The sequence below is a fragment of the Lemur catta genome, chromosome 5 (assembly GCF_020740605.2).
Source record: "Lemur catta isolate mLemCat1 chromosome 5, mLemCat1.pri, whole genome shotgun sequence".
Lineage (NCBI taxonomy): Eukaryota > Metazoa > Chordata > Mammalia > Primates > Lemuridae > Lemur > Lemur catta.
In genome coordinates this window covers 98,510,436-98,582,524 of record NC_059132.1, presented here as the reverse complement: position 1 = coordinate 98,582,524, position 72,089 = coordinate 98,510,436, and the positions used below count along the sequence as shown (strand labels likewise).

Genomic DNA, 72,089 nt, shown 5'->3' with positions numbered 1-72,089 from the left:
ACAACTCATCTCAGGCATTCCCTTATAGCAGCGCAAAATGGACTAATGCACATGTGAAAGATTGTTGGATGTTGCAAAAATTCAACTAAGCAATGACAATCTAAAGACAATCAAATAGTGGTACTGCAAAACTTCCAAAGTATCAGGACTTTATGTATTTAAGAAAATGATTTTGAGAACTGAATAAACCAAATGGAAACAAACAAGCAATAGTGAAAATGAACAATATCAAGATACGGTGATTTGGATAGATCAAGACTAATGATAAAGCCATAGCTCCACAGATCAAGACAAGAGAAAGGAAACACAAATTATCAATATCAGAAATGAGGGAGGAGTTATCTATCCCTGCACTAGCTCACAAACATTAAAACAATAATATGAGAATATAATTGTGGAAAGAAGGAAAGAAGGAAGGAAGGAGGGAGGGCAGGGGGGAAGAAAGGAGGGAAGGAAGGAAGGAAAGAAGAAAGGAGGGAAGGAAGGAACCACATGATATGGAAGGCAGGAAGGAAAGACATAAAAATCAGAAAGAAGTAAACTGTCTCTATTAGTGGATGACATGATGTTTACATAGAAAATACACAAAACAACTAATAAATATAATAAGTGAATTGAGCATAGTCCCAGGTTATAAGTTTTAAAAAGTCAATTGTACTTTTATGCAAAGCAGCAAATGATTGGAAAATAAAAATTTTAAAAAATCGTTCACAGAGCACCAAAACCCATAAAATTCTTAGAACTAATTTCAACAAAAGGAGGCGATTAAAGGATGTCTAAATAAACTGAGAGATGTAAAAAGTTCATGAATTGCTAGACACACTATTAAGATGTTCATTCTCCCTAAATTAATTATAGGTTTAATGCAATCCCAAATATAACCCTAGCAGATTTTTTTTTTTAGAAATTCACAAGCTGATTTTAAAATTTACATTTAATGCAAATGAGCAAAAACAACAATGGGAAACACAAAGTCACAGGACTCACACTGTATGATCCCAAAACTTGTTATAGAACTACTGCCACCAACTCAGTGTGGTACTTGCCTGCAATCAACAAATGGAACAGAAAAACTGGACTCCAGTCATCTGATGTTCCACAAAGATAATTGGGAAATGGAAAATTTTTTCCACACATGTTGCTAAAATAGCTAACTATCCATATAGAAAAATAAGATTAAATCTTAACCTCTAATTCATATAATGCACAAAAAATAGCTTGGAATAGTTCATTAACATAAATAAATGTGGAAACTAAAACCATAAAGCCTTTAGAAGGGAAAATAGAAATAAATCTTTGTGCCTGTGTTAAAGGTTTCTTGTGTTACAGAAAGAAATAACTACAAAAATCGATAGATAAGAGTCCATTGAAATTAACTATTCCTTCTCTTTAAAAATCTCCATTATAAAAATGAATGGACAAGAAGTTAACTGGGGTGAAATAGTCACAAAACAATCTCTAACGAAGAGCTGGAATCCAAGATTTAAAAAGAACTCCTTAACTAATAATAAAAGGGCAACCAAACTCATACAAAAGATCTTAGCCGTCATTTCAAAGAAAGATTGTAAATGACCAATATCTACTTGAAATCATACTCAGTATCACCTGTCTTCAGGGAAACATGAATTAAAACCACAAGATATAGAAGAAACAGGAAAAACTGATAACATCGGCAAAGATGTAGAGCAACTGGATCTCTCATATATTGGTGGTGGAAGTGGAAAATGGTAGAACTACTTTGCAAAAAAAGTTTTATTATACAACTAAAGTTATACTGCTCCCCAAAACCCTACAATTCCAATGCTAGATATTTCTCTAAGAGGAATAAAAACATGTCTATAAATATCTATATAAGAATATTTATAATTGCCAAATGTTTAATAGGTGCTCCATGGAAAATATCATTATCTTATTAAACCGATACCTATAATTTTTTGATGAGCAGAATAACATAAAAATATTTATATCTTGACTAAATTGTATTTTTTGTATTTTAATGGATAATAAACCACAAGAAACTAAACTTAAAATATGAAATTTTAGTAATATATGTTATTTTTTATTTGTTTATATAAAAGAATTATGTAGGTCATTTCCTTTTACTTTTTCCTTGATTTTGCCAAAACTCCAAGTAGAGAATATTACCAGTTACAAAAAAAATAAATCACATATTATGTTAGAACCTAAAGTTATTTTAAGAAGCATTTAACCCAGCCTCCTCAGTTTACAAAAAAAGAAAAATGATATTCAAAAAAGCTCAATGGCTTATTACACCATCATGGAAAAAAAGAAACAGAACACAGCATAAAACAAGACATAAGAATCTATATTACTTTTTAAATTGAGCCTATTTTATTTCTTTCTATAGGACAGAACGGCAGTCCTATGCATACTAAATTTTATTTTTCATTGTATGTCTGTTCTTATAGAAAGCCAATTGGCATTCTTCAATGTGTATTAAAGAAGGCAAGGTGTATAATATGGTGATAAAACTGTAGCACTGAATTGACTGCCTATCATACAACTTGCTATTTAAAATTCTTCTAGTCTTCCTTATGTTTCTATTGAAAGTAAAATAAGTTATTAGCAGTTCTCAGTTTCTAGTTTCTATTAATTAAATTAGATGACCTCTCATACTATCAGGATTGGAAAATCTATTGGTGCATACAAAGCAGAGATCTGGTATAGCGAACATTGATTTTTTTTTTTTTTTGGAGCATGTATATTGATTATCACATCCGATTGGATCTAGCCCTCTTTGACCATGTGGTGCTTTGTTGCAAACTGTCTGATGCATGGTGCCAGCCACTAAGAGCCACTGCTGTCAAAGGGCAGTTTGATTTGTGCTGTGATACTAACAAGCAATAAATTCAAAAGGCTGAAGTGCAGCCACTGACTGGAAAGGACTGAAATAGATAAGTCATGTCTATTCACAAACATTCTCTCTGTGTCCTTCTGAATACAGATAAAATAATTGGACTGTCATTCCATATCTTGAGTATTTAAAAATCAGCAACAAGATGTCAACATGGTTTTTAATGTAGTGGCCAGATGAATATCTGAAGCACAAGTCTGCGGATTTCTTCATTCATAAATATCCTAGAAATATATTTCTCTATGTCAGGCTGTTAAAAAGAACACAAGGAATTTGCCACCTGTCTCAGCACAGGAAAGTTCTCCATTTCCTGTCCAGTTACTCATCTTAGATGTGCACATCCTCCTAGCCTAGAAAACAACCACCTACTCACTCCAACCCCAATGCTCCCTTCAGGGATCGAGCAGATTCACATGAATTTTTCACTGTCTAATAAGGTTTTTCAAGTTCACACATTACTTTGTGGAATTTTCTTCACAGATAAATTGTTATATGTTCATTATATAAATTTTACGAGAAAAAGACGTAGGTCAAATGACTACACTTCTAATTGCAGGATCTTAGACGTCAGTTAAGTCTGTCTTATATCAACATGGGAAGGGAAAAGAGGAAACAGGACTTCTTCAAACATCCAGTTTGTACAACTTGTGAACCCAGCAACTCTGTTGTCAAGTAATAGATTTAGTTCATTGGAAGAAAAATAAAATATTGCTTCAAATAATATGAGAACATTTCTTGCAAATATTTAGATAACAAAATTAAGATAGTTTGCATATTTTATGATTTCTCTTGATAGTGGATAATTGATAGCTATCAAAGGTTTCCCCCACTTTGGGGAAATTACATCAATTTAAATAATCTTTTATGTAATTTTAAAAATATACATGGAGATCTGAATAGCATAAGATTTTTTGTGTTAATATATGTCTTTCAACTGGTTATGTTGTACTCTCTCCTGGTGTCTTATTAAGTCAGTAACATCTTCTAATTCTCCAAATTCTGAAAAGTGTTATAGAGAATAGAAAGAGAGGGATTTTTAGGAATTTTATAATTGTTTTGGGAAATTACGTTTAAATACATGAATCACCTTAAGAAAGTGTTGAGATGTTGTAACGTTATACACTGAACTATATGCCAAAAAGATTGAGATAAAGGGACAAATGAATTGTGAGAAGCTCTCACCGTGAAAGCAGTAAGAGGTAGTCTTATTAAGACATAAAGAAAGAAGAAAGGGCAAATCTTTAGCAGCGGAAAAAAAGAATGGGAAAACAAAGAAAAAAGATGAGCATGACAGGAAAGAGAAAGTACTCCAGGCTAGATACATACAAAGGATAAAGGTATTTCAGTGAGCTGCAAAAGTGGAATGAGAACACCAAGAACTTGGCACGCCAGGCCAGAGATTTTTGAATTTGATCTGACAGAGAACTGTAGGTCTCAGCACCTAGAAGGGACAAGATGAGGCATCCCTTGGCCAGGCATTGGGTGGCCCAATTCAGACATGGGACTGACCCTGAGTGGGGCAAGACTGATGATTGCTGAACTGCCTAGGAAAAATGGATAAAATGATACCTAACATACCTAACACAGCACTGGGATATTAAAATGAGATGATGATGTTTATTTGCACACCTGATTTGGGCTGTCATTAGTTTCTATTTATCTTTAGTGACCTCTTTGGCCAATCCCATGCTTTATGAGCAAAGTGGTAAGAATATAAATTGTCACTTGGGCTCATCACAGCTTATGAACACATCAGTGGACACAGTGAACTGTTTTCCCAGACATCTCACAATAAAAACTAAACTGCCCCAACTTTTTTTAAGGACATACTAGAGAAGGTCATGTAACAACCTGCCAGCTCAGTGCTTGGGAAAAGTATCGAGTGAAATTTTTTGTGAAGATAGAATGTCTATTGCAGGTTTCAATATCATGATGGTGGGATAAGTTCTAAATTATGGATGATGATTCATAACCCCACAGGGCCATTTGTCAATTTTCTGGCTGGCTCTGGACTCTGATGGTCAATATGGTCATGCTAATTTAGTCTCTAAAAATATTCCACTGTTTTAGTTGTTAACGTTTTCCATTTTAGCGGTTGTTTTTTGTTCCCTTTAATTTAATTCAATTTTTGTATATGTAAAATATTTTCATGATTCCAAGGTCAAACTATTGTTTAAAAATACACTCATAAAACTCTTGCTTGTACTCCAGAATCATCTACCCAGTTCCCACCCATCATTTTCATTAGCTTTTTTTTTTTTTTTTTTGAGACAGAGTCTCACTCTGTTGCCCTGGCTAGAGTGCCATGGCGTCAGCCCAGTTCACAGCAACCTCAAACTCCTGGCCTCAAGTGATCCTCCTGCCTCAGCCTCTCGAGTAGCTGGGACTACAGGCTTGCTCCACCATGCCCGGCTAATTTTTTCCATATATGTTTAGTTGTCCAGCTAATTTCTTTCTATTTTTGTAGTAGAGACCAGGGTCTCGCTCTTGCTCAGGCTGGTGTTGAACTCCTGAGCTCAAACGATCCTCCCGCCTCGGCTTCCCAGAGTGCTAGGATTACAGGCGTGAGCCACTGCGCCTGGCCCACCTCTTAGTTTTTGACAAACAGATATATTTGGATGTATTCTTATTTCTCCTTTTTTTTTTTTTACACAATATATATAATATCCCACAGCCCCTGCTTTGATCACTTACAAGTATATCTTGGCAATTTTTTATTCTGTGTGTGTGTGTCTGTGTGTTTATAGGTGATAATATTCCACTTGGGATGTGTCCTAGGTTGATGGACATTATTTCCCAATCTTTTGTTTTTACACTAATGGCACACTGAAGACACTTACGTACTTCTCCCCTATTTGTGAAGCTGAATCTTCTAGTTATATGTATAGAATGGGCAGTGCTGAGGCAAGGATTACATGGAGTAACAAGTTCCTTACATATTCCCAAGGCATCGGTCCCCTCCACAGTGGTTTTATCAATTTGCTTCCCCACCAACAAAACAGCAGAACAACTGGGAATCTGAATCTAGCCTAAACAGTATATTTTTGAAGTTTTCTATTTTTGCCAATCTGACATGTAAGAAAAAATACTCAGTTCTAAAAGTTTTCTAACAATAGCAAGCTAGTAAGCATCACAAAAGAAATAATAACCTTTTCTCAATTGTATAGTTTTGGAAATGTTCTATTATTTAGAAATAGCTCTTGAGTGTCCTCAGTTTGCAGAACATTTTGAAAATACCAACAGCAGGCATTACAGCGTTGGTTCATTTGAGAAAGAACAGAGAAAGAGCTGAATCTTTGTATTCTCCAAAGAGAAAATTTATAAAGCAAACCTTATATGTCACTTCAGTGGAACCGAAGAACACTGTCATTTCAACTCTAAAACTGCACATAATATGGTTGAGTATGCTGCATAATAGTCACATTGTTCCAACTTATATGTATAAATACTTCTCTCACTTTTATAAAAAAAAGATTTTAAAATTCTGTTTTAAATTAATTGTCAATCTCCTAAGATTTGACATTGAGTATACCATCCATTGTAATTAACCAAGAGGTAAAAAAATAATGATTCTTTTTCTTTTCATGGAACAATAGAATTTCATCTAGATTTTCTGATTAATTTGGTATTTTACTTTGCCATTACAATTCAATTTATGTAGCTGTTCTGTTCATTCCTTGAAGGCATTTTTATCATCCATGAAAATCTGAAATAAAAAGGAATAATATTTCAATATTCATTTTCCCCCACAGGGATCCTTGTGCTACTCCACTGAAAATAACTATTTAGAGCTGGAAGTTTCAATGTTTTTAATTTCCAGAAAGCAAATTTCTACTTTTTCATATCACTATGTTTTATTGCTCACAAAATAAATGAAAATAAATTCAAATTACTTATTATTATCACTAATATTGATAATCCAACAACAAAATAAAGGAAGTTAACAATCTCTTTTTGTTATATTATGTCATGCTGGAAAATAAGTTATTATTAATATTATTCTTTTGAATAAAGGACCATTATGTGCTAGGTCATATTTAAAGCAACAGTATTTGGCTGTCCAATTATTGTGTTTCTTAGTTATGCAGTTTCATTCTCACTATTTTTATATTTTTTCTAAATATAGCATCATGTTTATCATTGACTTTTTAACATGGAGAAAACATACGAATAGTAATAAATGCTTCATACATAAAAGTAGTAACTGCATTTATTTGCCATACATCCTTTTAAATGTATAAATTTGGTATGTCCCAGAGATTCTTTAGCTCATAGATAAACCCAACAGATTTAGATTACAATTTAACTAAATTTTAGTGTTTTTGTCTAGAAGCAAAATATATCATCAGAAAAAATGTTTTGAAGTAGGCACGTGGTGCTTGATCCGTGAATTGTTTGTAACAGGTAAAAATTAGGGGAGGAAAGCTGTGTGGGTAAAGCAAAAATGTTATTTCCAAAGATTGTATGTATAAATGTGCATTTTCCAAAGATCTAGAGTGGATCCTGATGAAATAGATGCCCAGGGTGAGCCGTCACAGTCCATGTTCTTTTCTAGATCTCAACCTCCACTGGGTGTCCTTGTGGGGCACTTAGCCCAGCTCTCAGCACACGTGGAACCTGAACCTGAAGCTCCTTCATCCTCCTGCTGCCATTCACAAACTATGTGGGCAACTACCTACCTTGCCGGGTGCCCGAGCTTCAGTCTAGAGCCTATGTTTTAATATATTTCCTTAAGCCTCATTCATGCTCTCATGATTCCCACCACAGGGCTAGAAATAAACACTCTTTCCAAATACAGACCCCAAAATTGTCCTCCATCCCCTTTTCAAGTTCCTTCACACCCTAATTTTACCTTATCTTTAGGCTCTGGTCCCTGTCACTCACCTTCTGTCACATAATTCTGGAGACACAACAGACAACTTGGAATACGGCAGGCGCTTTTTTGCCTCCTTGCTTTGATCTTAAGTTTTGGCTTAATCCCCACCCCCACCCCCACCCCACCTCTTTCCCTCTCTATTGCCTCTAGCCATGGCCGTGCCATTAGTCCCAGCAATAGAACTAGTGACTAGTAATTATGAGCATAGCATCCCTTCTGTACCTAGAGTCCATCACCTAGAATCCTTTATTACAAGGATTTGTTCTGTAAAATTTGGATTCAGTGAAAAGGCCACACTCAAGATTCCAGAAAGCCACAAGTGGCCCGTAAGCGGCAGGTTCCCCACCCGTGAACTTTAGGAAGAAGCTGTGCCTGCTCCACACACTGTCACCTTCCCTTCGGTGGATGCAGAGGTTGAGGAGTCCCTAGAACACAGCAAAGCTACAGGACGGAATGAATCCAGGCTCCAGGACCTGGTAGAATATGCCAGACTGCATAACGAAGGAAACCAAGAATGACGCAAGAAAACAGTATATCAGTTCTATGCCAACGTGGAGAGTGGGCAGCTGCATCAAAAATGCCCTTCTTTTCCCAAACTTGACAATTCTGATAAGGCTCTTCAACACTCAATGGTCATCCCAAGGAAGAAAATGGAATTGATTATATTTATGCCAATTGTTTGAGATTAAATCTTTAGCCAACATAATGGAATAGCAGCCCATATTATAAATCAAATTCAGTTATAGAAAAACAAAGCTGCATTTTTTCAACACCTCAGTTTGTGGGTTGTGAAATGTGTAACAACTGCAACTATTTGCATCACACAGACAGACATAACTCATCCTGAATCTTGCCAGAACACCGGTGCCCTTTCCCTACCTGACTCTGAAGAATGTGGTGAGATTCAAGGGTTGGAAGGAAATCAGTGAAGGGGTAAGAATTAGAAACGGGAGGAGGGTCTGGAATTTCAAAACATTTATTCAGCAATCAAGAATGTTGACATTTTGATGGTTTGGAATCTGAACATAAAATTTTCAAAAATGTCAAAAAGACCAACTCCAAATCCTCTCTCATATCTTAAACTATACTTTTCCAGGGCATTCTGGACAGAAGTTCACATGCTCCAGCCCAATCCTTGGGCTTTAAGAATAGCTCAACCACCCACTTGTGTACATGGCAAATGTACCCTAAGTTATAACCACCGTTCATAAACAATATCTTTAACAAGAAGAGGCAAAAATATTTTATAGAAAGAAAATCAGCAAAAATCAGATATCAACATCTTTGTTTAAATCCTAATTCTCTCTCTCAACCAGGTAAAAGCTTCATGAGGTAATCATTCCATCACCAGTGCACCGCGATGAAAGGCAGAGCTCATGGCACATGCCGGATAAAAGTTAGCTGTTTTCTTATTTTGATTAAGTATCATTTCTTTATTACTAATGCATTGGGTAAGTTATATAATCTGTCTGAATCTTCATTTCCTCAAAAATGTGGATACTTGTCCTATGTTAAAATGGTATAGTGCTGAATAAATGAGATAACATATATGTTGGCCCTTTAGAAATTAAAAATTACGTAATACAAATGAAATACAACCATCATCTTTATCATGTCATAATTACATTATAATCTCAATTGATCAAAAAACAAACTTTCTCATTAAACATAAAGTTCTTGATAAGGAAAACCAATTTCAAAACAATGGATTTTAGCACAGAATTAATATATATTATATATGTGAATTAATATTAAAAAATTATAAAGCAGACAAATGACTTGTAATGTTCAGGTGACCACTATTTGAAAACATCAAAGATGAGCCCAACTTCTTATTCTGAATATGTCTTTTTAAATTCTTTTTTTTACAATGTTCAATCAGATTTGTACAAACTTTGCCAAGTCTGAAATATTTAAATATTTATATCATTTACATTTTCAGTTCAGTGGTTAAAAAAAATCACTATTTGCTTCTGCCATTAAGGTGGTGTTTCAACATATTGTAAATTAAACAGGTGCCTATTTACAATGCAGCCAGTTTCATCATTCCTGCATTAATTATATTCATTTGCTTTGTTTCTCACATTTGGGATTATGGTAAGTCTTCAAGTCATAGAAATTAAAATTTTATAAACATAGAAATTAAATAAACACATTCAAAAGCACCCATTTTTTATTATTTGCAGTTTATCTGTGTAATTTACATGTGCATACACATAAAAGTATTAATGGAAATATTTGATCTACAATAATGCATTTTGTGTTTCTTTGACTTGACTACATTATCATATAGCATAAGCTTATTACTATTGGAGTTAAGTTGTATTTATCTCAATAATAGTAGCATGACTTTTATTAGAGATTACTTGTACAATTCGAGAAGAGTCACCTTTTACATTTGTAATCGTTTGTGCAGTTGCTTAAGGTAATGAGTTTTATTTCTGAAACTCGTAACCTCCTAGACACAATGCACACTCCTTTATCTTTAGAAGAAAAGAGAACAATGAGAATTCATCTTTGAAAGCAGGACTTTGCCCAGCATCTTCCTTGCCCAGTGTCTGCTACTGTTTCAGCTGACAATTTAGAAGTCACTTCTATGTTACCATCTCTTGGTGCTGGATCTGTCACAATATCTCAAATGATTTCACATTTAGGCCAGAATGAAGCATGGGGTGTTTGAAACCTAGCAACCATTTTCTTCCGGAAGTAATAGAACTGCTGTTGGTACAAATGATGGTCTGATACTACATATTATTTTGTGGAAAGAGGCCAGATCCTAAACGGTAATGCTTGCTTGTAATAGCTTTTTGGACAGACTATGATTTCTCCTGCCTAAAGAGAACTAGAAAAAGACAAATTACAAGCTAAATGACAGGCTTGCAAAGAATTACAGATAACTCTCAATTATCCATGCCATGTCATACTCATTGCCAGACGTAGGGTAAGACCCTAAACCAGCTGGACATCTGAGCTCTAGCTGGTGCAGTCTCTGTGCGGGCAGCTGTGCACTGTCCCCGTGGCCAGGGCATCCACGACCTTGGCTATTCATACAATGCAAAGAGAAGTGCCAGAGAGGAAGTTTGGGTTGGCCTTATTTCATCCCTGTGTAAAAACAGCCTCTCCATTATCAGTCAGCCAGAGATGATCTGGGCTTGGTTTTATTTATTTATTCCAAAAATATCAATTGAGTAGCTACTATGTGCTGGGCTGTGCTCTAGGTATTGCAACCGCAGCAGTTTTTCAAAAAGATGAAAATTACTGTTCACCATGGAGCTTGCATTCTAGATTCCTTCATTAAAAGAGCTAGCAGGCTTTTCTACACTTACTACCTCACTCCCCAGCCCAGGCTCTTCCTAAACACCCAATATTTGCTTCTGTGACTTCTCCAAAGCTAAAAATGTCATCATAAAACAAGTTCTTAAAGTATAGAAGACCATGTATGTGGGCCTTCAAAAAGCGGTCCCAGATTTTCCTCTGCTTTTTGAAAAGAACAATGGTTTGCTGGTGGGGAACCAATGTGCCACTGTTTTCCTGTATTAACCCATGTCCGAGGCATGGATCAAATTCACTCTGCCCATCTGGAGGGCTAAAAAATATTCAAAAGCTCCTCCTTTGAAGATAAGGAGCAAAAAGGGAAGCCTAGGCCATTTGGGATGTCTCTCTACTGCCGAGAGAGCAGTAGACATTTTGACCAATCAGCAGAGAAAACGGCTTAGACAGGCAACAGAGCGGGGTGAGCCCTCACGCCAGAAGCACCAAAGCATGGCCCTGCTGGACACACGTCAACTTTTATTTCACCTTTTCGAATATGGATTAACGATAGCAAGGTAGTTGGGGAAAATGATTAGCTATATCCTGGCCTTTTAGAAAATGACTCTACTAAAGTCATCCTCACCATCTGGCTTTTGCCTAGGGGAAAGTATGCACTTTCCCGTGTGGAAGTAGAGTGCATTTTCATTCTGCAACTTGTGCTTTCTTATACATACGAGGTGAAGGTAAGGCTCTGGAATGTTTTCTCCATCCTAAGCCTACTCTATGCAACCACTAGCTGAACCTAGCTTTTCTGTTAAAAAAAATTTATATATATTATATATATTATATATATAAAGGTTTTCTTCAATGCTTGATTTATTTTTATCATAAAAACTGAATTGTGAGCCATGTATATCTAAATACTTAAGGGGCAGAGAGCCTTTTAATTGAACTCAGATTATATTTTGGGGTCAGTATTCATAAGGGATCTTTGAACTAACCTGATCTATGATCCCAGTGGTCACACGGTAGGCTGAATTTTCACCTTGACGAACAGGGCAAAGTCACCTCCTCCATGCCTGGCAAGCTGTTGGCATGTGAAGGAGTGGCAGTGAGACTGTAAAGAATGATGTTTCTTCAAATACTCTGAGGATGGGTGTCATAGAGTTGCTGTGATGGAAAGAACAGACATAGAGTTAATTTTTTAAAAATGATAGAGCAGTCATACAGAGCATTATATGATTGTATTAAAAAATTAAAATTTCTTCATGAAATAAGCAGCATGAGAATATTCCAGTTATTCTAGAATATGTTAATGTCTAACACAACCTCAACTGATGCACAAAGCCTTTAAAAATAGAATTATTCATAGAATAATTAAGGAGAACTATTTGAACTGATTAGGCTCTTTTATCTTGACTCATTGTTGAGAACAGATTCTCTGCTGTTAGGGAGCTATTGGGAGAATCACCTTGGAGTCCCCCTGGAGCTCCTAAATGAAACCACACAATAGCTGAGTCCAATACACCTTCCCGGAGCTCACTACTTACATTCCTGACACATCTGCAGGAAAAAACTCAAGTACAGGCATACTTCTTTTTCTTGTGCCTCACTTTATTGCACTTTGCAGATATTGCATTTTTAACACATTGAAAGTGTGTGGCAACCCTGCGTCCAGCAAGTCTATTGGCACCATTTTTCCAACAGCACATGCTCACTTTGTGTCTCTATGTCATATTTTGGTAATTCCTGCAATATTTCAAACTTTTTCATTATTATATCTGTTATAGCGGTCAGTGATCAGTGATCTTTGATCACTTATATGAGTGATCTATTGCAATTGTTTTGGAGCACCACAATCCACACTCATACAAGACAACAAGCTTAACTGACAAATGTGTATGTGTTCTGATGGATCCACCAACTGGCCATTCCCCCTTCTCTCTCACACTCTTTGAGTCTCCCTATTCTCTGAAGTGCAACAGTATTTAAATTAGGCCAGTTAATAATCCACAAAGTCCTCTTAAGCATTCACATGAAAGGAAGAGTTGTATATCTCCCCCTTTAAATCAAAAGCTAGACAAGCTTAAGCTCAGTGAGGAAGGCGTGCTGAAAGCTGAGACAGGCCAAAAGCCAGGCTTCTTGCACCAAACAGTTAGCCAAGTTGTGAATGCAAAGAAAAACTTCTGGAAGGAAATAAAAAGGGATACCCCAATAAACACACTGATGATATGAGAGTGAACCACCTTATTGTTGATATGGGGAAAGTCTGGATAAGAGATCAAACCAGCCACAACATGCCCTTAAGGCAAAACCCAATCCAGAGCAAGGCCCTAACTCTCTCTAATTCTATGGAGGCTGGGAGAGGTGAGGAAACTGCAGAAGGCAAGTTTGAGGATAAAAGAGCTTGATTCATGAGATTTAAGGAAAGAAACTGTCTCCGTATCATAAAAGTGCAAGGTGAAGCACCATGTGCTGATGTAGACATTGCAGCAAATTATCCAGATCTAGCTAAGATAATTGATGAGTGTGGCTACACTGAACAACAGATTTTTCTATGTAGATAAAACAACCTTCTGTTGGAAAAAACATGCCACCTAGAACTTTTATGGATGCAGAGAAGCCAATGCCTGGCTTCAAAGTTTCAAAGGACAGACTGACTTTCATGTTAGGGGTTAATGCAGCTGGTGGCTTTAAATTGAAGCCAGTGCTCATTCATCTTTTTGAAAATCCTAGGGCCCTTAATAATTATGCTAAATCTACTCTGCCTGTGCTGTATAAGTGGAACAACAAAGCCTGGATAACAGCACATCTGTTTACAGCATGGTTTACCATGGTTTACTGAATATTTTAAGCCCACTATTGCGACCTATTACTCAGAAAAAAGAAAAGATTCCTTTCAAATATTACTGCTCATTGATATGTGCATTGAGATGTACAAGGAGATTAATGCTGTTTTCATTCCTGTTATCAAAACATCCATTCTGCAGCTCATGGATCAAGGAATAGTTCAACTTTCAAGTCTTATTATTTATAAAATACATTTTATAAGTCTAAAGCTACCATAGATACTGATCTCTCTGATGGATCTGGATAAAGTAAACTGAAAGCCTTCTAGAGAGGATTCACCATTCTAGATACCATTGAGAATATTTGTGATTCATGGGAACAGGTCAAAATATCAGCATTACCAGGAGTTTGGAAGAAGTTGATTACAATCTTCACAATAGTTTTGAGGGTTCAAGACTTCAGCGGAGGAGGTAACTGTAGACGTGGTTGAAGCAGCAAGAGAATTAGAATTAAAAGTGGATCCTGCGGTTGTGGCTGAATTGCGGCAATCTCATGATAAAACTTGAATGGATGAGGAGTTACTTCTTATGGATGAACAAATAAAGTTTCTTGAGATGGAATCTACTTCTAGTGAAGAGGTTGTGAACATTGTTGAAATGACAACAAAAGATTTAGAATATTCCATAAACTTAGTTCACAAAGCAGCACCAGGGTTTGAGAATATTGACTCCAATTTTGGAAGAAGTTCTGTGCGTAAAGTGCTATCAAACAGCATTGCAATGCTACAGAAAAAATTTTTCAAGAAAGGAATAGTGTATTGATGTGACAAACTTCATTGTTGTCTTATTTTAAGAAATTGCCACAGCCACCCCATCCTTCAGCAGCCACCACCCTGATCACCCGGCACCATCAACAACGAGGAAGACCCTCCACCAGCAAAAACATTATGACTCTTCTGACTCTCTGAGGGCTCAGATTATCACTAACAATTTTTAGCAATAGTATTTTTAATTAAGGTAAGTATATTGTTTTATTAGAAGTAATGCTATTTTATACTCAATAGACTACAGTATGGTGTAAACATAACTTTTATATGCACTGGGAAACCAAAAACTTGTGTGAGTTGCTTTATTGCGATTATGCACCTTTTTGTGGTCTGGAACCAAGCCCACAGTGACTCTGAGATATGCGTTTGGTTTTTAAAACAAAAATGTAACTTAAAAATTAAAAATTACAATGGGTTTTCACAAATTCATATATATATATATATATATATATATATATGCCTACTATTATAGCGTCATAAATAGTACTTTCACTGCCTAACACTCCTCTCTGCTCTGCCTGTCCATCTCTCCCTCCCCCTAGATCTGTGGCAGTCACTAATCTTTTCATTATTTCTATTGTTTTGAGTTTTCCGGAATGTCCTATAAATAAAATCAAACAGTCTGGAGTCTTCCCAGATTGGCTTCTTTCACATAGCTATATGCATTTATGTTTCCTCCATGTCTTTTCATGGCATAATTGATAATCTCTTATTGAGTGTGAATAATCCTCCATTGTCATCTTTTATAAAAAGCCCATCGAATGTACAACACCAAGCATAATCCCTAATGTCGACTACGAACTTCAAGTGATAATTATGTGTCAACGTGGGTTCTCTGCAACAAATGTACTCCTGTGACGCAGGACGTTGATGGTGGGGGAGGGTGTGTGGGGGGAAAGGGGTATGTGGGGACTGTCTATACTTTCTGCTCAATTTAGCAATGAACTTAAACTACCATAGAAAATAAAGTTTATTAATTAAAACCAAAACAATTACTTTAAAAAATTAAAAAATTAAAATGTGTTGTGTAGTTTCCAAATCATAAGACAAAAAAGACACAAAAATATAAACAATAAAACAAAATATAGAAAATAAAAATATGAATGAAATAAATGGTAGAAGGCATCAGACAGAAAAGTGGACCCAAACATATTAATTTGTATTAATTATTAATTATATTAATTTATGTTAATTTATATTAGTTTAATACATTAATTTTGACTAAATGGCATTAAGTGAGGTTTGAAGGATTTACCCATCACATTCTGGTTGAGAAGACTTAATATTACCTCCTTAATTAGCTGAAAATCAGTTTAAAATATGCTTAAATATAAATAAAAATTCCAAGGAGAATGTTTTGGAATTTTAAAAAGTGATTCTAAATTCATCTGATGAGCAAACACATAATGAGAACCAATATTACAAAATAAAACTGTAAGATATTTGAAATCATTATGACTTAGAAATTATACGAATTTGAAATGGCACAAAAATAAAAACATAAAGAAAATAGGAAGCACAGAGATTTAGTGTAATTTACTATAATAATAGGATGAAATTTTTTATCTACAAAAGAAGAACAAATGTTCCACTCATGGTATTAAAATATTGGTTAATGATTTAATAATGTAAAATGATAGAGTTGGAACATGATCTCACAGCTTATAAAGAAGTTAATTCCAGTATTAAATATAAAAAAAATTAAACAAAAGAGGAAAATTAAATGTGTGTGTGTGTGTGTTTTGATCTTGGAAGAGAATGTCCTTTAAAATCATAATTTCAAAGAGAAATCATATAAAAAGGGGTGATAAACTATACTATATAAAATGTGAAATTCTTACACATTACAACACCATCTAAAAAGCAAAAGACAAACAACTAGGGAAAATTTTACAATTATATTACACAAAGATGAAAATCCAGGATCCTTATCTCTCATCACTCACAAAAATTAATTCAAGATGAACAGAAGACATAAATGTAAGGGCATGAAACCATAAGCATTCTAGAAGAAAATGTTGGAAAAACTCTTCTAGATATTGGCTTAGGCAAAGAATTTATGAAGAAGACCTCAATGGCAATCTCAGCAACAACTAAAATAAATACACGGGACTTGATTAAATTAAAAAGCTCTGCACAGCTAAGGAAATAATCAACAGAGCAAAGAGACAACTTACAAAATGGGAGAAAATATTTGCAAGCTATACATCCAATAAAGGGCTAATAACCAGAATCTACAAAGAACTCAAGCAAATCAGCAAGAAAAAGATCAAACAACTCCATTAAAAAGAGGGCAAAAACATGAACAGAAGCTTTTCAAAAGAAGATAGATAAATGGCCAATACACATATGAAAACATGCTCAACATCACTAATCATCAGAGAAATGCAAATTAAAACTACAATGAAATATCATCTTACCCCAGTTAGAATGGCTTTAATTAAAAAATCCAAAAACAATAGATGCTGGCATGGATGCACAGAGAAAGGAATGCTTATACGCTGTTGGTAGGACTGCAAATTAGTACAACCTCTATGGAAAACAGTATGGAGATTATTCAAATAACTAAAAGTTGACCTACCATTTGATCCAGCAATCCCACTACTAGATATTTACCCAAAGGAAAAGAAGTCATTTTATCCAAAAAAGACATCTCCACTCAAATGTTTATTGCAGCACAATTCACAATTGTAAAGATGTGGAATCAACTCAAGTGCCCATCAATTCATGAGTGGATTAACAAAATGTGGTATATGTATGCTATGGAGTACTACCAAGCCATGAAGAAGGATGATGTGAGGTCTTTTTGCGACAATTTGGATGGAACTGGAGGTCATTATCCTAAATGAAGTATCTAAAGAATGGGAAAACAAACACCACATATACTCGCTATTAAGTTGGAGCAAACCGATGAGCACACAATGTGCACAGAGCAAAGAAAAACTCAGTGGAAATCAAGTAGAGCAGAGTGGAGAAACGAGGAACAAGTGAAAACCTACCTAACGGGTACAATAAATACTGTCTGGGTGATGGGAATGTTTATAACCTTGACTCAAGCATAACAAAAACGATCCATGTAACCAAAAACATTTGTACCCTCATAATATTTTGAAATAATAAAAAAAACCACAAGTTCACAAGTAGCACTATAAAAATCAAAACTCAATTATATTAAGCCATATAAATTTTTTATTGTTTTAAAAAACTGAGTCTCATTTTACTAGAAAGCGTTCACTAGAGTAAACTAATAAGATTCTTAATGAGGTCAAAAAGACTTGTTGGGAAAACTTCTCCTTCATGAAACTGCACTTAAGAAAACTTCATTTCCATTGTGAGGTATTTCTTTAAGATTTTTTGGACTGTTTTTTATTATGTAGATTTTAAAGGGAACTTTGAGTTTTCATCTATTATTTTTTTAAGATGCTGAAGGGAGTTTTAATCCACTCTTCAACAGACATTTATACACTTCTGATTAGGAAATATAAATCAAATACTTTATACTGGCAAGATTTCTCTTCTGAAACACATCTATTGTCATTATTAATAATGATTGAATACTTTTACTCCATAAAAATCTATATTATTTTCTTTGTAAAGGATAGAAATGTAATTCTCACTATAAGGAGAGATAAAAGTAATCCTTTCAACATACAGATGTCTGAATGATTTACCAAAGCACTCAGATTTTAAATTGCATTTATAAAATGTTATTTATATTTCTATACAGATTCATGTGAAGAGTATACAATTTAAATCATTATAAATCTTGTGCTTTTAATGAGTTGTGATAGTCATTAATTTTTTATCACACCTCCCCAAAGGTGGACTAATGACTGTTGTGATGTTTTCAGCTAGAAGTGTAAAAAGTATTTCCCAGTTTTGATGACTTTGAAACATAACTCTTGGGGTATAATATCTGTGTGAAAAGCATGAAATGGATAGTCTGTCCGACAGTATGCATTTTTCCTGTAATGAAAATTTCCTCTACACTAAAATCCATCTTCTACTACCTGATGGGCACATAAAAGTCAAGCTTTCTAACGTTGTTAGCTGTTATTTATGTTGAGCTTGTGCCACTAGTATCACAGGAAGTGGGCAGGAGGCCGCAAAGTACACATATGTACACACACACACAAACAAAACGCATACTTTCATGTTTACATAAGAGCCTAAGAGGTGGGTAAATATATTAGGCTTCTCTAGAACAATGACTTTTATGGAGTCTATTGGAAAGTATGACTGTAGCTTGAGTGAGATGCCTGTAAAAGATCCAGCTTGGCCGCTATTTATCCAATTTTGAAAATACAGACAGAGGGCTCATAAGATAGGAATTCCCGTCTACACATGCAGGAAATGTGCTACTACATACTATGGTAAAAAGAGTGGCTTGGTAATTTGTAAAATATATCCAAACATTGATGTCTTGTTTTCCTTACCCAAAATCCTTATCAAGTGATTGTGTATGTTGATTTAAATCTTCCCACGAACAAAAATAAATTAATAAATAACCAACCCCACCTCTATAAATTATTAATAGTAACTAACTTTAGTTCACCTGTTCTAGACATTTCTCTGTTTGTTTTCATATTTGATCACTGCATTTATGATTTGATATTGGCACTGAACCCTCTGATGTGATAGATTTTTTTTTCAGAACTTGTTAGAACAATCGACTTTGCTCTCAGCATTATGAAGCTACCTGGGGCATATAAAGTTTCCATCTACATTTGTATGTAAGCCAGATGGGAACAACTTAAACTATATTTTTTTCAACATCTTAGGTCAGAGCTGTGTTTCTAGTTTGTCTTTTTGAACTGTTTTACAATCCAGTTTTGCATCTGTGAAGTTGGATTCAGTCTGATATTTATAGAGATATTTATTGATTTACTATCCTACTTCACATGAGACTCACAGCTTTGATCCATTACATTAGCTGCCTTACTGTGTTTGTAGCCTAATTAATATATAAGTTAGAGGAAAGAAGTGGTAGCCAACCCGAGCTCAGAACACACTTTTATAGCAGCATGAGAGATTTAAAATAGCTCACAAGAGTATATCATGAAGTTTATAATAGATACGTATGGTTAAAATTCATTCTTATACTAACCAATATAGTCTATAAATTGGGAGAAGACTTTAAATGTGTGAAAAATGATGAACTTTCAACCTGAGCATATAATTAACATGTCAAGAATGCGGTTTATGTTTTTATCTTTGTGAAATTCAGGGACATTTGGGTGGAAGAAGTATTTATAATGATGGAGAGTCTACAAAGTGCTGGAGGGTGTTTTTTGACAAGAGGGAGGAATGGTGTCACATAGATATGCTATTGTCACAGCTCCATGGGAGCATTGCTACTTATGGTCTCCCCCTTCAAACTCACGGGGAAATAGTTCACCAACACTGAGACAGAACTCACCCTCCCTGATAAGAAGAACAACCATACACTGCATTCAGAAGCCTTTTGTAGGAAGCTTCTTTCAGATACAAACCATGGATTATTTGTTTTTATCTCTAGTGTCTAGTACAATGTCTAAAATAAAACAGATATTCTATAAGGACATTCACATCCAAAATATGCATATTTCTTTCCCAGCAAGGAGTAAAAGCCCTAAGCTTTGGTAATACGGTGAGCCAGTGGCCAAATGAGCAGTAGAATCCTCGTGCTGTCATTTAGACACTCGTTGCCACGCTCTGACCCTTATCCTTCCTTGTCATTTCTTTGTAAGTGGCTTGTTTGTCATTTTTGTTTGTTTGTTTTTTTTAATTTTTTTCTCCTCTCTGGAATCATTTGAAATCTTCTAATTAAAATTGGTGAATAGGTTAGACCTTTTTCACTAATTCTTATCCCATTTCATTTTGAAGTTCTGGTTCTCTCTTAAACTCTAGAAAATTTTATTTTCTTCTTTTTATTTCTCTTCTTTTTACTTTTACTTTCTCTTTCTTTCTATTTTCTGTGTCATATTTTTCCTAAAATTCTTATGAATTAAATGTTGGGTCTCCTGAATTGATCCTCTCTCTTACTTTTTTCCTTTTCTTTTCCTTTTTTTCTCTTGCATCTCTATGTACTAGGAGGTTTTCTTTAACAGAAAATTGCAACCCTTTTATTAATTTTTATTGGCAATTATATTTTTAATTTTCAAGAGTTCTCTCTAACCCTTTGTTTCTTTAAATTTTTTTACATAAAATGATCTTTTACAAGTATGAAATATACTTAAATTTTTCTAAAGATACCAAACTGAAAGATTTTTATGTTGTTGAGTTTGTGTTCTCTAAATTATTTCTGTTTATGTAGATATAGTTCCACCATTTTCCCATATAGCACCCGTTGTATTATCCTGGCTAGAGCTGGAACCCATTCTATTAAGTGAAGTATCCCAAGAACAGAAAAATAAGCACCACACGTATTCACCATCAAATTGGTTTTAACTGATCAACACCTAAGTGCACATATAGCAATAGCATTCATTGGGTGTCGGGCAGATGGGAGAGGGGAGGAGGAGATGGGCATATACGTACATAATGAGTGTGATGTGCACCATCTGAGGGATGGACACGCTCGAAGCTCTGACTCAGGTGGGGCAAGGGCAATATACATAACCTAAACATCTGTACCCCCATAATATGCTAAAAGAAAAAACATTCGGTTCATCAATTAATTTAGGGTGATCAGGTAGAAAGGCACACACACAAACAAAAAAATAGTGATGCTTTCTCCTGAGAAATAAGACCAGAGAGGTTTTAAAAAGTACACTTTTCTGAAACTCACCTCTAAATATTCAGGTTTATGTGGTTTAAGTATTCAGCTGAAAGTCTAACTTTAAAAATAATCCTCAAGGTGGTTGTTATAATCAGCCAAACTGGGAAGCTCAATTCCAAGCTCTTAGACCTAGGAAAACAGAAGGAATCTAATCACGGGGCCAGCGTTGTGCAGTTTGTGTCCTAAAAACCTTCTGCAACAGAATCACTTGAGCTATTTATTTTAACGTGATTTTCTGGTCCATTTCAGAATTGCTAAAGCAGACAATCTGGTGGTGATACTAGGAAATCTGCCTTTTGATAAGTTCCTTAAGTAGATCTTAGGCACGCAAGTTTCTGAGTCTCACTGCTGCAATGGAACTCAAGGCTTACCCCAACCCTGAGATCACATCATCTCACCTTGAAGAGTACATGGGACATTAGTCAATGCCAAGCAGGCTGGACAATGCTGCCCGAGTGGTGCTTCCTGTGAGAGGAGGAAAGCAGTGAAGACTCTTTGCTTATTTAGCACAAGCTCTGGATTACGTTCATGGAATTCTCCTTTCAGATGATGGTTCTTTGGCTTTTCTTCTGAATCTATGATATTTTGGAATTCCTTTCTCATCTGTTGATGTGATAAGAGAAGTATGGGCTCTTCTCCTAGTCTCATACAACACTGAGAAACCAAGCAATTTCCAGGCACAGGTCCAAAAGAAAGGAAGCACACTGAGGCTAGCTTCCTGGTTAAGCAAAAGGACTTTTTGTTGCTCCACAGAACGCACAGGGCTGTGGATCCACAGATGGCTGTGTCGTCCCAACAGCAGATGTGAAAGAGCACACATTCCTGCTCTGCATCAAATAGCACTGCCCCATGCCCATGTATCTCTGATCTCTTGTCCTGATTTACTCTTCCTCATAGCACTTCTTTGCCACTTTGTAGAATATGTAATCATTTATTTTTATTTTCTGTCTCCTCCCCAACTAGAATTTAAACTCTGTCCAAGTTGAGGATTTGTTTCTTCCCTACTATGTTCCTAGCATGGTAGGCCTCCGATAGATATATATTTCCTGAATACATTTACCTTCATATCTTTTCTGTGTTTCTCTCCTATGGAGTCCTGACTAAGAATGAAAGGTAAAGGATAAGAATAGCTATCAAATGTGACCATAAAAATTGACTTTGAAATAGAAGATATGAAATTTCTGACCCTATACATAAAAATTATGTCCAACAATGTTAACACCAAGCTAAAAGACAAATATTAAAGATTACATTCAATAAATATTCTTTGAAATTTTTTTCAATACCTGGAGTGTCCAACAAGAAACAACAGTTCACTTTTGTTGCTGGTGTGATTGCTTTGGGGGGTCTTCTTCAAAAATTCTTTGCCTAGGCCGATGTCTGAAAGGGTCTTCCCTACATCTTCTTCTAGAATTCTTACGGTTTCATGTCTTAGGTTTAAGTCTGTTATCCATCTTGAATTGATTTTTGTAAGAGGGGAGAGGTGGGGATCCAGTTTTAATCTTCTGCATGTAGCTATCCAGTTTTCCCAACACCATTTATTGAAAAGAGATTCTTTTCCCCAGTGTATATTTTTGTCTTCTTTGTCAAATATTAGATTACCATGTGCAAATGGTTTCATCTCTGGATTCTCAGTCCTGTTCCAAAGGTATATATCTCTGTCCTTTCTCCTTTTCTTCCTCACTGGGATTTTCTTCAATGGTACTGTCCACATTACACATTTGAAGGGCTTCTCCTTCCCTTAGCTGACTGGCTGTGGGGCTCACCTTCTGAAGACAATGCTCTGATCTAAGTTATATATCTAAACATATGCTTCCCATGCAAATTTGAAAGGCTGCCAAAGTATTTATCATTTATATTTTCACAAGAATTTCTCCTTATTAGCCAAAATCAAGTATGGAAGAGAAGGGTCCCTCATTGTTTGCACAAACTAAGGAATGAAATCGTTGCAAAGGCAGGGAGGGTGAACCCCTCAGATGTTCAGCTTTAGCAGAGTAAGGTTTTCAGTTGTCTGAATCCCTGATGATAACAATAAGCACAACATTTTCTCTGTCTTATGAATTATGCTGTAAAAGCATTAAGCTTCTACCCACCAAACTAAGCAATCTCATAACAATGCCACTTGGGTTTCTCTCCTTGTGGTCCCTTACTCAGAACATGTTCATCACAGTTCTGTGTGTATTTGTATCTGCCACTCTGTGCTCCTTTTATGTCAGATTCTTTTAAGAAATGATTATATCTTCCTGCTGACAAATCATCACTGTGACTTTCATTTCAACATGTATTGGTGTCACCTAATACATCATGCCCATTTCCTTTTGTTAAAATTTAATGCTTCGTCTTATAACTCTGAGACTAAATTCTCTACAGTGTCCTCCTAAAAAATCACTAAGCATTGTGTTAGTAATTGTTCTTCCTTCTGTCAAGCAGATGTAGGTTTCTACACAGTGAATTTCATAATGAAATGTATCTCTACTTCTAGTCATGAATCTATCATTTTATAAAAAAAATCAAAATACATTTCCAAATAGAAAAATTTCGTTATTTGACATCTATGAAGATAGTTGTTTAATTCAAATCTTTTCTTTACCATTTCACTATTATAAATTTAAACTTACAAAAGACTTAAAATATTGCTATTTCTTCAACTTCTTCAGTATTCATCTCAAAACATAAAAAGTATGGAGAAAAATCATCAAAGAAGAGAAGTCAGTGTAAATGCATTCAGAAATAGAAAGAAGTAAATATAATATTTTTAGTCATTGCTCAAAAATGACTATACTGTTATGAAATACAAATGCAGTTTTTGGGCTAATGGAACTACTTATAGTCTTAAAATCCTTTTTGATATTTGCTACTTAGACCAAATAATTGTGAAACTCCCAAACACAGGAAGAAACTAATTCTGGGAGGTAGAGTGTAATGTCAATATTTAAACAATTTTGTTTCAAAGACTAATGAAAAAAACCATCATTCATAAAAGCAGCCTATTATAACATGCTTCAATTCTCACTTATAGAAGAAGAAATGATAAAATGACTTTTACTGTTGTGCCTGTGTTCACCTCAACTACCAAAGATCTTTTAATCTTTAAATCTAGAATCTAAAACACAGATTTTCTATTCCATTCAGAACTCAGCAAGCTATAACTATGTTGAACATTACATTCTGCTTTATTAAATTGAATATACTAGCTTAATTAGTTTGATAATAAGTTGTACAGACTTCAGGAAAGAATCAAAGACATTTGTCTACTCCATCAAAATGTGTGTCTTTCCTAAATACATATTCCATCTTGGCAGTTATATACGGTGGGAATGAGAGAAAAAGATGCTTGGCTGACCTTGAAAGACTACTCAAATAGCTTACACTATTTAATTTCTGAGCAAGTTAGAGACTAACATGCCTCAAGAGTTCCTCAATCTTTTCCTGTTGATGGATGTACCTCTCTATGCCTGTTACATACTATGAGCTTTGAAAGTGTCCAGGGACTCCAATCCTTTTGCTACCAAACATATTGGAAACCCGCAGACATGATTAGACCTGCTGGTTTTATGTGTTTTATCAGCCAGTGACATCATGACAGATGAGAATGTTCTGCCAAGGAATGTCAAAATTTCCTAACATTAAGGTATTCACAGACAAATCACATGTACTAAATGTCATTTAATCTATACAATGATTTGAACATGATCCAGACCCAAAGCAAGAAAAAAAAAATTCCTCAACAACCAGGCTTTTTATAACAAGACATTTGATTCAGAACAAAATATTGTCAGGATCAACAAACTATCAAAAATTAAATAGGGCTGGTGAGGTGGCTCACTGCTATAATCCTAGAAATCTGGGAGGCCGAGCCATGAAGATCGCTTGAGGTCAGGAGTTTGAGACCAGCCTGAGCAAGAGCAAGACCCCATCTCTACTAAAAATAGAAAAATTAGCCAGGCATGGTGCCATGCACCTGTAGTCCCAGATGTTCGGGAAGCTGAGGTAGGAGGATCATTTGAACCCAGGAGTTTAAGATTGCAGTGAGCTATGATCACACCATTGCACTCTACCCAGGGCGACAGAGCAAGACCCCATCTCAAAAAAAAAAAAAAAACAGTTAAATGAAATAGTTTGATATCTATTATCTATGGCAAGAAATATATTATTTTGCTTTTCAATTACTATCTCATCTGATGAAACATCAAACATTTTACTGAGAAAAACAGACAAAAGCTAGTAAATAGTACCTTGCTTTTGATGTTCATTTTTAAATCTGTGAATCACAAAAGTAATACAATAATAAGAAAATGAGTTGAAATATGCGTGTAGAAAACAGAGCATTCTACCCAAAGTACTTCTTCGAGAGATAAAAACTCCAGGATAAGTGAGTCCGAGGCGAGATTAAGGCAAGTCAGCAGAGTTCCTCCGAGACACGAATGCATCACACTTCACAAGGAAGGGCTTTTCATCAAGCATAGTCATTTGGATAAAGTATAATCAAACAAATGAACTGGATGCACACTTCACAATTTTTCTATTAGCACTGAGTTATAATCTTTAAAGGGTCATATTCAATAGCAAGCTCCTTACAGCCATACTCTGTGGACAACTGCCCGAGAGAACAATGACCCAATCCTCATAAACTGGATTTAATAAAGCAGAATGAAGCCATGATTGGGCTCTTTATTTACGAGACACGAGCAGCAGCTGCGTGGTGTGAGCTGCTTTCTAAATGGGTTCCGCCTCCAGCAGTTGACTAGACCAGATGGGAAAGTGACAAGCTCCACTTAATATGTCACAGCATCAGCATGGCCATAAAAGAGTCCCAGCAATTCTCTTTTGAACAGAAGCCACCTGTTTACTATAAACACACCTCTTATTTCTCAAACCACAATTTTAATTTGCAACTTGCACCTGAAAGGTACCATACCTTTGAGTTCAAAGCTGCCAGGTTGCAAATTGCAAATCAACCATGAGTGTTTGAAGAGTTTAAGTCTCTGTGGTAGAATTTGGACAGTTTTAAAACTTTAATGTGTCCAAAGCTTGCTTGTAAATGATCCAATCCATCTTCTCTTAAAAGGGGTTTCGTCATAATTATAATTTGAGTTAGTTGGCACTTGATTTGGCTCTTGCTTTATTCTAGAACTATGCTTATTAGAAACAGACTCAGTACCCCTTTGGTTATTAGAAACAGATTCATTGTGCCCTCTACTTTTTCTCAGTAGCACGGATCTAGGCTGGAAAACTAAAGATTTGGCTCTAGCCTGTAGCTATAACTTCTGCACAGAAAGAAGGAGAGTATTTCATCTGGCATCTGGGCCCTCACTGTTCATTATGAGAGATCATTGGTGTCTCTAGATCTCTAGGATGGTTTTGCAATGATCATATGTCTCATGGGAGGAAAAGAAAAACATTACTTTAAAAAGTTGGAGCTATTGCATAAATCTAAAATCAAAGATAACAGACATCACTAGAACATCAATTCACATTATGGTGCTATAAATCTATTACAGTAGACACAATCTCTCTCTGAATCAAAACATTCAGCACAAGAATGAAGAAAAAGCAGAAAAAAAATCTTATTTGGATGATGAATTCTGCAAGAAATTTATGGTATAGTTCAGTTTTCTATTACAGGTTTTATCAGGAGCCTGGGATTAAACTTGGATCCCTTCAGGATCTAATATACAGATACTTTTTCTTGCCCTTCTTCATTTTTGCTACAAACTTACCCACTGACTTAACAATGCTAAAACCAGGGTATGTGAAGGATACTTCATGTAGGAGTATTTTTAAAAGGGAGCAGGAAGGGGGCAGTTCATCAGCAGTGTTGAAGCATAATACAGGTTAATCGGGCATTTTCTCTAGTTGCCTATTATTTGAGAGAAAATACATGAATTTTGAAGGCAACTAACTGTGCCCCTGTACCCTGTTGGTTTATCTGCCTATGCTAGAGGGTCTCAAAGGGTTCATTCGTCACAAATATGTAGATATGTTCTTTGTTTTTGTTTTAAATTTTATATCATATCTATGTTATACTGATTTTGTATTTTGTAGACCCAAGTTTGCTGGTTTAGCCTAAGGGAAAAAAAAGCAGTGAAATCATTGGGATTGTTATAAGGACAACTAATTGTCTAGAATATGCATAAGGCAGTGCTGCTCTGGGTGCTGGGAGAGTCATCACATTGTTGGATGATGCATTATCAGGTAATCCATATCACCAGATCACACACAGCACTCCATCCGTTTACACAGATGTCTCCTGCTATACAGATAAACTGCAGACAATGTGTGTCAGAAGATGGAAATGGATCAGGTTTCATGGAAATTTTTACAACGATCAGGCACACAGCACTAAAACCACTTTCTTCCTTACTCCCTCTGCTGAATCCCCACCACAAATATTCTGAGGCCCAGGAAAAAAGATAAATTAGCAGATACTCTAATGTAGGAATGCAAGTCACACGGTAGGTTGCATTTTGATCTCCAGGATCCAGCAGCTTTCTATGTTTGACCACGTTTTCATTTTCTCCACCAAGCAACTCCTACGGGGCACCACAGCCATCACTTTGCACAAACAGGCTGCTGCTAACTCACTTGTCATAGTTTCACAGCAAGCCCTGTCATGCAATTGCCCAGATTATAAGGAACAGAAGGGTCTCATCAGACACATAGTCAGAATACGTGGTGAAAAATAAAATGTTCCTGACTTTATGCATTTGACCAAATAGCACTAAAGTATTTCTGAATAATATATCATAGGGATTCAAAGAATAAAATTAAAAGAACGTTTCTTTTGTGGGAGAGAGACCATATCTCACTTAGAGAAAAATATAAGAACTGCATGGCATCTCACAAAATACCTCCTTAACATTGGATATGACAGCCAGAGAGTTAACATGAGCTTACCATTTTTTTTTTTTTTTTTTTTTTCCTGAGACAGAGTCTCACTGTGTTGCCCAGGTTAGAATGCCGTGGCATCAGCCTAGCTCACAGCAACCTCAAACTCCTGGGCTTAAGCAATCCTGCTGCCTCAGCCTTCCGAGTAGCTGGGACTACAGGCATGTGCCACCATGCCCAGCTAATTTTTTCTATATGTATTTTTAGTTGTCCAGATAATTTCTTTCTATTTTTAGTAGAGACGGGGGTCTTGCTCTTGCTCAGGCTGGTCTCGAACTCCTGACCTTGAGCGATCCACCCACCTCAGCCTCCCAGAGTGCTAGGATTACAGGCGTGAGCCACCATGCCTGGCAGCTTATCATTTCTTGAAACATTTCTAACAAATCTTTCTCCAAAAGGTTGACTTGTTCTCACAATTAAACAAGCATTTGTTTGCTAATGCATCTACCTTGTTAATTCCTGAGGATAGAAATGGGACAATTTGTGCTTCTGAAAAAATAAAATCTGATAATCTCATTTTTATAACTTTTTATTGTTTGATATTTGCAAAGTGATTTACAAGTCATTAGAACATCGTACTAGTGTGTATCACTATGAACTTTCCAATTTTACAGCTGAGAAAGCAGAAAATAAAAGATTTGTACCACGCTACCTACTGAATCTGGTGCAATGCAGGATTATTTTTGAAATAAATAACTCATTTGTAATTCAAAATGTTTATCGAAATAGACAAATAATATCAAATCAGATCATGTTCAGATAGCTTTTTTATTTTTGTCCTCAATGTGACATTATCACAAATTTATGGGTAAAGCAAGTTTTGCCTTAAAATCTCAAAAAATTTTTTTTAATTTAGGTCATTTGCAGATAATCTTGACTATATTTTATACCTTTGCATAATTTGAAATAAACATCATGTTTTAATTTAGTTATTCATGCCTTTTTGGTTTGAAAAAATTAAATGAAATTAAATGAATTCAAAGCTGTTTTTTATGCAATGTCCATTTGAAAATTTTAATGCTATCTAATCAGTAAGGTTTTCTTCTACATTACTGTCTAGAACAACCAACACAGGTGGAGCTCAAACAAATTAAAACTGTGAAATAGTCAGTTCCCAAAACTTAATCACATAATGAAAAAATATTATAAATATTATTGTTAAAACATTTACAAATAAACTAATCTAAATTGCTTATTATTTTATAGGAACATTCTACAACCACTAAAGGTTTGTTTCCAATGCATATAGCATAGGATGAAAGAAGGTGGGGAATGCAACCTGTTCACCATATTGCCAGCTACTATGTATAGAACTAGAACATTGTGAACATTTTTGTCTTATTCTAAAACTGTATACCCATATGTGCATTAATTCTGGTTTTAACAACAGGGAATGACAGAGTAAAGTAACAGCCCTTTTTCATTGACATTTTCTCACCTAAAACTCAACAAACTCATGAAACAGGTATTTTTATTTCATTTTATGAACATAAAAACTAAGTTACTGATTGCTTAAACAATTTGCCTAAGAGTATCAGCAAGTGAGTGGCAGACTCAGGACTCAGACAAAGCTGTTTGCCCCCAGAGTTCACATAATCGTGATTCCCAAACTTTAATGTGCATGAAACAAATTGACTTCAGGCCAAGGGGAAGTAAAAGATTCCAAATTTAAATACCTACCTGAATCAATTAAAAGAGTAAGCAAAATTTAGGAAACAACATTGTTTTTCACAATATTGGGCATTAGGCACGAAGGACAGTAATCCCTGAGAGATGAGAAATGAACAAGACGAGCACTTGTCCTGGCTCGCAGCCTGGGGAGGGTTTTGGGCAAAGAATGTGGTGAAGGGGGATGTTGGTGATAAACTACTGTCTCCCACAGCTGAGCAGACAGAACTAGGAGACTGGAAATGTCAAGAACACTAGAGTTTGCAGGACAGAATACTGGAAAAGAGAGAGCTCCACAGATATTAATAGAACTCCAGAGAACTTCAAAAAGCTTCCCTTGTATCTTCAATTCTTACAGATTAATGCATACATATGATGAAATTATACAAGGCTTTCCTCTCCCCACCGCCCCCCCCCCCAAAGAAAACAACACAAATAAGAACCAAAGCACACAGAGGAGTGGAAATAGTGCCTACTTTCACCAACCAGCTGGGAAACTTCAATCTCACTGGGGATTGGAGAAAGTACTCAGAAGAGTCTTGCCTTGGTAATGGAGCAAAAACAGCCCTAGATTAAATGCTATCTTGGGCTCAACTAAAAAAGCTTAAAAGAAAGACTCAACAGGATCATATTATTTCCATGTCAGTAAACTGTGTCTTATAATGAAACTCAAGAATATATTAGAAAAATATCCAATGCCTGAAAAGGTAAAATTCATAATGTCCGATATCAAAAAACATATGAGGAATTAAAAGAAACAAAAATATAACACCCACAATGAGGAAGAACATCAGTCACTCAAACCTGACTCATAATTGGCATATGTTTAGTAGAAACAGATATTGAAACTGTAATCTGCACAGTTAACACCATACTTAATGGTGAAAGACTGGATGCTACCCCCCTAAGATCGGGAACAAGACAAGAATGTTCCTTCTTACCACTCTATTCTATATACTGTACTGGAGGTTCCAGCCAGGGCAATTGGCAAGAAAAAGAAATAAAGCACCTCCAACTGGAAAAGAAGTAATGCTATATATATTCAAGGATGATATGGCCTTGTATATATAGAAAATTGTAAGGAATTCACTGAAACACTATTAAACCATATAAATGAGTACGACAAGGTTTCAGCATACACACTCAATATACAGAATCAATTATATATCTATACGCTTGCAATGAACAACACAAAAATGAAAATAAGAAAACAATTCTATTCACAAGAGCATCAAAATGAATTTAAAAAGTAGGAATAAATTTAGCAAAAATAAATTGAAAATGTATACCCTGAAAAATACAAAACATTGCTGAAAGAAATTAAAGAAAGCCTAAATAAATGGAAAAAATGTCTCATGTTTGTAGATCAAAAGACTTAACATTGTTAAGATGACAATATTCTCCAAACTGATATACAGAGTCAGTGCATTCCTTAGCAGATTTCCAGCTTATTTCTTTGTATAAATTGATAAGCTCATTCTGAAATTCAGATGGAATTGCAAGGGATCCCAAGTAGCCAAAAAGGAGAAGAATAAAGTAGGAAGACTCACATTTCCTATTTCCGAAACTTACTTCAAAGCAATGATAATCAAGACAGTGTTGTCTTGGCACAACAGACATACTGATTAGTGCAGCAGAACTGAGAGTCCTGAAATAAAACTATGCATCTTTGGCCAACTGATTTTGAACAAGGTTGCCAAGACCATTCATTGTGGGAAAGAATAGTCTTTTCAACTAATGGCGCTGGGTCAACTGGATAGTCACATACAAAAGAATGAAGCTGGACCTGTGCTTTATATTATACACAAAAATTAACCCAAAGTAGATCAAAGACCTAGGTGTTGGAACAAAACTATAAAATTCTTAAAAGAAAACATAGTAGTAAAATCTTCATACCTTGTATTTGGCAAAGCATTCTTATATATGACATCAAAAGCACAGCAAGGAATAAGAAAATAGATGAATGTGGACTTCATAAAAATTTAAAACTTTTGTGCTTCAAATAACACTATCAAGAAAGTAAAAAACCCACAGAATGCAAATATTTACAAGTCATATTTTTGATAAGGGTTTGTATCTAGAATATATAAGGAGCAGTTACAACTCAATAATAAAAAGACGGCCCCATTTTTTTCATGGGCAGAGAATCCAAATAGACATTTCTCCAAGGATGTTATACAAATGTCCAAGAAGCACATAATTATTTGCTCAACCTGATTAGTTATCAGAAAAATACAGATCAAAACCAAAATTAGATACCATTTCTCACCCAGTAGGGTGACTAGAATAGAAAAGTCAGATAACAACTCAAAAAGGCAAGAATATAAAGACATGGAAACCCTCATATACTGTTGGTGGGAATGTAAAATAGTGTGTTCATTCTGGAAAACAGTCTGGCAGTTCCTCAAACAGCAAAACACAGAGTTACCAGATGACACACAAATTCCACTCCTAGATACAAATACTCCTCAACTTTTGGTATGTGAATTATATTTCAATAAAACTATTAAAAAACCTGTAAATCACATATTCAAAAAAGCTAGAAGGAAGACTTCATGTATTAACTAGAGATGTGGGAGATATTTAAAAATGCAAATTGAGCTTCTAGAAAAGAAAACTGCAACATCTGAGATGAAATACACTAAACAGGATTAACAGCAGATTAAACATCACAGAAGATTGATGAGTACAAAATACAGCAATAGACACCATCCAAAATGAAAATTCTACCTAACATCAACAGAATATACATTGCTTTTAAGCTCATGAGGAATATTTACCAAAATAGACCATGTCCTGAGCCTTAAAACAAGTCTCAAAAAAATTCAAAAGAATTCAGGTCAAACAAAGTATGTTCTAAGACAATCATGGAATTAAAATAGAAATCAATAACAAAAACAACTAGGAAAAATCCCGAAATATTTGGAAATTAAATAACATACTACTAAAAAATCCAATGGGTCAAAGGAGGAATGCAGAGGAAAATTAGAAAGTATTTTGAACTGAATGAAATTGGAAACACAACAGAGTACAATTTGTGAAACCCCACTGCAGCAATACTTAGGGAGAAATTGTTAGTACTAAACACCTATCTTAGAAAATAAGGAAAGTCTCAAAGCAATGACTTCAGCTTCTTCCTTAGAAAGCTAGAAATATAAGAGCAAGTTAAACTGAAAGTAAAAGTAAAAAGGAACTATTAAAGATCTTTGTGAAAAAATGAAATACAGAAGTAATAGAGTGTGAGAATAAAACTGGTTCTTTAAAAAGATCAAAAAATGAATAAACCTCTATATATACTGCTTTGGGAAGAAATAGAGATATCACAAATCACCAATATCAGGAATGAGAGAAGTCATATTAGTATAGTTTCTACAGATATGAAAAAAATAATGAGGAAGTATTGTGAAGATATTTATGGCAAAAATTTGAAATCTCAGATAAAATCATCAAATTTTTTAAAATACACAATATGTGAAAGCTTACTCAAGAAAAAACAGATACCTGAATAGCCTTATGTCTGTTACTCCTTATCTATATCCATCAATATGTCAAAATTTATCAAGTTGTGCACTTTAAATATGAAAAGTTTGTGTATCAACTGTATCTTATTAAAGATATTAAAAAACAGGAAAAAATATGATGGAAGTAAAATATGGTGGAAATAATACTGCTGACTTCTAGGTCTAAGTCATAAAATGTGCTTCATTTTCCAACTTATTGCTGGAAAACTCATTTTTAGAGTCCTGAGCTACCATGTAAGTAATCCAATTACACTGAGGCACCATGCTGTGAGAAAGATCAAGTCACGTTGGGAGAGCTTCATGTAGCTATTCCCGTCAATGGCCCCAGGTGAGCTACCAACATCCATGAGTCATGTGGTGAAATGTTTATAGCAGAACAATTCACAATTGCAAAGATGTGTAAAGAACCAAGTGCCCATCGATACATGAATGGATTAATAAAATGTGGTAGATGTATACCATGGAGTTCTACTCAGCCATACAAAAGTGGTGAACTACTTCTTGTATTATCCTGGATGGAGATGGAGCCCATTCTACTAAGTGAAGTATCACAAGAATGGAAAAACAAACACCACATGTACTCACCATTAAATTGGAACTAATCGATCAACACTTAGGTGCACATATGGAAATAACATTCATCAGAAATCAAGCAGATGGGAAGGGGAGGAGGAGATGAGTAAATTCACACCTAATGTGTACAGTGCGCACTGTCTGGGGGCGGGGATGGGCACACTTATAACTTTGACTCAAATGGTAGAAAAGCAATTTGCATAACCAAAACATTTATACTCCTATAATATTCTGAAAAAAAAATTTGTATTGTGCACACAAATCATGGGAGATCTTGTTAAAATGCAGATTCTGATTCAAGAGGCCTGGGATGAGGTCTGAGACTCTGCATTTCCAACAAGCTCCCGTGTGATGCTGCTGCTGCTTGGCTGTGGGTACACATTGGGTTACAAGGCTCTGTAGAAGCCCTTACACATGTCCCAGGAGACAGACGCAGCGATGCTCACAGCAGCACTGAAACAGGGAAAAGCTGCCAAGGACCTGACAGTACCTTAACATGAGAAAAGATAATACATCATAATATATTTGAAAAAAGAGGATACCACACTAGTTCCATCTTTAACAACATGGTGTTAAAATGAAAAACAAATCAAAGAATGATTTGTATTGTATGTTGCCCCTTCTGTAAATTTATCTGTGAACATAAAATATATAAATTATAGTGGAAGACTACACACACAAATTTGCATGAAAATGGTTACCTCTGATGAGGGAGAAGAATGGGGTGGAATGGATGGGAGCTTGAGCTTTGTAATATAAGAGAAAATAATCAAAATATTAATATGTATTGGTGCAATATGATGGGTACTCATTGTATTGTTTCTTTTTAGTTTTATGGATTTTAAATGTTTAACTTATATAAATGTTTATAAAGAAAATCCCCAGAAGAGGGGCCATTCATGGAACAATTGTGGGACTGATTCTTTGCACTGGAGTTATTTTTAAAAGAGCCCTCTTTGTGCTTATATATTCCGCATAGGTTTGTGTGAGCAGGAGCAAGGTGGAAGGATATATATCAATCTCAACATTTCAGAAATAGAGTGGGAGTGTCAGGGAGTCCTCACATTTTCATCATGTTTCCTTTGGTTTGCTCTTTCATTTCAAACAGTAATTATGCAATATTACTAATATAAGCCCTTATGAAAAATTTAAAGTAAAAGAAATTGAATATCAAATAAAAAGAAAATAACAAGTAACTGTTAGGAACTATGACCTGGTACAAAGTACAACTAACAAAGATCGTGTTGTTTCTAATCAAAAGATTCTTACTCATAATCATATATAAGATATTTAATTTCTACTCCAAACGTATTAACAGGAATGTCATTGATATTCCAACTTCCCTACATCCTGCTCCATCTTCACTCCTGCTCTTTTCTTGAATAACTGCTGGGTCCCAATCTGCATTCCCATACCTAGTAATACTTCTTTGCACCTCTTGTCCTGATTAAGTCACCAAAGGTGAGTCTTAACTGTAATTCAACCCACTCCAATCAACATAACACCTTATTGAAATTCTCTGGTAAAATCTCTGCCTTTGAAAGGACTTGTTAACAGTATAAAAGATAGAATCAATGCTGGCCTTCATTTTTCAAAAAAAAAAAAAAACCTAAATGCTGTCTAATGGCCAATTCAAATTGAACATAGTGAAGCCAGCAATCTACAGCAACCTAAGCTTCAAGTTCATTCATGCAGAACAAGAGCAGAATCTGAGGTTGAAATGACAGAAATGTAAAAATATATCATTTTATTTATATAACTATATGCATTATATTATGAATTTTAAATATATTATTCTCCTGCTATGTTCCAGGCACTGTGCTAGACTTAGGAAAACAAAATCGTAACAATGGTCAGTTTTGCTGTTTGCCACTTCCCACAGGTCAGACTTGTTCTTCAGAAATGTTGAGGATGTCTGCACAGCAGAGAGGAAAAGACAGAGCAATTCACGGTAGTATTTTCCCTACAGACCCTGATTAAACCGAATGTGGTGCTAAAGAAATTTATGGTCCCATATAACTTGTCCTACCATTTCTTGACTTCTCTCTTTTACAGTCTTTTCCACTCAAGTATCTATTTCACAAACCTTGTCATTGTTCAATTCAGATGCTCTAAATGGAGTTCAGCACTAGTGGGGATTGAAAACGGTTGCATGGCTAGTTAAAGCAGCCATTCAGTTTGTATTTCTGCCTTTATTATCACCATCTCACCCAGGTCTCCTGGAGCTGAGATTATCTAAAAGTGGATAATAGCGCAGAAACTGGAGGACGTGGAAACAAAAGATTCTTGTACTCAGCAAGCGTGTTAACATGTATCAAAAGAGAGCGCATGTTCATGGTTGTGTGTGTTCATCTTTCATCAGTTATTAAAAAAACTGTTTTCTATGTATTGTGATGACCTCGTTTCTTATAGGATTGAAATCTGCAGAAATTCTTTTATTTTCTTTAATTTTAAGACATTGGAAACACTGTGTCGGCAATTGGAGGTAATCTGTACCAAAAGTAACCATGGGCAGGGCTCCCTGCTGATGACTCGAGATCACTACCGTCCATTCAACAGCCAACTCTCAGCAAAGCGACCTCAGACACATTTATTAGAAATGCAAAACATAAGCTGGCAATTAAAAGCAAGAATAAAAGGAAAAAATGTTTACACTTCCTTTCTTTGTCTTTCCGACTTCCTCACATTCCCCTTCCCAACTAAATCCAAAATGAAAATAAGAGAATTTGAATGGTTCCAGCAGAAAGAAAAGACAAACAGTTAAGGTGATGGATATCCCAAGCACACTGATTTGATCTTTACAAATTATGTGAATGTATTAAGTTATCACATGTACGCCAAAACTATGTATATTAATTATGCATCAATTAAAAATAAACAAAAACAAAATGAAAATATAAAGGACTTTACCTTAAACCTACGTTAAGCTTTCTTATCTTCACAGCTGGAATGGCTGAACAGTTCAGGGCCTTTGTTTCACAACCATCTTCCCCAAATATCATTCTGTTGTCTCAGTGACAGTCTGCACTTAAAGCCCTCTTCTGCCCACAGGCCCGATGAGTCAGATAGGCTCTCTTGAAAGCTGTTGGGTTGCTACGCCCCCTGCTCCTGCTGAAGTCTCCAGCCTGCACCACTCAGTCCCCAAAGCCCACTAAGTAAGGAAGTTTCCCAAAGGCCGACTCTTACACATAATCCTATGAGATTCTCCCAGATTTTTTAAGGTAAGCTTACCCCAGGAGCCTGCGTTTGAATAGCTCCCAGTCTAGAAAGAGAGACAGACGTGGAGTGATTGCAGTGCAGTGTGATGAGCACACCAAGGAGACGCTTGAACAAGGAGAAGGTGAGAGACCAGAGCAGTTCTTTCCGAAGGCATTGCCACCAAACTCAGTTTCAAAGGATGAATAAACATTTACCAATGGATCAGAGAGTGGAAGTTCTTCTGAAAAGAGAGCATAGTATTTGCAAAAGGCAGGAAGTGCAAATCAATGTAAATGAACTGGGGCTCTCAGAGTCCAGAGTGGAGGGACTGCATGCTGGAGAATGGAATATGAGACCAAAAGGTCAATATAATCAAAATAGGACTGTATTCTTTTGATCTGGGTCAGTAAGCCATGCTGCTGGGCTAAATCTAACCTACCACCTGTTTTTGAATATAAAGCTTTAATGGAACCACACTTACTTGTTCATTTACATATCGTCTGTAGCTGCTAGGGAGAGTTGGAACAGAGATCCCAGGGCCCACTAAGCCTAAACTAGCTACTGTCTGACCTTTCACGGAGAAAGTTTGCCACCCCCTGATTTAGACGATGGGCATTCAGTGAAGTGTTTAAGCAGAGGTTTAATGAGAACACATTTGTGTTCTAGTCTTGTTGTCAGCTAGCGGAGGTGATGACGCAGAGGCAGGAAGGTCATTTAAGAACAAGAAATAGAATCTAAACTGAGGCAGTGGCTGTGGCTGTGAAGATGGAGAACAGGGAATGAAATGAGTTCGCGCTTAACAGACACACCGGGTAAGACCTGACAGTGTTGTAGGCGCAGAGAAGGAGGTGAAGAGGCAGGTTTTCCTGCCTCTCCCTGAGATGGGGTAGCATGTACTCGAGGAAGGGCAGGTCTGGGTAAGGGAGAGTTCAGAGAGGCTGTGCTGACTGCTCCCTTGAGTCAGGGAAAAAACATTTCTATCTTTTTAAAAAAGACATACTTTCTTGTTCTTGTTACCAAAAGTAACATAGCACAGGTTTGTTGAATAAAATCGTATTAATAAAGAACAAAGGAGAGAGAAGACAAAAATAAAATTATAAAAGTAATCCTTATTGTTGCAATTAATAAACATTCTTAGTTCGTGTCTCTTTCTCCAATGAACATGTATGCTTTACAATTTTTTACCAAAATGGAACCGCACTCTTATACTGTCTCATAAACTCCACTAAAGATAGATACTTAGGATATTTTCAAATTTTGCTCTTACAAACAGCACTCTGATTGCATTGTTAGATACATTTTTGATGAGTATTTAATTCTCCCCTTATAATAAAGTCCCCTGTATGGAATTGCTAGGTCAAAGAAAATGTACATTTTTAATTTTTTTCTTATTTTACAAGTGGCTTATAATCATTTCTTTGCAGAGTGTAGCAATCCAGACAAACCCATGCCAGAATAAAGAGAATTTATTAACAAAAATATTGTTAGGCTCAAATGCAGAAAAATAGCTGAGCCTTCTGAGAAATGCACTGGGAACCTGAAAGTCGGGTGTGAAATAGTTCCCTTTCTTCCTCTTCCCCTGGTTCTTCCTCCACATTCAAACCAAGAGAAAGAAAGAAAATATATTAAAATTAATAAAATACATAATTTATATTTATTCAGATTCAGTCAAATATTTAAGACAAATTTAAGTAGGGTCAGGAATGCAAAGTATATTTATACTAATTACAAAGCTAATAGATGATTATCATCATCATCTTCAATTAACATTCATTGAGTTACTTCTCTGGGGACCAAAACCCATTGCTCAGAAACAGGGTGCATCTGGAAGTAAAATTCATTTTTTCAGGGTTCAAGAGGATTACTTAGGAAATTCTAACTTCAGAATGTTACCCAGTCTCTACTCTTCTGAAAGAGTTAATGCAGTTTCCAGAATAGTTCGGCATATTAAGTAATGTCAACAGAAAGCGGCTGGATTATAAAACAAAATCCCTGAACAACTGCACTGGGAATAGCCTGGCTCAAATGATCTATTGCCATTAGACAGCTGCCGCAGGCTCACCCTACAGCTGATGAACCTTGTGTCCCGAGAGAGCACTGCCCTCAAAATGGAACACTGCACCAGGTACACAGCAGAATTTAAGACATGTCCATTGAGATACAAGGTAAATAATGTGCCAGACAAAAAAAGAAAGAAAAATTAACCATATTTAAGAGAAGCATTATTTTTTTTAAAAAAAGGGTTGAAATTATTTGTTCAAAAATGTGCATAGGTATATAAATTAGCTCTGTGGACTTTGAAAAATATGTCTTCTAAATAGTCATGTTTTTACAACAATAGCTTTTTTTTAGTTTGAATTACCTGAAAATGTAATTAAATGGCCCCAGTTGCATAAACAATGCAACTCATTCCCAAGGAATATTTTTTTTTTTTTTTTTTTGCTTTTGGAAAAAAAAAAACTTTCTGAATTTTCTATAGTAACTCTGCAGAGGAACATATTTGTTAAGAGTACAAGATCTGGAGTCAGACTGCTTGGGTTCAAGTCCCAGCTCTGCCACTCACTAGCCTTGTGGTCCTCTTTAAGTTAGTTAACATTGCGATACTTTAGGCTCTTTATCTGTAAAAGGGATGTAACTATTAATTATACCTGCTCACAGTTGTGCTCTGAGGATTAAGTGGATTCATACATATAAGGGAACTTAGAAAGATACTTGATACATAATAACTACACAATAAATGTTTATTATTTGTATGCTATGATAGGTAGTTGTGGCAACATAATAAAATCTGTTTTCAGTTTCCATTCAGAATAACTTTTTCTGGAAAAGGGTGACTGCCCCAATATTAGATAACATGAGGCCTTTGGTGAAGTACCATGTGCTCTTTCCTAGCCTTCTTCCATTTTGCCCATTCTCCTTAATTCCAATAAAACCAAAGTCATGCTTTTCAAATGTACATGTCACTAATCATGGAGAGATAGGACTGTGTTGAAAGACAGACTCAAGATTTAAAATAATCCCCATACATTGGAATGCTGAACTCCAAGTACTATGACAAAACACAGCATGAATAAATGGGATACTCCACATCTGGGATCACAAAAATCAAATACATAAATACAAGATAATGGAGACCTAGGTCTAAAAGTTTAGATACAATTTTATATTCTAACCATGCTCTTCTAAAAGCAAGTCTATTTTTACCAATATAGAAATTATAATTCCAACAGAAGCAAAAAAATAAATTGACTGAAGTACAGGGAGAGGGGGAGGAGTTCAAATTCACTTCTAAACTTTCAGTTATAAAGTAGACATCCCATGTTTTCTCTCTAGGCATCTTCCCACATCTATACAGAACGAGGAATATCTTCCAGAGTGAGTATGAAGTGTGAAGGAATCCCAAGACTAAGCCCTAAAGATCTCCAGTATTTACAAATCAAGTAAGCAACTGATGAAGGATATTAAATGAAACAACCAAATGGGCAGGAAGGCAAGATTGCAGGGTGTCATGGAAGCTGATAGGAGAAAATGTTTCCAGGAGAAAGTGGTTGACTGTATTGACTGCCACCAAAAAGTCTCCAAAAGGAAGACAGAGAGGTGCCCTATGGATTTAGCATTGGGACACGCATTGGTGAAGGTGTGTAGGTAGAGTGGTGGGGTCATGTTGGCATGAGATCTGGAGGCCAGGAGAGGCAAGGAACAGAGGTACATCCCATATTGATGATTAGACAGTTCACTTAAGCTTGGCTGCAAGGAAAATAGAACTGTCATTACAGGAGCTTGTGGGAGTAGAAAAAGGATTTTTCCCCCAAAAGAGAGTCTAGAATACTTTTGAATGCTGAACAAGAAATCTGTTAGAGAAGGAAGGGTTGGGAAGTAGCCAAATCTCCACAGCCTCTCAGTAGGGAGAGGAGATGAAATCCGGATCACATTGGGTAGGCACAGACAGCCCCCTGGTTTCCCTGAGCTAAGACTTGTCAGAAGAGAAAAAGGTTTCTTACTTTTCATGCTATGTACAATGGGGTCCTATAGTTTAGGTTATACTATCAGAGCTTCTTCACAACAGAAGTACAGCAAGATAACCAAAAGGTGTGGGTGAGGAGTGTGTGTAGATTCAACTTGTTTTGTACAGTGAAATGTAGGACTTCCCTGATCCATAGTATTAACACTTCACGTTAGAACATTTTTCATGTTTTATTGTTTTTTTCAATCCCTTAATAATAATAGGTACCATTTATTTAAATCCTATCATGTCCCAGGTACTATAATGGGTACATTGCGGATATTAATTTGTATCCTTACAGCAATTCTGTGTTATGGAAAGAGTATAAGATCCTAGCCAGAGGTAATTTTCCACACATATTCTTAGTTTTTAGTACAAAATATCAAAATGGAAAGAAGATTTCAGCACTTCAAATTATCCAAACCAAGTCATGAAGAGCACAGGTAATAGTTTCAGGCAAATGCTTGTGACAGGTTAATTGGTCACGATATTTATTGAGTGTCTGCTGTGCCACAGTGGGGGGAGTAATGAGCATTGATTCAAAAGAAAGTCCTTGCTCCATGACTGACACTTTTAAAATATTGCATTCATTTAGGGAAATGATACGAAGAAACTTCTTCCTTGATTGAACACAACTCTATTAGATACTGCTATCAGATTTGACAAAGTTCTCCCCAGAAATTGATCTAAAATAATAAAGAATTTACTAAAAGTAATATTTAGTAGTAAAGTATTTACTGAAAGTATGCATACAACATTGCACAAATTAAAATTAAGCAATACAATGCGCTCACACCTTATAATTTAAGGTCCTAGATGATAAAGTTAAAACTAAATCACGACTCTAGAACATGGACAATATGTGTTAAGCATTTATTGTTACCAAGGAAAGAATGTATTACTTACCATTTTTCCCCACTTTTAGTAGACTTATAAAAAGTTAAAGCAGTTGAGATGAAACCATGGGGATGAAGCAAAAGAGTTAACAAGGAAGATTGTTTAAATTATCTAAAAGTAGATTACTAATGAATTCTTTAGGAAAAAAATGCAGTTCAAAAATCTACCACCACTCCCATTACCTCCCTAAACATGCATACACACACACACAAACACACACACACACACACACTCTCTCTCTCTCTGACTTAAAGGAGGTGAAATCCTAAGTACTCCCAGGTTTCTAGTCACTATATGGGCTGCTGAGTAGCTTCACTAGAGGGTGAAACTGTCTGGGTCCATGAGTCTGCAGACAGTCAGGGCTTGAATTTCAAGGTCAGATAGCTTTGCTTGGAATCCAGACTCTCTGACCTCCGTGGTATGTGACTCTGAGCAAGTTTTCATGCCTCTCTAATATGAGAGTAATGGTAATGCCCATCCCGTAGTGCTGTAAGGATTGAGAGGGTTAAATCAAAAGAAAGAGTTTAGAAAAGTGGCTTGCACACAGTAGGCACTCAATTAAGTTAGTTATTGTTACTACTACTGTTTTAATTGTTTCACTTATGTCAAATTGTTGAGCTTTTTTAATGTAATTCAAAAATCTGTACATTTTGAAAGATTAACATTTTCCACGTTGCATAAATTATGTTCTCAAACATACACACACCACACACCCAAACATATATATTTTGGCCCATCACATTAATTCCATATGATATCTAAGAAGCATATGAATTCCGTTTAGTCACCATAACCATTACTTCCCATGAACATTTTTCTAAGAAATTTATTAACGTTTGTGAAGAAAGATTCCCACACCATATATTATTCCAGCTTTTGAGTGAAAAACAATTGTCATCTTTAAGCATGCATATGTAACACTTGGTAGTGATTACCAGTGAGAGGTGACTTCTAGTTTCATGAAAAAGCACCCCATTATTTTGTTTCCATTTATAAAAACCATCAGAAAAGTCAGGGGCCATTAAGTGAAATGTATAAGACAAACTGCACCCTGTAAAAAATATAATATTTTTTTACTGTTTTAATATTTATTGAAATATTAAATATTTATTTAATATTTACTCTCTAACATTTATTGAAACCATTCCATCAGTTCAGTAACTACACTGTGTATTTTCTGTTTCATTTTCTGCATTCTTTTCCAGAAAAATTAGACACAGACACAAGTCACTGGGAATGCCATTTTTACAGTTTGTTAAAGAGATTAGATAAAAAACAAAATCATTTCCTTAATTTCTTATACTCAGGTTTGTCCTTTAGGATAATTCTTGATTAGAGACAAATATGCCACTGGAAACTCCCCTGTGTTCATCATATTAGGATGGAAAGGATGAGAAAACGGGAGCAAGAATAAGAATTTCCCACTTTTTCCCCATAGCCAGTTGCCGGAGCGTGCTTCCTTCGGCCTATTTCTTTGACTCGTTTCCTCCTCTGTTGAATTAAGGGAATCGACCAACTGATTTCTAAGTTATCTTCAGTACATTCTATAATATTAAGGAATAAAAAACACAATGTGTTTTCAGAAGCTCTAAAATATAAAAGCTTATAATATCAAAATTACTATGTTCCATTAATTTGTCTTGAGTTAAAATATTTCTTATCCAAATTTTGGAATACTTATCAATTTTCAACTAATATTGACCATCTGGAATTTTCATGGCCTTCCAGGATAGCACCAGGATGGAATAAATAATGAATAATATACAATATAGTATGTAACATAATATAGCAATAATATATTTGCCCCCTTTCGTTGAGCGAAAAATAACTCAAGACCTCCTGGATAAGACAAAGGGATCTGTTGAGAACAAGTAACTCTAAGTTTGGGAATGAGAGCCTCTTTCATTACCTTTAACACAAGTACTTACCACGGCAGTGCTGTGTGGTAACTCCCAGCCCTTTCTCTTTGCTTCTGTTAATAACTTTCCCAAAAGGCTTGTAAGCACATGCAATGCTTTAGGACATGATTTGGATTTAAAAAAAAAATGTAGATTTCCCCAGGAAACAAATACTTAATCTTTGATTAATCATTTAGATTTGAGTACAAATGATCTTTGAGATTCTGGAACCTTCCAAAGTGGAAGGAGATGCACAGAACTGGAAACTTTGGGGGGACGACAACACATTTGTTCTGCATCCCAGTTTTGCTATGAGCCGGTCCCACTAAGAAATAATGCATAACTCAATGGTATACCACATATGTATTGTTGAGAATTCAGTAGAGAAATAAATGAGCCAAGATATCAGATTGAGCAAACCACTTCTACCCTGCTTCCCATGAAATGACAGAAAAGATAAATTTTTAAAAAATAAAAAATCAAGAAAGAGTAGGGTATGTCTTAGTTCAGACTTCTATAACAAAAATACTATAGACTGGGTGGCTTAAACAAGAAATATTTATCTCTCAAAGTTCTGGAGGCTGGAAAGTCCAAGATTGAGGTCAGGCAGATGTGTGGTCTGGTGAGGGCAGCTTCCTGGTTCACAGACTGCTGTCTTCTGCTCTTTGTATCTCACATGGCAGAGAGAACAGGTGGGAAGTAAGCTCTCTCATGCTCTTCTTATAAGGGCACTGATCTCATTCTGAGATCCTCACCTTCACGACATAATTACCTCCCAAAGGCCCCACCTCCAAATAGCACCACACTGGAGATTAGGGTGTCAATATACGAATTTTGGAGGGACACCGACATTCAATCCATAGCAGAAGAACTGCAGAATTTATAAAAGAAAGAAAGCATATTGAGCTGACAAATAATGCAATTGAGGGGGAAAAAAATCAGCCTGGAAAAAATCACAAAGACAGTCGGAAAAAAATTCTACTGAGGTGGAAGTGATTTTCAAGGCACACAGATTTTCAAGACTACACAGATAAAAACTGCTCTGGGGTAGTTATTGGGAATAATTAATATGATATATAAGGCAGAAGCACCTGGACCCTACATCTTTTTTACCTTTACTGAGCAATGGTCAAGAAGCACCTATGCCCCACAGAAAGCAGGAAGTGAGAGTCCCCAAGCCAGACAATGTGGTACATGCTGACATCAAAGAGCTAATACACCCAATGATCCTCAAACAGCACTTTGACACCTCACTTACAGTCACCGATAACCTATTCCTATAAACTGAATGGCCTAATGGACAAGAATTTCAAAGAAAAAGACAAATCTGCAAGCATTTGAGCAAATACTGTCAGGAACAAAATACAGCAAACTAACCAAAAAAGGAACTGACTTACAGCAATCTAATTAATAAGCATAAATAGTAAATGACAAGGATATTACATAAGATTGTACATACATTAAAAAGAAACATGCTGATCTCAGAAATTTTAAAATATGATTGTCAAAAAATTACTAAGTAAGCTAAAAAGTAATATGCATCCAATTGAAAAGTGAATTAGTTGAAATATTCAGAAAAAGATTTCCCCAGTAAACTGTTCAAAATGTCCAAATATGGAAAGTATTAGAGAGTTGGAAACACAAAGAAGATTCCAAAATCTTATCAATGGCTGTGGAAGAAGTGTCAATGGGAAGTGTAAATAATTAGACAAATGGTAGAAACCAATTTTTAAACACTCAAAAATAACTCGAGTCGCCACATTGATAAACCCCAAGAAATGTCAAGAAGGAAAAAAAGGAACAGAGAATTCTGATTTAGTCCACATTTTACACCAAAAATAAAAGTTTTGGGGTACTTAAAAACCCGAGCATTCACGTGTGTGTACGTAGGATGTATACAGGACTGCTCCATACATTATGTATCAGAAGAATGTTCAAAAGGATACACAAGAATCTATTAATAGTGGCACTTCTGGGAAAATGAGTAGATTAAAAAAAGATGAAAAGAGTGAAGAAAGTCTTCATTTTACTTTATACGTACTGCTTGAATCTTTTATAATTAAGATGTCTATGTGTATTACTTGACTTAATTAAAAACATAATTTAAGAAAAAAGTTAATACTATTTTAATTGATAATATTTTACATGTTAATATAATAGAAAATTTCAATTAATAATATTTAAATAATAGTATTTTAATTAATATTAAAATTAAAATGTTTTAATAATTTTAAGAAATACAAGAAAATAATATGAAAGATTCAACATTCAATATTTAAATTTATATCAAATGTGTAAAGGGTGATAATTAAAAGGACTTTGAAAATTAGACGAAATTTGGAACAACAGGTCCTGTTAAACAGTAAATGCTTATAACGCTATACCAAATATTAAGCTTTTGAAAACTCACACTACTTTAAGAAATTACTAAAGTAATTTCTATGGTAACCATAGTCTTTCATTAGACATGGCACCTGCACATATTAAAGGGAATGATATAAATTAAAAGAAAGAATCTACAAGATAAAAATAAATGAAAAAACAACAGAAATAGCCTTATAACAGATTTGCTTAGAAAGAAGTAACAAGATGAGTGTGAATCTCTTTTAGGAAAGGAAGACAAAAGATCATCTAGACTTTTCTTATATTATTTGAAGTAAAAATATTTGTTAGCTAGCACTAGATACAGGGGCATATCCCCCTTTTAATTTAGGAGTTAAAAATTTTAAAAAGGAGGGCTCATTAACTAATAACTAGGTATTAGTTATAATACCTAGACCTAGTTACTTAATGATGTTTTTTGATGAATAAGTAAACTAGTTCTAATAAACTCCTAACATACCCAAACAATACCAAAATCGTGGCATGTTGATTGACATGGCATGAGGCAAAGTGTTTTCTAAAAGTGGGCAATATTTTACTGTCAAGGTGGTAGCCACCACAAACCAGCTATAAGATCCTGAGAAAATAATTAATCAATTTCCTGATTTTATAGCATTAATAATTGTCTTGCCTCCTTTCCCCATTCCAATTAGATGCTCAGACAGGTATTTGTCAGTATCTTAGGCAAATAGGATATGACAGAATGATATGACTCATTCCAGAACATATCATAACTGCTATGTAATACTCTCTTTTTAAAATTTTCAACAACAAAACATGAATTTTCAAATGACTTTGTTCCACTGGCCACAGTGTCCAAGGCAACAAACACTGGACTCTCCAAATATTCTACCTGTGCCATATAAAGCCACATAAATGATGAGACCTCCTTGCCTATGAGCCAAGAATGTGGGTTAGCTGATGTGGCACACTGGCACGTGCAGATGCTGACTCAATCTTTAACCCCTCAGCTTAGCCTGTAACATTGAAAAGAAAAGAATTCAGGGTGGCAAAGTTACCCAAGAAGAATGGACCCAGTGTGACAGGTCCATGAGAAAGTGAAGAAGGCTTGGAGAAGGACACCAGGTGTTGGCATTGCAACCCAGCAGAAGAGGCAAATCTGAGCTTCTGCCCACTAACTCCTCTGTACACACTGAGCAAGGGAATTAACTATTGTTTTTAGCACATGATTAAAAAAATCTAATAGCTATTCAAAAGAAAAAGGAATATAGTTTATTCACTAGGTGATTTGATCATTTCTTTCATTCCAAATAAACAGACAAACCTTAAGTCATTCTTTCATATTCATAGAAGGACTTCACAACAGTTATGGACAATATGTCTTTAATTATAACAAAAAAATATTTGAAAAATAAGGTAGATAAACTTTGTGCTCAAGTGGAATGAAAAACACCACACAAAAGGCTTGCTTTGTATAGAATTTTTGTATGGAAATATATTTAAGGTTTAATTAGTAGTTCTAAAGGAAGTGATAACATGTATTCACTAAATTTTAACGAGTTTTATAGCACACATAGATGCTGCCTTACAGAGTGACTAATAAAGTAACAGGCAACTCTACATGCCGTACGTAAAACTTGATAATTGTGTCACGGCATGTATTCATCACTCCTCTAAACACTTTACATGTACTAACTTATCTATTCCTTACAACAACCCTAGGAAATAGTTGCTGTGATTATCACCATTTCAAAATGAAAAATTTGAGGCATATAGAAATTAAAAATTAAAAGCGCCCAAAAAACAGCTATGAAGATAAAAATGTAGAGTCTGGATTCCAACAAGGAGAGCTACCAACCACTGCATCCTGTTTTGCTTCATGTCTTATAAAAACATGCAACCCTGTTCACACATACAACTCATACTGTAAGTCATCAAGACAAATGTTTACTGAGCTATTTAATAGAAAGGGTTAAGACTCCAAAAAAGAAAGTCTCTGAACTAAGTAGACCTAGGATTGCTACATCCAATAAACACAAGGTTATTAGTGAGGCTTACATAGAATTAACAAGATTAGGCTGTGATTAGGATCTAAGCCTTGACAGGTTAGCACTGAAGATAGGCTGATATTTTTAAAAGTTTCTCCTAAATACAAACAGTTGGAAATTATTTAATTCCTAGCATATTTTAATAATGAAAGTTTTCAATAATTGATTAAATTATTTACTTAAACATATACACTAAAATTTAAGTACTCTATAAAATTTATACTTAATAAATTAGCTCTTTTAATAGCCAGAAATTTTACACTACTTTTTCTCTTTAAATTCATTTTCATTCCCACAGAATATTATTTTTCTATAATATACTTGTGTTGAAAAGCTTTTTATTGATAACCAATCATATTTTCCCAACAATATTCTAAATATAAATTGATATTTGGTAGTCTTATTTTATGTGAGCATAAGTCTCCAAGTGTTTAAACATTTCTTCAAGATTGAGTTATCATTGTAATTATTATTGGAACCCAATTTTAAAATCATGTAATTTTAAATTAAAATTTAATTAATTGATGATTAATAATTAATTACCAACTAATAACTAATTAGTAATTAATAATCTAAATTTACATTGGAAATGCGTCTGTTGATGAGATGGATGGAGCTGGTTTATTTATTTTTTCCAGTTGGGTCATATATCTCTGGTTATTACTGCTGGAATGAGACAGGACTCAGCATCCATTTTATTTCTACTTTTCATTATTATAGATGGAATCTCTGAAAATCTTGTTCACATAAATAAGCAGATGGAAATTGAGGGAGTCTGGATATAACAATGTCACTCAATTATCTTAAATCCTTTTGAATCATGTGCTGAAGTCTCATAGTCTTTTATCATTAACAACAATCGCTGTTATTTATCTAGCAGCTTGTCCTTCAGAGCAAAGAAGTGGAAACTACCTGACTTGCAGAAGCATTTTTACCCAACCATCAGCATCATGAACCCTCTCAGTTCCAACAACGGTATTTCAAGTCCTCCCTGGGCGGCCGCCCCAAGGTTTCTAAGCCCTTGGGTCACACACACAGAAAGGCTCATAGGCGAGAAGACGTGTGTTTTCCTGGTGGGAAAAGGAAGGTAGGAAGGAGACACAGCTCTTTCATCTCAGGCATGTTCTCAGGAAGATCAGTTTTGGGAAAAACTAAAAAGTGAACGTAAGATCTGGAAATTAGCTCCCTTAACACCAGCCAAGTCTAGCATGTGTTGAAAAGCCTTTGTTTGCCGTGTGGGGTCATGTGGGCGTGTGCGCGTCCGTGGGTTTGAGAGCGTGCGTGGCGGTGATTGCAGCAAACAGCCCCGGGCTCCCGTGTGGCACGGGTTGTGCTGAGAATGAGAGCTGCGTGTCAAGAGTGTGGCCCAGGGTGCTTGATACAGACCAGACATCCGATGGAGGATAATTTCCCAGGGGTCGCTGTGGTATTTGGCACTTGAGGCCCTCCCTGCCTGGAGTCCTCTCCCCGAGACCACCTCCAGGTGGCTGCTAGTGTCAGTGGCTCTAGGCGTGACCATCCTCCTGAGTGAGGCCTCCTGGACTCCCCATCTAAAGTAGCCCCCACCACTTGCTATCACATTTTCCTGCTTTTTTCTATCATAGTTTTTAATGCTTCCTAATATTGTCTTGTTTCATTTTGTTTTTAGTCTTGTTTGTTTCCTTTCATTGTTTGTTTTCGGCTACTGGGATTTGAGCTCTGAGGGGTGGGTGCTGTCTGCGTCCCAGGCCTGGAGCAGCGTCTAGCACGGAGCAGGGTTGCTGGACACGACTGTTTGATTGAAAGAATGAATGAGTGAGTGCACGACTTTGCCAGGGCTGCCAAAACAAACTGCCACAGGCAGGTGGCTAAAACAACAGGCATTCATTTTCTCACAGTCCCGGAAGCCAGAAGTCCAGGATCAAGGTGTCCACAGGGCTGGTTCTGTTTAAGGCCCCTCTGCTTCACTCGTGGGTGGGTGCTTCCTCTCTCTGTCCTCCTACAGTGGTCCCTCAGCCTGTGGTCTGTGTTGCTTGAGCCTTGATCTCCTCTTCTTTTAAAGACACCTGCTGTATTGGATTAGAGCCTACCCATATGACCTCAAAGGCCCTGTCTCCAAACACAGCCACATTCTGTGGGACCAGGGGTTAGGACTTTAACATATGAATTGTGGGGGACACAAGCCAGCCCATAAGAATGAACGGATACTCTAGTTTCAGATTCTGACTAGAGCAGCCAAACCATTAGTCCTGGAAACTAATTTCAGGAACCTCTACTTACCAAGTGACAGGTGATGTCTGGAAAAAACCTAATAAAGTCCAGGTTTAAAAGCAAAGTATATTATATCCACATGAAGTCCTGCACACAGATGCTAACAGCAGCCTTATTCCTAACAGCCAGACATTGGGCACAGTCCCAATGTCCATCTACTGGTGAATGGATTACATAGTGAGATGTATCTGCACAAGGAAATTCCACCCAGCAATGAGAAGGAACTACTGACATGTGAAACAACATGGCCCATCCTGGAAAGCAAGATGTGAAGTGATAGAAGCCAGAAACCAAAGCCTCCATACTACACGGATCCGTATATATGACATTCTAGAAAAGGCAAAACTGTAGGGATAGAAAGCAGATCAGTGGTTGCCAGGAGCTGGGGGCGGAGAAGGGACTTAAAAGGAGGACTGGAGAACTTGATGGGGTGATGGAGAATTTTTATAACTTCATTGTGCTTATTGTGACTATACACACTTGTCAGAACCCATCAACTGTATGCTTAACATGGGTATATTTTATTATAAATAAACTGTTACTCAATAAAACTGATTGTTCAAACATCAGAGCATATCAAGAGTTCTTTAGAATCTGTGCTTTCCTATGATAGGCTACCATAGAATTTTTACAAATATCTTTCACACATATATTTTGGGGAAAAATACACACACACCACACAAACACACACATTTATAGGTGAAACAAGACCAACAGCAATGCAGATTTTATTTTTAAAGTTCTAGAGAGTGCTAGGGGAGTAGAGAGCCGTGTCAGTCTGAACCTGGAGTTCTCCCTGAAGGCTGCTGAGATGCCACCTTGTGCATTTCCTGTTTGACTCCCCAACGCCAAAGCTGCCCCTGAGAAGTCGAGAGGATGTGGGCAGGATCCCTCGAGCCATCATTATTTATCTTCATCGACTGCAGCACACTTACACATTTTTATACACTCTCTCCCACTCTGTATCATTTAATAATTTCACATGGAAGTGTTTCCCCAAGCAATAATATTAACAAATGCTAACATTGCAGACAGAGTAGTGCTCAATAGAAGGGCAAGCAATTTGAAGGGCTTAGAATATTTATGCTCCAATTGGAAAAAGTGAGTATTTTTAGAAAACAAAAGTTTCATGTAGAAAGAAGAGTCTATTCCATAGAGGACAGATGGAGAGGACATTTGTGTTTAATTTAAATGTTCTGCAAAAGTTAACACTTCCAGCAGCGCAGCGACACCCCCAGGTTTCTGGCAGGTGACAAGAACACCGTATCCGGGACCGTCAGCGGGATCTGAGATCTCAGAGTTCTGGACCTCTCTGGAGCTGGAGGGATCTCTTTGAAATGAGGCGAACCAGGAAAAGCCTCAGAGGAGACTTCCACACACCCACCCAAACACACACACAGCCCCAATCCCCCAAGGTTTATGTTCTGGTTAATTAGACATACCAGGTTTTCATAATCACTGACTGTTCTTTCTTTGGGGGCTGATTTGGTTTAATGATTCCTGACATTTCATCCAGCACACTGAGGTTTTTACAGCAATAAAAAATAACAGCCTCTCTCCCTGACAGCAAAGACGGTGTATTCAGTGCTGTCAACTAGCTGAGCACTTACGACTCTCCTCTGTACTAACTCAAAGCGCAATAGCTGGAACATCACGAATAATTATATCAAATGGCCACGGCAACTGATTCACAGGATGTGCAGGTGAACACCCGCCTCAAACTCGACAGTCTCTTGTGTCTCAAGCTGCTTCCAGCAGCAAAAGGACTCTCAAAACTTCCCTGTGCTCCTCATTTGAGTGTGGGAAGCTGCCAGGAAGGCTCCTTTTGAAAAGCTGTGATCTAAGGGTCCAGCCCAGCGCTGGGCCTCGCCGACTCTCCCCAGGGAGCAGCTGCTTCAGTGCGTGGAGGCGGCTCTCAGGATGAGAGGACTGCCGTGAGTGCAGGGGAGACCTGGTGACAACCTGATGTTTGGGGCCAGCAAGGAGTTGTTGAGATCAGCAGTAAGAAATGCGGATAATGGCCCAAGCAGCTCCCCGGGGGAGTCTGAGGGAGAAAAAGGATTAATGACCTCTGAGACTTGTTCTCTTTCTACTCTTTTCCTGAAATGCCAAAGCACGGAGCCAGTTATCAATCAAGAGAGTGAAATATATCAGTGGATGGATTTGGTTTGCTACAGTGACAGCCAGCTCCACTTTTGAATACTCTTTGAAAACAATTTTTACTGTGCAATGCTGGAGAAAGCCAACAAATAATAAACCTGTCGCAGTACTCACCAAGAGGTCGTAAATACAAAAGGCGGCCTCGCAGCTGCAAAGGGAAGCCATTCTAAGCTTGAAAAATTGTCAGTGCTTAATCATTGCATCTGATATCAATTGTCATTCCAGGCTGTGATCTGGGGGGACTCTTATCTTCAGCACTCAGGAGGCAGGAGCCTCCCGTTCCCACGGGATGGTCTTAGAGCTCAGAGCAGAGATGCAGCCATCGGAAGGAGGAACAGTTGTTCTTTGAGTTCTATTTTTTTTCCCAACTGTGTTGCAGTTACACACCAATACGTTCATCTTTTTGTTTAGTTCGGAAAACTATGCTAAATGGTGCTTATGAATTTTTGGTGATAAAATTTCGAAGGCAATGGAAACCCATTTAATGAAAGGGACAGGCCTCTGGGGTCTGCCTAGGAGTCCTGGGCCCTGGGGCACTGCAGGTGGCCTGACTGTGCTTCCCAAAGCAGTTCTCATTGTGCCATGTCCCCAGAAGACTTTGTCCCTCTCTGTCTGTCCAAATCTCATCTGCCCTCTCTGCTCCTCTCTGCAGTGATCACAAACACACTTTTGGAGGAAAAGGTCCTCACATAAACCCTGACTTGAGAGAAGCGAGAACTTCACCAAGGAGCGGCGTGCTGAGTGGATGGCTTTCAACAACATCCTGGAGCTTCCGTGGGATGCAGCAAACTTTGTGGCCAGATTCTTCAAAGAAGGACGAGGAAGCTGCCTGCCGGGTGGGTGGAGGGTTCACAGCGAGCAGGAACAAGCTGCTTCAGCTAAGCAATGGGCTGTTTCTAATCAAGGTAAAGTTTCTAGGTTTTCAGAAGGTTCCCATTTCCTGAGAGGTTTCTAGGTCACACATTTTGGTGTTGAAACTAAAAGTTACTGGATTTGGAAGTGACAGCTGTAAGCATATATCTCTCAGAAAGGTGATTTTCAGTAGTGAGAGGTCATTTATTAAATAAGTTGTCTTTTCTGCATTAAATTTTCCAATACCTGGACTGCACGAGTGTCTCAGGAGGGCAAACAACCTCTGCTCAGTTTGCTCTTCCCTGAGGCTAATCCAAGTCACCCCAAGGGAGCATCCCCCTTTGCTGAGCCTCCATTTGCAGCTGATTTTGGAAGACCTCCCTCTTCTGAGGCTTCTGAGTGTGGTAGGCAGTGTAGGCACCAAGGTGATGATTTATTAGTGTGATGAAGCAGCTGTGTCCAAAATGGCCATGTAGGGTTAAGAATGGATAAGTCTCTCCCAAGAAAAACAAGGAACTAAAGTATCCATGGCTTCCCACCTGGCGACATACAATGGGACCCCCCCGGACCTAGAGGGACTTCCGAGAGAGACTGACTGACCACATAACAGGAAGCCCTGATGGTCTTGAATTCCTGGCCTCAAGTGATCCTCCTGCCTCAGCCTCCCAAAGTGCTTAGATTACAGGTGTGAGCCACCATGCCAGGCCTTTAGCTTATATGTTAAGTCACTCTCACTCAGAGGGAAATTAATGAAACAACTTTTATAACCCTAGCAATGCTGCTGCTATCTCTCAAATGGGTTCGAGGTATCCTGGGGGACCCTGCCTGTATCTTCCAAGAAAAGAGAGAGGTTTGGGATAGCAGGTATAGTTAGAACAGTGAGCGTCAGCGTAAAGGTTAATTGTGCAATAAAGAAACTCAAAATAAAATCATTCAAACAAGATAGAAATGTATTTCTATCTCATGGAACAGCCCAAAAGTTGGCAGGCAGTGCAGGGCGATCAGGTGTACTTTCTCCAGGATCCAGGTTACTGCTATAGTGTATTCTTGGGTGTATTGTTCACCCCTGCACCCTCGAGCTCAGGTCGCCACCACACTTCCACATTCCTGCCCCTGGAAGGGGAGAAAGGAAGTGTGGAGGGTAAGCTGCTTATTTTCATTTACTTCATCTGGAATTTGCACATATCAGTTTCACTTGCGTGTCTGTCGCCAGTATTTACTCATGCGGCTCAAAATGTGGTGTCTAGTCGGGAGGCTGTGAGCCCCACGACAACTCAGGGGGTCATAGTATTAGGAAGAAGGGAGAACAAAGACTGCACAGTAATTACCTGTCCTTGGCATGGTTGACTATTTCTCCCAACTCCAAAATTAACAGCTTATCGTCACTCAATCTAGATGAGGTAGAGTTCTTAGTACTGGAAGAATTTAATAGCTCAATTGTTCTTTCAGAACAGAAAAATAAATAGGAGAAAAATTACACTAGGAAAATACTGGAGGTTTTTTTTTCCCTTTCAAAATGTGGCAGTAATACATTAGTTACACGCACAAGCACACACACAAAATGAGTGCAAAACGCATTTGGTCTGGTGTCCCGTGATAACGGGGAGACAACTGGGATAAAAGCAATCATGTGTTTTTAGATTGAGAACATGAAAGAGAAAAACAAAAACAAAATCAAAAAAAGCCAAAAGGAAAACAGAGATGACCAAATTCTCTCCTTAGAGAACGATCTTATTCTGAACTCCCACTGAAGAACTATGTAGCCTGAGTTGAGTGATTTTTATATAAGACCACATTCTAATGTTCTTGAAGTAAGCACCAAAAGTAATAACTAAAAACTTTTCTGTGTATGGAGATATCCACAGGTGACTGTGGAATAACGTGACTAGTACCTGCAGAATTTGATTTTTTAGAAAGAATTTAAGGATAAGTTATATGTAGCCAACAGAATTTTCAAAAGAAAACTAAAAATAAAAGAACCAAAGAGAATGACAAGTGCAGAGCGAAGCAAATACCAAACAAATAATTAAGGCTGTAAAATCAGCCATCCAGAGAGTCCTTTGTATTTGCTGACATGTTTTACATTTTTATTTTGTTCTATCAGTGATACATATAACTGCACATAAAAAAAAACCATTTGTGCATATAAAACCCAATGTACTATTTATTAACGTCATTGGATTTGTTCTAAAACAAATTACTTTTAAAAATATCAAGACGCTATGTGATATTCTACTCTCATAGCCCTGGAAATTACTGAGAAAACAAAAGGAGGAAAATGTTGCCAAAAAGGACAAGAGCAAAATGAATGTATATAAAATGTTGACAATAAGTGTACAATACCATCATTCATTCAATAATTGGGTTCCACTAGTTTTAGAAATATATTTTTTTCTGTAGTTATATATTGACAGTCTGCATAAGAAGGGATTCACTAAGAAAAATTATCTAATCATCAAAGTTACCTCGGTAAGAAAAAGACATTTAAAACTGGACAACACTCCTTATGGATTTTCTACATTTCTATTATGATTTTGTTTGAAAATATTGTGAATTGGCCAACAAATGTGTTATTTCTTTTGTAGTAACCTGAAAACTTCTGCTGACCACACGTAGGAATGGATGTGGAATGAGATTAGGTTGGACTTGGGAGATTAGTGCAACCTCAGCTCTCCAAACTCAGTACACTTTTTCTATAAAAGAGAATAAATATTTTAAGTTGCGTGGGCCACACACATTCTCTGCCACCTCTTCTCTTCCTTTTTTTCTTTTTCCACCTCTTTCAATGTGGAGAAGACATTCTTAGCTGTGGGCACTCACACACACTGGGCCGTGCCGCCTGCTGCTCCTGCTCCACAGCCCCAGCCTGGCAATCAGCCAGTCTCAGTTCACACACATCTCCACTGTCAATGAGGAATTGACTGCACACATGGTTATATTGTTTTTCATAAAATACTCATGTTCATTGCTTGAAATATATTTATTATACTTTTTAACAAAACTTCCTCTTCTCACCTTTAACTCAACAGCTAATAATCAGTCAAAATATAATCTTTGCCTTTATTATTTAAATTTTAATTTTTTTTTCAAATATGCCAAAGTTCAAGCATATTTGTAATTCCATATGCACTGAACGACAGATCCGTAATGCTGACTGATGTGCTAGGCAGGCCTCGCAGGGAGCATATTATACCCACTATCACGGTGATTCTCCACTACCATGCTATGACGTAGGTACTGATTATCCACCTAGGGAAACTGGTCCCAGTGCAACTCAGTGATTTTCCCAAGGTCACAGACCTGCTAAATGGTAAAGCTAGAATCTGAACCTTTCTCCTAAATTTAAGGTTAATCCCTTCTATCTTTTCTTTGAAAACTCCAGGCCCAACCACCTCCCCAGGAACCTTGCAATTTACAGACCAGGAGGATAGGTCAAATTGGATCCTGCCTGTTTTTGAATGGCCCAGAGATAAGAATGGCTTTTACATTTTGAAATGTTTGGAAAAAAACCCAGACAAGAAGGGTATGTCGTGACATGTAAAAATTATATAAAATTCAAATTTCAGTGTCTATAAATTTTTATTGGAAATTAGCCATGCTCATGCATTTACACATTGTCTGTGGTTGCTTCAGTGCTACAATGGCAGAGTCAATTAGCTGTGGCAGAGACTTGCAAAGCCTAAAATATTTTCCATCTGGCCATTCATGGAAAAATTCTGCCAATTCTTGATATAGACTATAGACTATTCCTTTTCTCTATTTTAAATTCAATCTAGTCTTCTAAGTAGATATTTAGAAAAGGAAAACCCAAGCAAACAAAAAGATCCCTCACTCATTCGCTGTCTTCTAGCCACCATCTTTATTCTCTCTTCATAACCAAATTAGTCAGGAGAGCTTTCAATATTTGTCTCTATTTCCTTACACTTCATTCACTCATCAACCCATGCCATATTGGCTTTGGAGACTATCTCCTTAACAAATAAGCTTTTAGTAATGTCACCAGAGAATAGAGATATATTTGAGTCCTCATCCATCTTGTCCTCTCAGATTCTGTACTATTGGCTTGTTTCTCCATTCTGAAGCAAGTTCTTTCCTTTGCTTCTGTGTGGGAAAACGTGCCTGCCTTGCCTCCAACTGATCTGGCCACATTTTCTCTGGTCCCTGTTCAGACCCACTCTCCTCCACACTGGGGTGGGGAACCTGCTACCCTGGGGACACATGTGACCTTCTGAATCCTTGAGTGCGGGCTTTGACCAAATTTGGATTTGGTCAAAGTTCCACACATGGGGATCTGGAGGGCCACAGGTTCCCCACCGATAACTCACAAATTTATCTATCTCCAGTTCAGGCATTGCTTTTTGCTCCAGACTCATAAATCCAATTTGATATTACCTCTTAGGTGTCTGAAATAAAGTTTAACACATTCAGGACCAAGCTAATATCTTTGTGCATACATTTCTCCCTCTTCTATCCCACTTTCTAATTTCAGACACTGGCACCACCATTCATACATTTCCTGAAGACCAGAAATCTTAGTCCTTGACAACATTTGACACCACCTCTCCCTAAATTCCCACCCAGTTCATCTACGCATCCTGAATCCTTCTAGACTCCACCCGCTTCTCTCCTTTCCCACTAGTCCCTACATTCCATTCAAACCAACATAACCCTTCATCCAACCTCCCCAGGGACCTCCTAGCTGCTCTCCAGTTCCCACCCTGGGTCCCTCCAGCCTATCCTCTACACCGCAGCCAAAGTGGTCTTTGATTTGATACCAGGACAAAAGTTTCCAGAAAGGAAAAAAAGTACCAACAAAATAAAAGTCTACTTGGCATCTGCAATGAGCAATGAGCAAAATAAATATTCAATATACTACAGTAAAGCAAATTTAGCCAAAATATCACTATTGCTCAATGAGGGAAAAAAGACATTTTTGGTTATTCAAAACTCATGATGTTTATCCTCCAAACAATGTTGGAAGGAAAAAAAAATTAACTTAGTGGTTTATTCCATGAATATAGAGAAAAGTATCCAAGAGAGGATACACGGGATGCCAGAGACAGTAGACCTGAAGTCGGGGCGTGGTACCTTCTAAGCTGTCTGCATATGAGCAGAGTCGAGGACTCCAGGAAGGATAACTTCAAAAAGACAATGGAGCTACTTTAACAAATTCCATGCTAAAGCAATACAGTGATGTTAGCGATAATGTGAAGGTGTATTATGATTTTGCAAAAAAAAGGGAAGAAAAGAAGTGATCAAAAACTTCAGGGAAAGCAACAATAAAACAGTACCAGAAAGACACGGTCCTCATGAAACAAAATAAAACGGGATATGATTTTAGAAATTAGCTAAGTATTGCAAAAAAGGGAACCTGTTTAAACATGGCAGTGGGAATATTCACCTTTGAGTGGCCCAGATTTCCTTTCGACGTATATCCATATGCAGCAACTGACATATATGCATAATGTTTGGAAATGACTATTATTTTTACATTTACTGGTTTTCAGCTTTTAGATCAATCTACACACTAAGCAGAAAAGACAATATAATAACATTTTAAATAAAGTTTTATAATTTTAAGATAACAGTTTACAAATGGCAAAGTTTCAGAGGTTGAAGGTAATAGAAGGACCTTGAGAGACTGAATTTACATGAGGGGTAGCCAGGGAATATTGCTTAAAGTGGCTGGATAAAGAAATTGAAATTTAAGTGTGATAATATAAAAACATCACATGGGAGGAATTGAATATAATTCTATCAAATATTGGAAAGAGAAGGAAGAAGTGAGGAAGAGCTGGGATGAGAATAAGTGAGCTAAGCTTGTCACCTGTTGTGACAGGAAATCACTAGAGCTTGGAGTTGATGCAACGACAGAGTTAGGTGGAAACAGTATTTGGAATATAAATGTAATTAACAGGAGAAAAGAAAACAAGTGAACTCCACACAGTAGGACAGGAGCCAGGCAGATGAACTTTGCTGTTTGTTTTGTACTCTGAGATATTTAAATTATTTATTTAGTTTGTGAGTATATTACTTATGTAATAAAAGAAAAACAATAGTTCAAAAGAGTGAAATGGGGTTTGACGCCATTCAAATATTAAAATTTAGAAGGAATAAACCTTCAAGTCCCCAGAAATAAGAACAGAAAGCCACAAGAAAATAGAGAAAGTAAAAACAATTTGGAGAGATATTTATATTCTCGGGCATAAAACATCTTGATCTCACTGCCAAAAAACCATTATATATCGTTAATATATCTCTCATAAAAAATAATAAAAAAGAGTATTAAACTCAAAAATCTCTCACACGTGTTGGAGTTAGAGATTTACAGAATCACAAAGGCGTGTGTTACTCCACAATAGAAACACCAAAATAGTAAAACTATCTTAAGTTGTAGAAGAAATACTTGTAACTGAAATAACGTGAGGTGAGAAACCCTAAATATTATAGACCCTTTGCTTATGGAATCCCTGTGCACTCCACAGAGTTCAGTATGAAATCCTCCCTCTGCTGTAAAACACGGCTTGGCAGCAGGAAGTGGAACGTACATCTGTGATATTTGGGAACGGGGAGGCACTCAGTAGCTTCCAGCAGGTGCCTTCATTCCTCCCACAAGCTTTTAAGCACCCATTCTTTTTAGTCTTATGTTCTCATGAATATCTTATACATTTTACATCTGAGGAGAGATGAAAGCATAATAATCATATTTAATTATTTGAATAGCTATTTTTGTCACAAGTATCTATGATGGAATTTGAGGGATATGTAATGCAAAATTATACATGCCCTCCGTAGGTATTTTCTTTCTGCAGTGAGCTTATTGCAACATGCCCAGCAGTGATAAGTCTGTTTTATGTGTATACACAAACACAGCATCTAATGTTCAAAGGCCACCTAGGGAACACAGTCTACATCACGCCCGCTACATAAATGGCTTCTTTCTTACTTCGAAGAGATTGTTGTTTAACACCTGCTTGCACACCTCCAGTGCTGGCAAGATCACTTCAAAAACAGCCTAATTTATGGTTGGGAAACACTACTTATTAGACTATTTTAACTTACATTGAGTTGAAATTTGCTTCCCTTTTAACACTATTGGTCCTGGTGCGATCTGCCCTTTAAAGCAACATAGACTAATTCTATTTTTTCTTGCACATTACACTTCTCCAAGCATTCAAATTTAGCCACACCACTTTGAAGGTTTCTTTCAATGCAGTTAAACAAACTAACTTTATACCTTTGGTTCAGGGCACAGTTTTGAAATCAGACAGACCAGAGTTCAAGTTCTGTGTCAGCCATTTACTAGCCATAACGTTTTGGGCAAGTGACTTAATCTCTTTAATCTAATAATGTATACAGGTAATGGTAGTAAATGACCTATAAGTTAGTTGTGAGAGAACACTGATGAGGCACTGATAAGTAGCTGATGTGTTTGAATCATTTATCATTTTTAAAAAATTAATATTTCACAAGATGTTATGGAGATCAAATGATACAATTCACAGGACATTCTAAAATTTGTCAACTTCAAAGCATTATACAATAATTCACATAGAGCTACAAGCATTCATTGGAAAGAAGAAAAGACAGAAAGAGAAGAAAGAAAGAAAGAAAGAAAGAAAAAAAGAGAGAGAAAGAAAGAAAGAAAGAAAGAAAGAAAGAAAGAAAGAAAGAAAGAAAGAAAGAAAGGAAGGAAGGAAGGAAGGAAGGAAGGAAGGAAGGAAGGAAGGAAGGAAGGAAGGAAGGAAGGAAGGAAGGAAGGAAGGAAGGAAAAGAAAGAAAGAAAGAAAGAGAGAGAGAGAGAGAGAGAGAGAGAGAAAGAAAGAAAGAAAGAAAGAAAGAAAGAAAGAAAGAAAGAAAGAAAGAAAGAAAGAAAGAAAGAAAGAAAGAAAGAAAGAAAGAAAGAAGAGAGGAAGGAAGGAAGGAAGGAAGGAAGGAAGGAAGGAAGGAAGGAAGGAAGGAAGGAAGGAAGGGAGGGAGGGAGGGAGGAAGGGAGGGAAGGAGGGAGGGGAGGAAAAGAAAATACAATGTTTTACACTGAAATGAATGAAATGCCTTGTACTTTCTAAGCATTAAAGTGTAAACTGGTCTTAAATAAGAATTATACTTTTGTAGCTTTATATATTGAGATGGGGTCTCACTCTTTTGCCCAGGCTGGAGGGCAGTGGCGCTATTATAGCTCACTGCAGCCTCAAACTCCTGGGCTCAAGTGCTCTACCTGCCTCAGCCTCCTGAGTAGCTATATACCATTACCTGGCTAATTTTTTCTTAGTTTTTTTTTTCTTTTTTATTTTTTTTGCAGAGGTGGGGTTTCGCTATGCTGCCCACTCCGGTCTCCAGCTCCTGGCCTCAAGTGATTCTCCCACCTCAGCCTCCCAAAATGCTGGCATTACAGGCACGAGGCACCATGCCCAGCCTGTAGGATCGTACTTAACGTAAGATTTTATTGATACATTTTGAGAGATGTCTCTGACTATTCACTTCCTTTAGGCTTTATAATTTGTTTTCAAATATACAATAGAGCAAACTAAAAAACAAAACTATTAAACTCAAAACACATACAAAAACTAACCCCCTATGGAGTTTATATTGCAAAAATGTCTGATCCCTTTATACTGAAGAGATCTATAAAGTGTGTTTTCTTATGTTAGTGAGTCATGTCTGTTATCGAGGGGGTTCCAGAATCCCAGTGTGGCTGTGAAATTATTGAGTGCTTCCCTAAATTCTCTGCTAAAAATAGAGTTAAATTTTAACAGTATCATTTTATGAATATTTTTGTAAGGAATTGGTAGAATTGAGGAAGAATTTCATCCTTTATCCTTGGGAAGCGTATTTGAAGACAGGGAATACTCAGTTTCTTCACTTAGAAACAGTCTTGCCACCCACCCATTATATACTCCTATAATCTTGTTTTTAAAAGGTGGCCTAAGCCTTGAAGGGGATGTGGGAGGCTAGAAAGGGGCAGGAGAGAGAGGAGGAAGGTCACTCAGAAAATCACCCTTGGCCTTAGGGGTCTGGCCTTGCCGACCAGGGTGCCAACTGCTGCACAGCCACTGGTCTTCAGCCCAGGGCAATGAGACCTAGCTCTGAAGTCGAAGGTCACAAACGTGTTACACAGACAAGCAGGCTCTAATTTTTCAGTTTCTTCCTCTTTTTTAAAATTCATTTCCTATCCTCTTTCCCCCTAGTTCTAAACTCCTTCACTTTGGTAATAAACCTATGTATAAAGCACCCCTGACATAAGTGAACCCATCTTAGAAAAAGAGTCCATTTAACGTCATAGTGCCAAGTCGTTACAAAAGATACTGCATCACCATTTTTTATGGCTGAGTGGTACTCCATGGTATACATACACCACATTTTATTAATCCACTCATGGATTGATGGGCACTTGGGTGGTTTAAACATCTTTGCAATTGTGAATTGTGCTGCTATAAACATTCGAGTGTATCTTTTTTATAAAATGTCTTTTTGTCCTTTGGGTAAATACTTAGTAGTGGGATTGCTAGATCAAATGGTAGGTCTACTTTTAGTTCTTTGAGGTATCTCCATACTACTTTCCATAGAGGTTGTACTAGTTTGCAGTCCCACCAACAGGGATGTAACTGGAGACCATTCTCCTTAGTGAAGTATCACGAGCATGGAAAAACAAACACCACATGTACTCAACACTAAATGAGAGCTAATCGCTCAGCACGTGTATGCAACATGTAGAAGTAAAACTCAATGGAAATCAAGAGGGTGGGGGGAGGAGGGGATGGGTAAATTCACACCTAACAGGCATAGTGCACACTATCTTGGTGAAGGGCACACTTACAACTTTGACTCAAACTGTACAAAAACAAATTATGTAACCAAAACCTATGTACCCCCATAATATTCTTAAACAAAAAGAAAAATAAAATCAAAAAAGAGAGATTTAAAAAATAAAAAATAAAGTAATTGTGCCAAGAAGGACCAGACGTTCATAGACTGCACCAAACAGAGAAGGACGTAGCCCTTTACTATCAGTCCCCACCAGATGACTCAAGGACCGTAAAAAGAGCAGGACTTTTCTGGCCAGGTGCTAGCGACTGTCCTGTGGTCACATAATAAGCACCAGGCACCTGCCACCAAAGGTGCCCAAATCAAGAAATCTTCCTTGCAAGACAGCAGCTGCTTGGCTGACAACCGACAGGATCTGCCCAGTGTGTTCTTCTCATCCACAGCACTCTCTTTGGACTGGTTCATCAGTCCCTTTTCTTATCCCCCTTTTCTATTGATGTTAAATGTTACTTTGTTCTATGTGGAAATTTTAACCTATAACTTTACACATGCCATAAGTACACTACTATGCATGGTTTGCAATCCTGGCTGACTCGTGGTATGACTTGAGCCTGTGCACTCAAGGCTCTGATGACCGAGTGAATGGTCAGTGCTAAGGAGAACCGCCTTCTTGGGAACTCCACAAAGCTCGTGGCCTTTATAACTGAAATAGTATCACAAAACTCTGACATCGTGGACAGACACAAACGTGTGTGGGCCTTGTTATCCCTGACCTTGCACCACTCACGGCAACCTACGTTTCCTTCACTTTCACTCTAATTTGAAATAGTCACTTAAAGATCTTCAGTGAAGGGCCTTGCATTCCAGGAGCTCAGTGCCATTTTATCTCCAGCTGAATTACTTCCTGTTGTGCAGACATGACTCTACCATTCAGTTTCTGCAGTTCCCTCTCACATCGTGATTATAATAAGGGGTACAATTCTAAGGTAAGAAAATAATTTCTCAGAGAGCATACTTCATCCCTCCAAGCATGAACCCTTCCGGGCAAACAGGATCTCATTAACTAACTAAAGTGAGAACGCATGCACAGGGACGTTCGCCATTTGAGATGGCAAAGTGCCCACTCTGGATTCCAGAAGCAGCTCAGAAACAGCCTAACAGCCCCTCTGCCAAATTTAAGCCACATACAACAGAAAATAAATCGAGAACACTACAACTATGTCTCTTTAGGTAGACACTATAAGATACATGGCAAAACACAAGTCTTTAGATGCTGTTTAGAATTTCAAAAGCTGGGGTAAATTTCACTCCAGTAGTCAGCTTTGATAACGTTGCTGGATCCTCCTCTTTATTTACTCTCTCCCTCCAATTTGTAACAGGTAACAGTCTAAAATTGAGATAGTCTTTCTAAGGTAAATAGTCAACAGAAGAAGTAAAAGCATCACTTCCTGCCTCGTAGGATTTTAGTTGGAAAGGACTTGGTGGGGAAGCTGGTCTACAGTCTCAGTGTTTGAAATGGAAGGGGACAATGAGAGAAGATGAGTATGTCACCTAACGCCACGCAGCTCATCAGAAGCCATGCTTGGACTCACACACTCTATTTTAATTCAAATCAGAGTTGTGCTACTACTCCTTTGCACAGTTTGATGCTTACACATCCAAATAAAATTTAGCAACCTACCCAAGGATTGTAACCCTACCCAATCCCAGAGTTACCTCTCGTCAATGGAGAAAAGAAAGTAAAATCATTCAGAAGCGATTCTGTCTTGGAACCTTTCAAATTCTCTCTCCCTGCAAAGCAATGCTCTACCCTAAGAGTAACGGGTCACTGTCTCTGAAGTTGCTTAGAAATCTATCAATAATATTTCATTACCAATAGTGCACTGAGGACTTTTTTTGGATTCTAGCTCACAAATGTGGAGAAATTGGATTGTTGTGGGTAATGATTCATTTGCTTCCACTCCTCCTTTGCCCTTCTCATTTGGCGGGATTGATTTCCTTTCTCCATATAATTTCACTTGTCACTATTCATGACTTGAGAATTGACCCTCTCCTCTGCACTTTCCTCCACGAGCCAACTTCTATTTTTAAAAACAATTGAAATTGCACATTAATGAAAAATTATTGAGGATGGCACTCAAAAAAATGCTTGCTTTGGATTATTTTTTTCTTACTAATATAAAGTGCTGCTCTTCAGATAGACCTATAGAGCAATATCAAATTACTGCCAGTACTCAAACAACGAAACAAAGAAATCATCAAGAGTCCAGCCCAAGCCTCATCTCATCCCTCACATACCCCAGGAGCAAATTTAATCTTTAGCTCCATTTTTGCCTACAGAAAGAAGAAATGGGAAATAATGGGATCTCTGCCTCCCAGTTTCTAAAGAGTTCAAAAAGAGAGACAGGGAGATCTAAATCAAAGCTTCTGTAGGAGTTGCAGGAAAATAGACCTTCTAATATGCTGGAGAACTGGAGGGATGCTGCTTTCTCTCCTTAGACGAAGACGCTGCCTTCTTGGAGCTGAGCTTGGTTAAAATAACAGGTAGAGCTCAATGTCCGCAAGAATTTCCTTACGTACAAGTATTGTTAGCAATACTTGCACTGAGAACATAGGGGCAGAACCAGAATAAGAGTGAAGCTTTCCGGATCCGGCAAGCCCCCAATGTGTGCAAATCGTGACATGAGTCATATGCCACTGCCATGCACCTTGAGGCCAGGAAAGCTACTATAAGAGGCACTGCTTTGACTGTGATAATTGTCTTCTCCTCCTGATTCCTCCTCCTTTATAAGGTTACTTTTTCTGGTATGTGAGTTCTGAGGTTCTTCGGAAGTAAAAATTCCACTGACTGGTATCCATTGCATTTATGTGCTGAACTAGTTGAACAAATTCATTTCTCCTGTTTTTGCATGAACATGAGGTACAACAGAGCAATAGGTACCTGGGCAATGCTACAGAGATTTTGATGTTCTGCTGAATAGCCTATTGTAGACAAATCAACTGTCAAAAGCAAAATCTTACACCATGGGAAGATTTTATCTTCACACAATAATGAAATATTTTACACAAAGATGGTGATCTAAATTCTGAAATATCTACATGCCCTTTTTTTTTTTTTTAATTTTCCAAACTTTAAGCAGCTTGAAGATAAGTTACTTCAAGGAAACTTAGCTTACTAGGAAGAGGAGACACTGGTTTGCCAGACCTAAAAATCAGATTTGGCATCTATCTGCTGTCATTTGGGCATGTTATTTAAGGATCTTATGCCTCAGTTTCTTCATTGACAAAATATCAACTTTCTATGATAATTAGAGTGAATGAATATAATGTCTTAGCAAAGTGCTGGACGCTAAAGGACAAAGTAGTGTTGTTTTGTAAGAATGTATTTGGGAAATGTGAGAAGAAGCAGTTTTGACACAGCATGAGGCCCTCACCAGAAGTCACCAGATACAACCACCCAGTCTTGAACTTCCCAACCAGCAGAAGTATAAGCTAAATAAACCTCTTTTCTTTATAAATCACCCAGGCTCCAGTATTCTGTTACAGCAACACAAAATGAACTAAGACACTTGACAAGTCCAAAGTCTGATGGGCTGGGCTGCAAGGCCAGAAACTCGGGGAAGAGCTGCAGTTTGAGTCCAAAGGCTCTGCTGGAGGAAGCCTTTTTTGCTTGGGGAACGTCCATTTTTATTTATTCATTTTTTATTAAGGCCTTCAACTGATTGGGTGGTGTTCACCTGCATTATGGAGGGTGACATCTTTACTAACAGTCCGCTGATTTCCATGTTAATCTCATAAAAAAGAAAAAGCACATTGATAGAAACATCCAGAATAATGTTCGACCAACTATCTGGACACCGTGGCCTGGCCAAGTTGATATATGAAACTAACCACCAGTTTGCCTCATCCTACAAGACTCAAGCCAGTTCCCCACAAGAAAGAATTATCTGGCCCAGAATGTCAATAGTGCTGAAATTGAGAAAGCCTGTGCTAGAAAGATGAAGAGGATATTGGAACGGGCTCTGCATAAACAAGGGAGCCTATAGTGGAAAAAAAAAAGAATTTAGACTCTTTGAAGGCACTTTTCAAGTCACTCTCACATATGTCTCAGCAGAAGTGCTGATGAATGGCACTCCATAAATGTTGCAGACTGACAATGAGTAAGTAGACGCCATCAATGGGGCACTGAGAGGATAAATATCACCAGTATAAATTTTATTTGGTTCTGTAATATTTCATGACAGGATTTTTCCTTGACCATGTGTTTAGCATGTGCATTTCAAAGGTTGGCTATTAAAATGACAGACTTGGCTTACACTTCCCCATCAGCCTAAGCTACATTCTGGTGGCCTTTTGTTTTGTTTGTTTTTATCTATGTTTGCCTTAAAACTAAATTAGAAGCCTTATATTTTATAATAAGAGTACTTTGGTCAAATATACCTATACAAAAACAGGGTGTTCTATAGATAGATTTAAGTGTTAGTATTCTCACGAATAATAAATCAAGGAGACTCACTTTAAAAACTTGGTTTGAGTTCTCTGAACTAAGAGAACATTTTTAAAAAATTAGTAAAAATATGGGTTTTGGTGTTATTTGTTTGCTTTCTCCCATAGTAGCATTGCTTTATAATAATTTAAATTAAAAAGAAGTATATCTATTATTCTTAAAACTTTCAGTCCTGAATGCTTTAATTTTTCCTGTAAAAAAAATTACAATAGCTATTTCTGGCCATTTTTAGTAAGTACATATTGATTATGAAAGTCCTTCCATTAGGAAAAAAAGTTATGTTGCATTCTCTATACGGTCTTTCATAACTCATCCTGGTCCAAGCAGCAAGCAGAGCTGAAAGCGTGATGAACCCACAGAGGTTTCACAGAGCAATCAATGAAGTACCAATGCTAGCTCAAAAATAGCTACAAGGCTATCTTTGGTGTTTTATAGTTACAAATATGCTGTCAAAATTAGATTTTCTTTTTTTTTCTCCCCTGAGTAGTAAGCATTTGTTTCTAGGTATTTAACGGTCTCCTTTAGATCTGGAGTTCTATAAAGTTCGTTGACAGAGAAATTGAGCAGTTGATCTTCCCATAGACACTGTTGGCCATATCTTACTAGATACGACCTCCTTAGTAATCACTTCCATATTAAGTAAAATAATAATCCTCAAACTCATACACTTAAGGACAAATCTTAATTTGGCAGGTCATTGCTCGGTCTGGGTGGCAATGCCTAAGAGGCTGTTCTTTGAGCTGAGCAGAGTTAAACGACCATGGCTACCATTTCTACTCTTGTTGCCATTTTTAAAATAATAATTTTAAAAAAACTTGCATAAGGTTTGCTGCTTTCCTTAGAAACTTCAAGTCAAATACTTTTAGTTAAAATAAGGAAGATATAAGAAAAGCTAATTGATTTGCATGAGTGGTTAAACACTGACCTGTTATCATTGATGTAAACTTTTAGAATTATTTGAGAAATATTACATTTGACTCATAACCAAGTAGGGGTAAAATATGTACCTTTCTTTCAGTCAAACTGTAATTTTTTGAATAAATTTTTTTTGGAATAATTTTATACTTGCAGAAAAGTTTCAAAGATAGTACTGAGAGTTCTTGTACACATACCGCTGTTAAAATAACTGAATGGGAAGCCATCAGATAGGGTGGCCCTAATGCCTGGGGTTCCTACAAAAGCAAAGTGAAACTTGAGCTCAGGGAATCACAGGCAGCCAACGGACCATTCTCAAACTTTAACCAATCAGGGAATATCTTTGCTCTTTTTCCATATTCACCCCATAAAAGCTTTCTCCTGTTAGGTTGGCACAAGGAGGAAGGGGAACAGATGCATCGTCTGGGAAGGTTCCATTGAGAAATTGATGCCGTTAGGAGATGCTTTGTCTACTAGGAGGAACATATTGACCAGAAGTGGGGCTTCCAAGAAGAAACAGATGATGTGTCAAGGGGTCCCCAAGGACTGACCCCAAGGATATTTGGTCTATGATAGGGGGTTTCCAAGGACTGACCAACCAGAAAGAGGTAGAAAGGCCACAAAGCAGACATATGATCAAGACCATAAATGAGGGTCTCTGGAGCATGAGCACAAGTAAGATGACAGTATCCTCAAGTGACCTACCCTCATTAACATAGTAAAAATCACACCTACCAGTGCTATGACAGTTTACAAATACCGTGGCAACCCCCGGAAATTGCCTTACAAGGTTAAAAAGGGGGAGGGTTCCCAGTTCCAGGAATTCTCCACCTTTTTCCAAGAAAAATCATGAATATTCCACTGCCCACTTAACATAAAATGAGGGAATCAGCATAAAAGGAAAAATCTTGTTAAACTCAGGGTCTCCTCCACTCTCGAGGGGGTTGACCCATTCCTTCTCTTGAATGAACTATTCTTTAGTAAACTTTGGCACTTGCATCTGCTTGGTCTGCTCATTTGCTCCGTCGAGTTGGTACCAGTAACCATTCTTCAGTACTAGGAACCAAGAACCAGGGAGCACAGGGACCTGACATCTGGTCCCCACACTGGACATTCCCAGTCCCCCTTTGGTGGAGTTTTTCAGGGCTTACATTTCAGTGCTGCCTAATTCATGAATCCCTATTTGCTCAAATAAACTCTTTAAAAATTTAATGTGCACTAATTTATCTTTTAACACCCCTCACCTAGTTTCCCTTATCATTAACATTTTACATTGTTATAGTATAGTTATCAAAGCAGGAAATTGACATTTGTACCTTTATTACTTTCCTAGGGCTGCTATGACAATTTATCACAAACTTGAGCTTAAAACAACAGAAAGGTATTCTCCCACAGTTCTGGAGGACAGAAGCCCCAGTCAAGGTGTTGCAGGGCTGCACCCCTTCCAGACCTAGGGGACATCCTGTCCCTTGTCTCTCCTGGCTTCTGGCAGTTGCTGGCATTTCTTGGTTTGCGGCTCCCTCCTCCAATCTCTACCTTCATCGTCACATGGCCTCCTCTTCTCTGTGTGTCTCTCTGTGTCTCTTCTATAAGGACACTTGTCATTGGATTTAAGGTCCACCCAGATAATCAGGGTGATCTTCTCATCTGGAGATCCTTGACTTAATTACATCGGCAAAGCAGTTTTTCCAGACAAGGCAGCATTCACAGGTTCCAGGGGTTAGGACATCTGTAATCCTCTGGTGGGTGGCAGGGAGGGCACCATCATTCAACCCACTGCAGTACATTGCTATTAACTAAACTTTGGACAGGTTTTCCGTTAATGTCCTCTTTCTGTTCCAGCATCCAATCAGCGCTCCACAGTGTTGCCCATCTCCTATTATCTGTGACAGTCCCCACACTTCCCTTGTTCTTTATGACCTTGAGAGTCTAGAGGTGTACTGGCTGCCTGTTCCGTAGAAAGACCCCTGATCTGGGTTTGTCTGACATCCTTCTTAAGGGGCTCGGGGAAGCAATGCCACAGAGGTGAACTTTCCTTGTCACATCAAATCAGGGCACATGATATCTGCATGACATCACTGAGAATGTTAACCTTTGTTGCTTATTTAAGGCAGTTTTGCAAGTTTTTCCCCTCTAACTTTACTATTTTTTCCTTTCCCTACTTTATTTATGGAATCAAGTGGCAAAGTCTAGCCTATGATTGCGAGAGAGGATTAAGATCTAATTTCTGTAGAGTGAAATATCTACGCAAATAACTTGGAATTCTTCTGTAAGAAAAATTTGTAACTTCTTCCTCATTTATTTATGTTTTTATCCTTTACTTATATCAGCATGGACTTGTATAAATGTGTTTTATAATTTGGGTTATAACCCAATCTCATGTTGTTTATTTTACTGCTCCAATTGTTTGGCATTGGCTCAAGATCTCTTCCAGGTTGGCTCCTGGGTCCATCTAACACACCTCCATCCTTTTTTTGTTTTTTTTTTTGTTTTTTGTTTTTCGTGGTTTTTTTTTTTTTTTTTTTGAGCATCTTTTTACTTTCTAGTACTACAAGATACCCCAGGCCTATGTTGTATGCATGGTTTACTTGTTAAAGCCAAAGGAAATATTAAATGCTCAAGACTTTAATTCTGCCTGTCTGAGATGAGGAACAGCACTTACGAATACCTTTTGTGATCTTCATAAGTAAAAACAGTGGCACAATTTCATAGAGTCATGATTAAACAAACAGCCAGGTTAAAGAGTTATGTAAGATACATAACTGCTTTTCTTACAACTAAAATGTTCATGCCTCAGGCAGAAGACAGAGCAGCAACACTGAATTCTAATCACAGCGTTAACAACCTTTAACTCTAGCACAATCTCAGCCAACAGCATCAATTCCCTCTTGGTGCAAACCTCCACCGGCTGTAGACTCAGAGCTCCCTTCTCACCACTTCTAACCTCTGTCGGTGTTTGTAAATGTCCAGAATGTGCTTTCTCAAAAATATCACCAATTGAATAATACATTGTGTTCATATAATAGTTTTGGCTCTTGAGACCCTAGAAAATTTTACAGCGTAGATGTAGGTCACTTACCCCAGAAATGCACTGCAACAAAGCTGCCCATGAAACCTGCAAGGATACATTTGGGATAAACCACACTACACAGGACTCCAAGTTGTGCATTTGTTTATATTTTCTGTAAAAGAGAGAAGCTAAGAGAAATTTCTTTGATTATTGT

At 37.0% G+C, this 72,089-nt stretch overlaps 1 protein-coding gene across 1 annotated transcript; it reads left to right on the top strand.

Annotated features, from left to right (window-relative positions):
• Positions 1 to 52,582: 52,582 nt before the first annotated feature.
• On the top strand, positions 52,583 to 62,244 carry LOC123637715 (protein GVQW1-like). Its single transcript, XM_045550697.1, has 3 exons — positions 52,583 to 52,600; positions 53,479 to 53,731; positions 61,981 to 62,244. The coding sequence occupies exons 2-3, from the start codon at positions 53,572 to 53,574 to the stop codon at positions 62,115 to 62,117; spliced, it is 297 nt and encodes a 98-aa protein (XP_045406653.1). The 5' UTR covers positions 52,583 to 52,600; positions 53,479 to 53,571; the 3' UTR covers positions 62,118 to 62,244.
• Positions 62,245 to 72,089: the final 9,845 nt, after the last annotated feature.

Bases quoted from the DNA above. Each gene is read 5' to 3' on its own strand.
- LOC123637715 (XM_045550697.1), top strand. From the start codon at position 53,572: ATGGCTTTCAACAACATCCTGGAGCTTCCGTGGGATGCAGCAAACTTT. The intron at 53,732-61,980 runs GTAAAGTTTCTA...TTTTTTTTGCAG, and splicing joins ATGGGCTGTTTCTAATCAAG to AGGTGGGGTTTCGCTATGCT.